Raw genomic sequence first — 72089 nt, 5'->3', positions numbered from 1 at the left:
AAGACGGAAGACGTCTTAGATAGAGCCCTGGTCTCTCCCTGGTACGCCGTCCTTATCAGGACCGCGCAGGTTCGAGCCAGTGGCGTGGTACCAGAGCCAGAGCCAGTGCTGGTCTGGACTCTGGGTACCGGGCCCGACTGGCCAGTGTCGGGCCAAGATAGCCTCCCCTAGCCCATTAGCGGAGGACTCAGAGGCAGGCTAGGGTTTGCTAAGAGGTGTGTCCTCAGATAGACGGGTGAGGGGGCCGATACCCCCTCAAGTGTGTATGTCACAACGTGTGGTGTTAAATAAACCAGTGTGCCTCCAACTATCCGGTGTGAACGAGTCGTGAGCGTTACTACATCTGGCGTCAGAAGTGAAACAAAGTACGAACATGAATACACGCCGGACGACTCGAGTCGGGGTACCAGAGGCAGAAGACACCACTGCAGTCGGAGGGCCCGACACGGCTGAAGATGCCATCGACCAGCCGGGGCTGGGCGCATCCACGCCACAGCAGCTGGAGGAAGGGGAGCCGTCGACGGAGGGGCTGAGGCAGGCGCACGCGAAGCTGGCCGAGCTGCTGTACGCCGCAGCCGCCATGCTCGACAACATCACGCGGCTGGGGGCTGCGGGACCGCCACGGGGCGACAGCAGCCAACGACCACAGCGCCTTCCCGCCATTTCAACGGGGCAACATTTTGAAACTCCCGCCATCGCCGCAGCTGCTGTTGAGGGCGTGGCCGCTCTAAGCATCGCGTCCAACGGCGGGAGTACAGTACCTGCCACGTCACCACCTACGGGCGGAACGTCACCACGGGTGCGACCGGCGATGCCATCGCTGCTTCGGGCCGACGCTGAGTCAAGTGAGGGTGACGAGGGAGCGCGATCGTCCTCTGCAGCCGCTGCCTTACATCAGCGACTGCCCCCGCTCAAGGAATTTGTGGGCGAGGATGGCAACTGGGGCGGCTTCCAGCGGCGCTTCCTCGCTCACCAGGAGATGGCACAGTGGACAGACGCCGAGGCTCTCCGCGCGCTGCCAGCACTCCTCGACAGCGACGCCCTCGCCACTCTAACATCGGCTCCGAAGGAGAGGCGCTCGACGCTGCGGAAGGCGATGCAGGTGCTATCTGCAGTATATGGTCCACCATCGGACTGTCGCCAACTCTTTTACGATCGCCAGCGGGGGACGAAGGAGTCGCCCCTGGCGTACCGCACAAGCCTCCTGGCACTGGCGAAGGAGGCCTTTCCACGAATGGACGACGAGGGTGTCGACGCCATGGTGACAGAGAAGATACTTTTGCTGGCGGACGACTTAGACATCGTCATTGTCGCACAGGACGATGCAGAGATGTGCTCCCTCCAAGCGGCCCGTCTTCTCCACGCAAACCTGTCCTCTCAACGACGGAAGGCCAGCAAGGCAGCGAGCGGGCGTGCAGTCGCTGCGGCCACCCTCCCGGTGGAAGCGGTTTGCGCCATCGACCATCGACGGCAGCACGGAGCGGGAGTGGGGGAGGACCGGGCCGGTTCAAGCCGTCTACAACATCCATCGTCGCCACCAGCACTTCCACGCTGTTACAACTGCGGCATCCGGGGCCACGTCGCCTCGGGGTGCCGCTCTCCTCGGCAGCGCGGGACGACACCTCAACGGGACGCCGGCCCTCGTCACAAGCTCCACCATCATAATCCGGCGAGTCGCGGCACCCCTCATGTTTGGCCCACGCACACGCCCGTCACACACTCAAACACCGCAGCGAAGGGGGGGCCAATATCGCGTACCATGGCACCAACACGCACCGCTCTGGGTACTCACATTGAACCCAGCCAGTGGTCCGTGTTGGCCCATCGGGTTGTAGCCGCGTCGTCGGGGTCGTCGGCCGTTGTGGGTCACATCGATGGGGTCGAGGTGCGCATCCTGGTCGATACAGGGGCATCGGCGACCATTATTTCGGAGTTGATTTATAACATTCTCCCTGCCCAGAGCCGTCCTTTGATGCCTGTTAATGTGCCATTCTTTGCTGCTAACGGGGGTTCACTTGGCATCATCGGACAAATTCGAGCCCAGATTTGTGTCGGGGATATTAAATTATCTGGGCCGATTTTTGTTTCCTCCTCGCTGGCGGTTCCGTGCCTGCTGGGGACGGACTTCCTGGCCAAAATGCCGATTAGGATATTAATCGACCAGGGATGCATTGAGCTCCCATCGGGCCGACGCATGGCGTTTCTGCCATCCTCCGCTACGAGCCAGACGGCGTTCGCGACGGTGCCGGCGTTCGTAGATAGAACGGTGCGCGTTCCTCCGGGGGCGCAAATGTTGATTCCCTTGAAACTTCGGCGGCCCTTCGCTAAGGGCATTGGGGCTCAAGGGGTTCTGCTGGGACCGTCTAGGGCCGGGGTCAGTGGACCTAATTTACTCCCGGCCCAGACCATAGTGAGAGGGGAAGGAGAACCCTTCATCGCGGTCCTCAATGTGGGCTCGCAGACGGTGGTGGTCCCACAGGGGACCGTGCTTGCTCACGCAACGCCGGTGCCCTGTGAGGAACCCGTCGCGAGTCATGTCGGCGCTGTCCCTGCACCGCGACCACATTCGGACAGCGATGAAGGGTGGCTCGAGGCGCTTTGCGCGGGATTGACGGACCTGTCAAATTTAGAGCGCCAACGTCTTAAGACACTACTGAGGGAATTTTCCGACGTTTTCAGTCGGGATAAATACGATTTGGGCTGCACTCATCTGCTGCGTCACCATATTGATACGGGTGACAGCGCGCCAATACGCCAGAATCCTTTTCGGTTGAGTCCCGCCGAAAAGGACCATGTCAAATTGGCTGTTGATGACATGCTAGCCGCCGACATCATTTCTCCCTCCAACAGCCCTTGGGGAGCGCCGATCGTCCTGGTTAAGAAGCAGGACGGTTCGTTGCGGTTTTGCGTTGACTTTCGGCGCCTTAATAAAATTACGGTTGCCGACGCATACCCGCTCCCACGGATGGACGAATTGCTTGACGCCTTGGCGGGAGCGCGATTCTTCTCCACATTGGACTTACTTTCGGGATTCTGGCAGCTTCCTCTGGACAATGATTCAAAGCCTAAAACTGCTTTCCGTACTCCGCACGGCCTGTTTCAATTCAACCGGTTGCCGATGGGCTTACACTCAGCGCCGGCAACTTTCCAGCGGTTGATGGAATTGGTTTTGGCTGGATTGCAATGGGAGTCGTGCCTGATTTATTTGGATGACGTCATTGTCTTTGGCAAAACATTTGAGGAACATCTCCAGAGGTTGCGGGCGGTTTTCCTAAAGATGCGGGCTGCTAATTTGAAATTTAAGCCCCAAAAATGACATTTGTTACGCGAGTCGGTGCGTTATTTGGGGCACATCGTGGGGCGCTCAGGTATTTCTACCGATCCCGCCAAAACGCAGTGTGTAAGCTCCTGGCCGACTCCCACCTCAGTGGGAGAGGTTAGGAGTTTTATTGGGTTTGCGTCGTATTATAGACGCTTCGTCGCTAATTTTGCGACTATCGCCAAACCCCTACATGCTTTAACATCTAAAGGGGTTCGGTTCTGCTGGGGTCAGGAGGAGGAAGCTGCTTTTTGCTCCCTTCGGGACGCTTTGGTAAACGCTCCTCCCCTGATTTACCCTGATTTTTCAAAACCGTTCTTGCTCGACACCGATGCGAGCAACACGGGTATTGGGGGCGTGCTCTCCCAGGTGGTTGACGGCGTGGAACGTGTGGTTGCGTACGGCAGTCGGGTGTTGTCTCCAGCGGAGCAACGATATTGTGTCACCCGTAGGGAACTGTTGGCAATTGTCCATTTCATCCAACAGTATCGCCCATATCTGTACGGTCGGCATTTCACCGTCCGCACAGATCATGCGGCACTGCAGTACGCCCTGAGGGTTCAACAGCCATCGGGACAATTGTCCCGATGGTTGGAGGTCCTCCAGGATTACGATTTCCAAACCACATACCGTAAGGGCGTTCGCCACACCAACGCGGACGCTCTGTCACGCTTGCCAACCACCTCCGAGTGTGCATGCCTCCTGGGGTCTGGACGTTGCAGGCCTCCAGGGGACACATCGGTACCTGTCTTGGCGGCCGCCAACGACGACGATACAGTGGTTCCTAATTCGATCGAACAACAGGGCAAAGATTCCCTGTTGGGGTTGCCCGACATTGAATGGGGGCGCCTCCAGATGGAGGATGTCTCCCTCCTCGGGTGGCGACGTCGCGTTGGCGGTGCGGCGGGGGGAAAAAGAGGTGGTTCCGACGCATGGGAAATGTGCCAAGGTCTGCTGATGCATTGGGACGGGAAGTCACGTCGACATCGGCTGGTGGTCCCTACTGGGTTGCGGGGTAGGGTGGTATGGGCCGCTCATGAGCGCCTCCTACACCTGGGGACCCAAAAGACTCTCGCCTTGCTGCAACTTGATTTTTATTGGCCTGGCATGACGAGGGATGTTGGGGATTTGTTGGGATCATGCCCTCAATGTGCACAACGCAAACCGCCGGCACGGGAGTCTAACCCGCCCTTGCAATCGATCAAAGTGTCCAGGATAAACGAGCTGGTCGCTCTGGACATTTTGGGACCATTCCCCGCCACCCCCAGGGGGAATAGATATTTGTTGACTGGTGTCGAGTATTTTACACGCTGGCCTATGGCCTGGCCTCTGGCCAACCAGTCGGCAGCAGCCATCGTGGAGGCCTTTGTTCAGGGTTATGTCCTGGACAAAGGTGCTCCGGAGAGGCTGCTGACCGACCAGGGCAGAAATTTTTCCGGTAAACTACTCAGACAAGTCTGCGATCTCCTGGGCACAAAGAAAATTCGGACCTCCCCATATCACCCACAAACTGACGGGATGGTCGAACGTTTGCATCGCACCATCTCGTCCATGTTATCACAACAAGTTTCGGACTCGCAAACGGATTGGGACCTACAAATTCAGGGGGTCTTGGCGGCGTACCGGATGGCACCCCATGCAGCTACGGGGTTTTCTCCCTTTTACCTCATGTACGGCCGAGAACCAGACCCGCCTGTTAGTGCCCAGTTGCGGATCCCCGTGCCGCAGGGAAAAACTAATCTGGCTGACCACGTTAAATTTAATCTGGACAAATTGACCGAGGCACGGGATGCTGCAATGCAAAACTCTGACCTCCGTCAGAAGGCGAATGAGCGCCTCAGATTGAGTCGAGCGCACATGCTGCAGTGGAAGCCGGGGGACAAGGCATGGTTGCACTGCCCCCAGGTGCCACTGGCAACCTCCTCTAAACTGGTGCGGCCGTGGCGGGGCCCTGTGGAAGTGGTGGAGGTGTTACGTCCGCAGTGCGTGCGCATCAAGTGGGGGAAGCGGCGATGGTTCGTGCACCCCTCCAGATTAAAACCCTTCGCTGCGGTACACAACCCCACTTCACACGCGCGTGGCCAAACATGTGGGGGGTCGGCCGACTTGCTGGGTCCGTCTCCGTCGCTCTCACCTAATGCCTTGCCGGCTGTGCCACCTTCAGGAGCATCAGGAGTGATGGGCTCACGCCCGATCCCCCTCCTGCGGATACTGAGGGTCACGCGGAGTCGGATGAATGCTCACCCCAAGACGGACAGTCGCCACCTGATGGTCCGCCACGCGCGGTTACCCCGTGTGAGGGGCCCGCTGCAAGGATGCGCGCTAAAATGCGCAAACTGTTGTGAGGCCGGAAAATGTGTACATAGCTGTTGTGTTTATTGGGTGTTGTGTGGGTGGTGTGTTCCCCGCTCCTCGGATGTACATATGTTGGGTTCACCGTGTGTTGTGTGTGCGTGGTGGGTTCCCTGCTGATTGTATATAGGCTGTTTTTTTACGGAATTCGTATTTATTCGGGGGGGGTGCGACGGGTTGTTTCTCATTTTGTTGTTGCGTTCTTGTTCTGCTTCCTGTTATTGTTCAAAAATAGTGAGGCACACGCGCGGTCAGGGGGTGAATGCACCTTTATTGTCAAATTTTTGTATGTTGGCAGCCGGGACGGCTGCATGCTATGCGGGGGGGAGTGATGTAGGGGTGTTAGAGAGAGCCCGTTATGCATGGCAGCCTATGGTAAACAAACACAGTGGGCGGGGCTACGTGAGTGCACGGGCAGGTGCCCTCTACGACGTCCGCGCTTCGGACGTTACGATCCCCCGGGGCCCCACCCCTCAGGGAGGGGGGAGTATAAAAGGGGAATGTATCGGGGGGCTTGGGAGTGATGTGTTAGCTAAGAAGAGAAGACGGAAGACGTCTTAGATAGAGCCCTGGTCTCCCCCTGGTACGCCGTCCTTATCAGGACCGCGCAGGCTCGAGCCAGTGGCGTGGTACCAGAGCCAGAGCCAGTGCTGGTCTGGACTCTGGGTACCGGGCCCGACTGGCCAGTGTCGGGCCAAGATAGCCTCCCCTAGCCCATTAGCGGAGGACTCAGAGGCAGGCTAGGGTTAGCTAAGAGGTGTGTCCTCAGATAGACGGGTGAGGGGGCCGATACCCCCTCAAGTGTGTATGTCACAACGTGTGGTGTTAAATAAACCAGTGTGCCTCCAACTATCCGGTGTGAACGAGTCGTGAGCGTTACTACAGATGTATGAAGCAAGCACCACCTTGGTGTACTTGGCTTGTATGTTCAGTCGTGATTCATCATTTTAATCCATTGTATCTCACACCTGCCCACCGTGTCATGGTAGTTTTTAATTTCTCTGTTATCATTAATTGCAAAATTGGTTTTATTCCATGAAATATTTCACCTGCAAATTCTATTGAGATTGAATGTCTCTTGCGCAAGCATGCCCAGGGCATCTGGGGTGGAACAGTTGCTCAGTGGTTCGTGCCCTGCACTACGAACCCTTGGATTAAAATCAGGCGAGTGACAAATAAATCAGTCCTGCCCCCATCGCTTCACCCACCTGCACTCGCCAATGTGGTGGATTTTTCTTAGGATCTTCTGGTTTTCCCTCGATATTTAGAATTATGCCTTTACATTTAGGTGCTATAAATTTGCACATGTTAAGCCACTTCGTTGAGCTATCATTTGTTGCCAGGTAGCTTCTCAAAAATAAACAATCGTCACTCCACTCCTTTAGCCTTGCTCTCCTCTATCGCCCCTCTCATCGCTGTCTACTCCCCTCCGTCCTCTCTGCCCAGCAACTAAGGGAGCTTTTAGTCAAATTTGACTCATTAACAGGTCACTTATTCACCCCTTCTGGCACAATTCTCTGAGCCTGTCTCTCACCATCCACCCACTTCTGTGCCCATCACTGTCTGTTCTCTCTGTATGAATATATGCAGTCTATACACGCCTGCTTGTTCCCCATGATGCTTGTCTGATTGTTGTGCACTGCATTTGAAATGCAGATATATTCGAGATGCCCTATAAATGCACTCTCCATTGTATTATTTTCCACCCTGCTCCCTCCACTGCCTGTGTGTGACAAGGCTGGACGGGCCAAATTTCGAGCTTGATGCAACTTGAGTTGTTGCGCCTTGGGCGTAAACAGCAATGGGTGTCCATTTGTCAGTTGTCATTTTTCTCTCAAATATTGTAGATGTGTGTGCTGTATGAGAGAGCTCGTGACTGAGACCACGCCCCCTATCCCTCCCATGACATTCTCCCCTCGTACTATTTGACTGCTCAGCAGATCAGCAGAAAATGTCAGTCAACTCTGCATGTGAAGACTTTCTCGAGGCGAATTTTTGCTGGACAAATCCAGAAGAGTGCGGAGAAGTATGGTCCAACAACCTTTACGACTTCGACGGCATGTGGAGGACTGCCTGCAGCAGTGCATTTGAAAATACTTCATTATTGTTGTTGGAAGAAGGAAGTCACTGATGTACAATATCTCGTGTCAAAATTACAACCAACACCACCAACAGTATAAACAGCACCATACAAATTATAACCGCAATGAATGATTCTGAATATCGTTTTTAATTTCCATTTGTGTGCTTTACTTTTTTACCATCTGAAGTATATTCCCCATCATAGACACTATAGCAACCATTCATGCTGTCTAACAAGTAACAATTTTCATTTAAAAAAATCATTCATGTTTGTGTGGGGATATGGAAGTAAAATTTACTGTAATTGAAAGGTTGGATGCTGCATAAGAAAGATATCTAAATTTAAAAGGTTAACATGACTAAAGCTACGGATTGCATAAGCTCTTTAGAGCGGTATGACGCAGAGCGATTTTGCAACTGGTAGTATAATTATTTCTAAAGTGAGAGGAGTGCAATTATCATGCACCTCACTCGACAAACTGGACTAGTTAATTAAACATCTGCGCAACAAATATGTTGGTTTGTTTTCAGTTTACATTTGAACGTTTTTTTTTCTTGAACCGTGAATAAAACCGGTGAAACAGATTTGCGCACGGGTAACGTGATTAGGAGCCACACTCTGGGTGTTTACACTCCCCCTAACGGGGGCTGTTTAGGGTTTGTCGGATTCCTTTCCCTCCTAAAGGTAGCACTAAAGATCGGGAGAGGAGTATTAGAGGGGGAGGGGAAGGGGGGGGGGGGAAGGGTGGGGGAGGGATATTCGTGACAGGGGGGTTAGAATCAAATCAATGAATGGGAAAATAAAAGAATATAAAGAAAAACATAAGTGTGGAGCCTGCCTCTGCCTTTATCCCTCCTGGAGACCACTGTCGTTCAGAGTGTGGTAGAGTGGTGTGATTCATGTCACCCATTCCTCCTCCACCCCACGCCCACTGGTTCTGTTTTTTTCCTCATTACGTCCAGGTGTTTCATGTTACACCGAATTCTGAAGAAATAGGGTACATATTGCCTCATGTAGTTATTTTTTCTTCCTCCCTTAATCTTGTAGCTGAGGTGCTCCATCACTCCTAATGGAAATAGAGATCTATAACAAGGCCTCCAGTTTCCCAGGACAGTTTATATTACCATGGTATAAAAGGCTTGGAGTAATGTGTGTTGGTGTGTGGATACCCCCACAGTTTCAGGCCCCACAGGGATGAATCCACTTAAGGGCTGACCTCGGTGCCACAGATAGAGTTGAAGTAGGTGGCGATGTTCCGGTAGAAATCGGCAATATCTGAGCATATCCAAAAGATAGATAGATCGTTTATTGTCATTGTCACCAGTACAACGAAATTTAAAATGCTCACCAGTCAGGGCATCATTCATAAATTTAAATTAAATAAAATAAGAAAATACAAATAAAATTAAATGAATGATAATCAATTTATACTATATATAAAAATAGCCCAAGTATACCCACATAAGGTTACATTTTGTCATTGCACATCTCTATTTCACATTCAATTGTAAACACTATTACTTAATAATTATTTAGCATTATTGAGTGTGGTGATCGCTGTAGGATAAAAGCTCTGTTTGAATCTGTTTGTCCTTGTTTTGACTGATCTGAATCGTCTGCCTGATGGCAACAGCTCAAACAGTGAGTGTCCAGGGTGTGAAGAGTCCTTTAGAATGATCTGTGCTTTTTTGATGCAACGTGAACTGTGTAGTTCTTCCAGTGTGGGGAGATGGCAGCCGGCGATCTTTTGGGCTGTGTTGATGACCCTCTGGAGCGCTTTCCTCTGAGCCACTGTGCAGCTGGTGTACCATACACAGATGCAGTATGTAAGAATGCTCTCGATGGAGGCTCGGTAGAAGGACACCAGCAGTTTCTGTGTGATGTTATTATTCCTGAGGATTGCAAATATGCATGCATAGAACTTGTGGGCATCTGGGGCAGTCTGGGAAGGAGTTAGAGAATTTCAATTTCAATGGGAGCGATCTAGAACCAGCTGCCCATGCTTACCATATATCTGCCCCCCCTTTTTGGGGGGGCGGGGATGAGATGTCATACCCCAGCAGTGCTTCCCACAGTTTCTTTGCTTTTAGTCTGGTCCGCTCTTCGCCCGAGTCGAGGAGATGGCACGCCTCTGCTCGTTTGTACGTCTTTATTTGTCTCCACGAGCCAGTCTATTATGGGGTGGGTGCTCTGGGGAAAGTTTTTGGTTGGGACCTTGTTGATGGCGTCCCTCATGTGTAGATACTTGTAGAAGTGTGACTGTGGGACATCGTGCCGTGCCTGTATCTGATGGAAATAATACATTTTCTCTTCTTCGATCAACAGGTCCCCTATCTTGTCATTATTAGCAGATGTTCCATGCTAGCCAATTAATTAATTTACTCTCTATTTTAAGGGATGCGTTGCCCCATACTATCGATGCCCAGAGGGATAGAATGGGATCTGTCGATCTTTGCAGACTCCGAGGATGGTGGAAATGGTCCAGTGTGGCTTTAAGCCCCGTGGTTTATCTTTGGAGAGTGCGAGAGAACAATCCCGGTGAGCGACCAAAGACTGATGGAACATGCTTCCCACTTGTTCCATATCCCCCTCTTTTCCGAGTTATTCCAGTGTTTGATGTTCAGTGTTATCCTCAATGCATATCGGCAAGTAGTTATTTGATTGAGAATCCCATTAGAAATCTAGGAGAGCCTTTACGCATGTATTTTTCGATTTAAAGCTTTTGTGACTGCAGGGATTTATTCTTCTTCTAGGTTCTTTCGGTAGTCACGTAGAAGGGAAATAATGAAAATAATAAGAATAAAACAATAAAATAATTCTCACGACGTTTCGGCCACAACGCAAGCAGCCGTTCTCAGGTGAAGAACAGGTCTGTCGGGAAGACAGCTGTGTGGGGCAGTGTGGTCCCTCGTGGGTACAAATAGTAAGACCACCCTGAGCGGTTTCCAGAAGATGCTCGGTGGAAACTCTTGTTCTGCCAGTCTCTACCACAAGATTAGTCGATTAGCAAGGTTGGCTATGTACGTTGCAAAAGAAGTTCAACATACATACATGCTCTTCTTCTTGGTTCTTTCGGTAAAGTCACGTAGAAGGGAAATAATAAAATAATACAAATAAAACATAATAAAATAATTCTCACGACGTTTCGGCCACAACGCAAGCAGCCGTCCTCAGGTGAAGAACAGATCTGTTGGGAAGACAGCTGTTCTTCACCTGAGGACGGCTGCTTGCGTTGTGGCCGAAACATCGTGAGAATTATTTTAGCTGTCTTCCCGACAGACCTGTTCTTCACCTGAGGACGGCTGCTTGCGTTGTGTCCGAAACGTCGTGAGAATTATTTTATTATGTTTTATTTGTATTATTTCCCTTCTACGTGACTTTACCAAAAGAACCAAGAAGAAGAGCATGTATGTATGTTGAACTTCTTTTGCAACGTACGTAGCCAACCTTGCTAATCGACTAATCTTGCGGTAGAGAATGGCAGAACAAGAGTTTCCACCGAGCATCTTCTGGAAACTGCTCAGGGTGGTCTTACTATTCGTACCCACGAGGGACCACACTGCCCCACACTCTCTGCTGGGAGATGGGTACTCATCACATGATGGTATAAGAAAACACATTATAATATTTTATACATATAAAGTGCTCGAACTGACACGACAGCTTCTTGTCTTTCCTCGTTTCTTTATTCACGTATATAGTTCCACATCTCTCCCGTCAACACCGCTCAATGTTCCTCCGTTCACACCAACCCACAACTCTCCGTCAACACCGCTCAATGTTCCTCCGCTCGCTCGCTGCGCTCACCTGGCCTCGCTCGCTTCCCTCTGCTCCTCCGTCGACTCTTCTCTCCGCTCTCTCTCTCTCCAGCTCGGCTGCTCTTTATCAACTCCACCGTCCCACTCCGTCGTAACTAACTCCGTTCTCCTTCCACATCCAGCCACTTCCTACTCTCCGTCGTCTCTCTCTGATGCTTGCGCTACTCCGCTGCTACCCTACACTATACTCACTCTTCTCCACTGCTACCCTATGCTGTACTCACTCTACCCACTGCTACCCTACGCTGTACTCACTCTATCCACTGCTACCCTACGCTGTACTCACTCTATCCGCTGCTCCGTCTCTCCATCTGTCCCTCCTCCCAGGCACGAACTCCCGTCTCACTCCACAATCCCTCACTTTATCCCCGAACCAATTACCCCTAATTAATTAGGTCATCCCCCGCGACGCCACTTACCCCCAGTCCCCGGTGCCACGTGGCGTTATTCCAGACATGCCGGCGCAAATCTCAGACAACAGCCCCTCTCGTCTATGGCATCACGGTGGTCGAGGCAGTGGGCGCGTGGTGTCAAGCAGCTGCTTAATCTGCTAAACCTGTGTGGTGTTTTGAATTAGGTTTACATTTTACTTTTTTGTCGTAGTGTTGTGTTCACATGAATGTTCAAATGCTTGCACGGAAGAGTGTTTTGAGATGCCTAAGATGTTTCGATGCTACAGTGAGGGAAAAAAGTATTTGATCCCCTGCTGATTTTGTACATTTGCCCACTGACAAATAAATGATCAGTCTATAATTTTAATGATAGGGTTATTTGAACAGTGAGAGACAGAATAACAACAAAAAAATCCAGAAAAACGCATGTCAAAAATTGTATAAATTGATTTGCATTTTAATGAGAAAATAAGTATTTGACCCCTCTGCAAAACATGACTTAGTACTTGGTGGCAAAACCCTTGTTGGCAATCACAGGTCAGACGTTTCTTGTAGTTGGTCACCAGGTTTGCACACATCTCAGGAGGTATTTTGTCCCACTCCTCTTTGCAGATCTTCCCCAAGTCATTAAGGTTTCGAGGCTAACGTTTGGCAACTCGAACCTTCAGCTCCCTCCACAGATTTTCTATGGGATTAAGGTCTGGAGAATGGCTAGGCCACTCCAGGACCTTAATGTGCTTCTTCTTGAGCCACTCCTTTTTTGCCTTGGCCGTGTGTTTTGGGTCATTGTTTTGCTGGAATACCCATCCACGACCCATTTTCAATGCCCTGGCTGAGGGAAGGAGGTTCTCACCCAAGATTTGACGGTACATGGCCCCATCCTTCGTCCCTTTGATGCGGTGAGTTGTCCTGTCCCCTTAGCAGAAAAACACCCCCAAAGCATAATGTTTCCACCTCCATGTTTGACGGTGGGGATGGTGTTCTTGGGGTCATAGGCAGCATTCCTCCTCCAAACACAGCGAGTTGAGTTGATGCCAAAGAGCTCCATTTTGGTCTCATCTGACCACAACACTTTCACCCAGTTGTCCTCTGAATCATTCAGATGTTCATTGGCAAACTTCAGACGGGCATGTATACGTGCTTTCTTGAGCAGGGGGACCTTGCGGGCACTGCAGGATTTCAGTCCTTCATGGCTTAGTGTGTTACCAACTGTTTTCTTGGTGACTATGGTCCCAGCTGCCTTGAGATCATTGACAAGATCCTCCCTTGTAGTTCTGGGCTGATTCCTCACTGTTCTCATGATCATTGCAACTCCACGAGGTGAGATCTTGCATGGAGCCCCAGGCCGAGTGAGATTGACAGTTATTTTGTGTTTCTTCCATTTGCAAATAATCGCACCAACTGTTGTCACCTTCTCACCAAGCTGCTTGGCGATGGTCTTGTAGCCCATTCCAGCCTTGTGTAGGTCTACAATCATGTCCCTGACATCCTTGGAGAGCTCTTTGGTCTTGGCCATGGTGGAGAGTGTGTAATCTGATTGATTGATTGCTTCTTTGAACAGGTGTCTTTTATACAGGTAACAAGCTGAGATTAGGAGCACTCCCTTTAAGAGTGTGCTCCTAATCTCGACTCGTTACCTATATAAAAGACACCTGGGAGCCAGAAATCTTTCTGATTGAGAGGGGGTCAAATACTTATTTCCCTCATTAAAATGCAATTCAATTTATAACATTTTTGACATGCGTTTTTCTGGATTTTGTTTTTGTTATTCTGTCTCTCACTGTTCAAATAAACCTACCATTAAAATTATAGACTGATCATTTATTTGTCAGTGGGCAAACGTACAAAATCAGCAGGGGATCAAATACTTTTTTCCCTCACTGTATGTAATGTATTTCTATATATTCTAATAACAATTTTAAGCTTGCATTACAATGTAAATAACTCAATGTATTCACAATCAAATACCTAAAGTCACAATTGTACCTAACCGAGACCTCTCAGATTTTAGTAGCAGCATTGTATTATAATAATTATGCTTTCCTGTAACTGGCTAAAATTACACGACTATGCTTACAGGTGACACGTGGTTTGTTTTAATTTTCTTTCAGGTGACTCCATGCATTTGTCGTGATGGCATCAAAAGATCCTGCATATGAGATCATTAGAACCAACAAAGTGAAACTGCAGGAATACCTCCAGGCGAAGTCTTCAGAAGTGCTTGACCATTCCTGTCAAACAGGGATAGTTCTGCGCAGTGAATATGCGTCCCTCAAAAGCGAGAACGACCCCATTGCACGAACACGGCACCTGGTTGACCTGGTGCTCGACAAGGGAGAAGTTATGTGCATGAGATTCCTTGAAGCCGTGCTGGTGCCACTGAGATCCGAGATCCCTCTCTTGGATCAGTGGATATCACAGCATGAGCAGCAGCTCAAAATGATGGGTGTCGATCTGAGCAGAACTGCGGGTAAAGCCATCCCTGGAGCAGCTTCTCGTGAGTGAAGCTAAACTTCACATAGCCATTCACATGTCTTGAGCAAGTTTAGGTGAAGGAATTCCTTTGAACTGAGATGAATTGTCATTTAAAATTAGCAAACTGCACCACCCTTGCATGACAACATTCCACTCAGGACATTTCTATTCCATTCCATAGCAGGGAAAGTACAATTGATCAGCAATCGGGAGGAAAGGATGGATCTATAATGAAAATGTGTGTGGACCCCAACATTCCTGAATGTATCATATCCCACAGCTCCCTTTCCTTGGAAAAGACTTAAACATGGTGATTTTCTCCCACGTCTTCAGACACAGACATTTTATTTAAGCTGGAAGAATATAATGAGCTATGAAGCTCTCTTTCAAGTGTCAAGCCCAAGATGGTTGTCAATGGCAGCAAACCCATCAGCTGCCATGGGCTCCATGACTTGGTACAATCTGGATTCCACCAAGGCCATGTCATTGAAACTGTTCCCCTATGCAGGGTGAATGACCACCTCTCTTAAACTATGGAAGCTGCTTCTAGTTCTTGACCTTTGGGCTGCTTTGGATACCACACACCACTCCATACTCTTGAATCGGCATGGCTATGCAGGCATCTCTCACACACTTCCCTACTGCTTCTGCTTCACCCTCTAAAAGTGAGCCCTATTTTTCCAAGCAAGGACTGCCTTCCATTCAGAAGCCCCAATTCTATGGTGTGCCACATGGCTCCGTCCTTGGCTATTTGCTCTTCTCAGTACAATGTCTCCTCCTTTGTAGAAAACAATTCTCCTAATTTTTATTATCGACTATCACTGCTATTTCTAATGACATACACCCAGCCTTTTCTTACACCGTGACTCGGATTGGTTATAATTTCCTCCAGATGAAAGTTCAAATTTGTAGCCTTCGTTATTTTGCAAAAAAGTCCACGCGAATTAATGACTCCGAGTAAATGATTCCTGAGAGATTAAAATAACATCAGATACAAAGGGATCACAGTGCTTATGGACAACATTGCTCAGGTGGTGAGTCACTGGGTTCAATGTTTCCTTGGAAAGCTGATGGAAGTTGTTGAGCAAATTTGTCACAGGAAATCGCCACTCTCTCCAATGTAGTGGATGCCACAGTACTTGCTGATGATGCAGTAGTCAGATCAGTTGAAGTTCAAGTGAACCTACGATGCATCACGTGAGATGCTACGAGTTCTGTGATTCATGTGGCTGTTGTTGTGGAGGTGCAAGCGTTGCATCTTCTCTGCCTGCAGAGGACCATGCCTGGTGTACTGCACTCCACCACAGTGTACCCCCCCTGTGCTACGTGGTGTAGGCCAGATTGAGATGGGAGAGGAAACAGCCCCAATACCAGTGAAATATAAATAGTAAAATTCAACATTCTAAACAACACAAATCAATAATTGTAGGACAAGGAAGCAGTGAATTTTACACACAGATTGATAAAATTAGTTTGTGATGATGCTGATGTACATCGTTAGGCTAAATGTGGTGCTACTATCTTTTTCACAGGCAAAACAAAGAAGACAAGTGGTGGGAACATTTTTGTCAAGATAAAAAATATATTTTACAAAGGTACAGTGCTTATAAAAATTGCAAATGTAGAATACACAACGGGAAAACTTCCACACAATAATTCGTGATGTACATGATGTTGCTGCATTATCCATGGTGAACGAATTCGCTACGCTTTTTTTATTATGTAGTTTATTTTAAAGATATTTGTTTGCTATAGGAATGTTTTTTGTGTAAATGAAACTAATTTGTTTGTTAATAGATTTTTGTTTTATTTAGATAACCCTGGTGATGATTACAGAGAATTATTGCTGAAGCTGACATCATTAACACGAGACTACAACGCACGACCTGGAGAACCTGCAGTGTTCTTACTGGAGAGGATGGTGAAGCCAATTCTGGTTCTCTACTACCGCCAGCAAGAAACCAAGGAGCACGAGTTACTAGCGAGAGGCAAGCAACACGAGGAGCTGATAAGGAGAGCACAGAGAGAAGGGATGACTTACAAGAAGCTCTTTGATCCCATTGAAAAAAAAAAACACCCCCGACTGGTTATTGTAGTGGGGATTCCAGGCAGCGGTAAAACCATGCTGAGCAAATTCATTGTGCACAGCCTGCTGTCAGGTGAGAGAGTGTTTGCACAACGCCTTGAGCACATTGTTCTCATAACGTTCAGAGAGATAAATGATGTTGGAGAGGTGTCACTCACAGAGCTGTTTTCTGTGCTGCACTCATGTTTGGGAAACAAAGCGGATGAGGTTTTCGCAAACCAAGAGAGAACCCTTTTTGTTATGGATGGATTGGACGAGTTTGGGAAGTGCCTTCACTATGCCAATGCTTGCACTGATCCACGGAAGAAAGCAAGAGTAGAAGCCATCATTGCTGCCCTAGTGAATGGAAGTCTCTTGCCCAAGGCCTCGGTCTTGATAACGACCAGACCCATTGCCATGGAGCAGCTGAGGGAAGTGAATGTCGATCGAGCTGTTGAAATCACTGGGTTTTCCAACAAAGATAAAATAGCATTCTTTAACAAATTTTACCAAGATAGGAGTCTAGCAGAAAGGGCACTCAAGCTCCTGCAGGAAAATGAAACAGTGAATACATTGTCCCAGAACCCTTCATTCTGCCATATAGCAGCCATTACACTGAAGGAACATTTACAAAAGTCTGATCATTCTGAGATAATCCTCAAATCAATGACTGACCTCTTCACACAATACGTCTTTGGGCTCATGGAACACCATGGACATGGCAGCCACGCAGCCAAGGGAATCGTATCATCTCTTGCCAATATGGCTCTGAAGGGGGTTCAACAAAACATCCAGATGTTTAGCCAAAAAGATCTAGAAGAGTGTTTTGTTTGTTCTGAACTAGGAAGTACATTCATCAACAAAGTGTTCACATGTGAGGGCATTCAACAAGGGAGTTGTTATTCATTTTCACACTTGACAATGCAGGAATTCTTTGCAGCAATAGCTGTGCATCTGTCACATTCAACATGGCCAGTGAGTGACATCATCAAGGCTATTGAGGACAGCGAAGATGGGAGGTTTGATGTGTTTCAGAGGTTTTTTTGTGGACTTGCATCAAGCACTTCATGGAAGTTCTTTGAGGGTATCTTGGATCCTCAATCTGCAGATTCTCAAAAGGAAATAATCGAGTGGCTCAATCGCAGCATAGAGACTCAGAAGTCTAACAAACACAGGCTCATCAGTCTCCTGCACTGCGTGCACGAGCTGCACGACCGCACGTCCCTGAGTGATGCCACTCGGTCCATGACTAGGATAGACCTGTCACAGACAACGCTGTCCCTGCCAGACTGAACTGCCCTCTCCTGGATCTTGATGCATCGAGAGGAACCTGTGGAGATACTCGACCTGTCGCACTGTGGCATCGGCACCGAGGAAATGAAGAGGCTTCAGCCTGGACTGCACAAATGTAAAGAGCTAGTGTAAGACTTGCACACCTCGCATTCATTACTGCACAAATTGTGTGTGTGCGTGTGTGATATCAACTCGATCAAATGAGTACCAGGTGCAGTGTGTAAAACATTGCTACTCGGGAGACAAAAGCGGTCGGGCATGATGCTGGCCACCCACCCCATCATATGCCATGCCGGCCTTCATAGGTGCTCCCTAACAGCACTTTCCCCAGGAGTCTGTTAAGGCTATATGGCAGATCTTTGTTTATAATACTCCTCGCTTAGTAACTGTGCACACACAGTACAATGTAACCCCATACTGAAGTAAACACTCGCTCTTGCATAGCCCAAGCATGAATACAACTTTTGACAAATTCTTCCCCTTGCCACTGCCATCATTGTCCTCACTCCTCACTTCACTCCTCTCCCGGCACTCCACGTTCACCCCTCCCCTTATACCTCCCATTAACCCCCCAACCTGCTCCTGCCTTCACTTTTCCCATAACCCATCCCCCACCCTTGCCCATCCCTTCACTCTTCTCCCCCCATACTCACGCCCACTCATCCATTGAGGGATGTTTGGTGAGTGAGTGCGTGCCTGCTTGAGTTGGTGGGTGACTTGGTGGATGGATCGATGAGTATGTTGAGTTAGGTGAGGATGTGAGTGAGTTGGTGAATGAGTGAATTAGTGTGTGTGGGTTGGTGAATTAGTGTGAGTGGGTGAGTAAATGTATAGTAAGTAGGTGGGTCCACAGTGAATGCTGCACTCGCTGCACATTAAAATACAAAAGAAAGAAAAAGTATGCATATGCATGGCTGCATTAACGCTTTCTAGCATCTTCAGCAACATTTAATTAGCGATAATGATAGCCCTCACACTAGGTGCAGGAAGTGAGGTGACCGTCGGCCACACTGAAAAAATGGAGCCCTGATAGCGGCTCTGCAGTGGAGAGTGAGGGTAACGGTGTGATCCACGTGGCCGATTCAAGCCCCCTGGTTCACAGTGGATCATGGTCAGTGATGGTGCCCCCCACTACAGAGACAGCTGATATGTAATGGGTGTCAATCTTAGTTGTAAAGCATTAAAGAGACAAAGATCCCCCAAGTAGCCCATACAAACTGTTGGGGAAAGTGAAGCTAGTGTCAGAGAACAAGCACACACTACTACACAGCAACTTTAGAGCGCAAAGACAATCTCCCCGTGGAGCCTGCATACACTTTTGAGGCAAGTGCTGATCGCACTTCCCTGACTAGTACCGTCCTTGGCTGTCTTTCTCTACCCATTGCTGATGTTTACACACCATACCAGGTACTCATTTAAGGCTCAGTCACCCTAGGGGAGTTCCAGGACCAGATTTTTTATCACTCACCACTGATGCTGTTACCAGATATTAAACGCAGGTCACTTAGTTCTTATTGGACTGTGCCAACGACTTTCCCACCATTCCCAAAAACCCATAAAAATACACATTGAAAGACACTCGTATATACACACACAGACATGTACACACACAAACGTACACATAGTGTACATATAAACTTACACACTCCTACACATGTACAAGTACAGCATTTGGCCTCTCTACTGCTGGAAAAGGCACTCCCACACCATGCAGGTCTTGGGGGTTATTTGACCATACATCACCACTCTTCAACCGAGAACATGGATACAAATTGAACAATCATTGGAAGGATGTTATCAACCAGATAATGCCTTAACTGGTTGTTGTTGTTTCCATCATTACCTGCCGGTTTACTGCTCGCTCCGCCCACGTACCCCCCCCCCCAGCCTCACGTCCTCTTCCCCTAGCGCTCACGCGGCTCCCCCTACCACATCCCCCCTCTCTCTCCCCCCTTGCCTGCTCCCCCCTCTCTTACCTATATAACGTTTTGCCACGGCAGCTCTTCCGCCGACTTCAGCATTTCTTGCTGTGGTTGTCTCAGCTGATGAAGATCGCTTGTGTTGCGATCGAAACGTCGTGATTTATTTTATTTTATTTCTACCTACGTGACTTTATCGAAAGAACCAAAGAGTATGGATTCCTGCAGTCACGAAAGCTTCAAATCAAGATTATCACCACAATTGTCAGTGTGGGTTTGTGTAGAGCATAGATGAATGTTGTTCCATTGCCATCACGCAGCTCCGCAGGCTACAACACCTGTTGTTATGCATGTTAGTCGCGGGTAGAAGCACCTTCCAGGCTCGATCCTATTTCGATTTTCAGATTTATTAGATCTTACATGTACACTAATATGCACACTCTCATGTACATATACACTAATATACATATACACGAATACTTGCACATTACTACACACTCACACACACTTATACACACCCCTGTTTGAGTCTGCAGTTGTTTTAATGTTACAGTATTTTTACATTAAAATAAATGCAAGCAATCTTCATATAATAAGGAATGACATCATAAGGCGCAATTCGTCTAGTGATCTGAGTGCGCCATGGACAAAATTAGTTAATATACGCATGTATGTGCAGGCAGTCCCAGGTTTATGGAAGTCCGAATTTACGGAAATGCTCCCACAAATCATGTAAAAAAAATCAACGTGTGGAAATGTTTGCATTGGTTACATAAGTGCAACTAGTTGAGGTTGCGGATGTCTACTGCGGAGCGAGGCTTAAGCCCCGCCTCAACCGAGCCCGAGCTTCACGAGGATTAACGTAAATTTTTGTATTGCATTACGTAATTATTTTCCTTTTGTAGCATTAAGTAATTGCTTGTTTTCTATCCTTAGAACAATATATTCTCATGTTTCTATTGCTGGTTTTCATTTTAAGTTTATTTCATGAGTTATTTACTTGAGTTACTGTGTGCGTGTTGACGAGGTCTGGAAAAAGAACACCCTTATAAACACAAAGACCTTTCAGATTATAAAGGTACAGTGCAGTATAAATGAATGAATAATTGTGAGTAAACATATATTTGTGAATGCCACCTATTATATATAAAATGTATAACACAAGTATTAAACAATGAGCAGCTTTGCTCATGAACGTATGTGCTCTGGTCATGTTCACCGCCATTGTGAGTGTCCCTCACTCACCGCGTGTTTGACTCCGCGGTTCCCGTGGGCTCAGTGAGTCAGCGCTGTCCCTTCTCCCGTCCACCCGGGTTTAGGCTGAGTTACAACGAGATCGGAGACAGCGGACTCCGACTTTTAGCGGACGGGATGTTGGGGAGAGAAGGGAGTTTGAAGACGTTAGAGTGAGTAATGTCCTGATGCACACACACTTATATAAGTACACCTAAACAAATATATATACACACACATGTGGACACAAAACACAGTATTACTACTATAATAGCCCAGAAATGTGTGTAACGCGCGTGACGTCACTCCACATGCCACATGCCGTCATTAATAATAAAATAATCATGAGCGGGTGAATTTTTACACTCACGCAGGTCGAGCGGAATTTTTTTTTAACGCAAATTCGCTTTAAATTTGACTTTTCTTTATTGAAAGTTAACCAAATAAATAACTCTACGCAAAGTTTCTTTACAGAAGGTATTGGGGGGGGGAGCTCCATGTGGAGCGACGTCATCCGCTCTTGATTATTAATGAGGGGGTGGGGGGCGTAGTCCACATGAGTGACGTTATCAGCTCATGATTATTGATGAGGGAGTTGTGTCCCGCGCATGACGTCACTCCACATGCCGCACCCCCCGTCATTAAGAAGGTCGAGCGGAAATATATTTTTTTCGCAAATTCGCTTTAAATTTGACGGGTTTTTTTTATTGAAAGTGAATCTAATACATAATTCTACGCAGCAACAAAGTGGATTTGGGGTCTTTTTTTTCAGCACTTGAAACAAAAGGTAAGCTATTTATGCTTATACATTTTAGTTAAATAGACATTTCTCGGTGATTTTCCAGATATTGTACTGCAATCCTATTTATTTGAACCCCAGCAACCGAAAATAGAAGAGAATAAAGTATCAGAGCAGTGAATTAGAACAAATTTAAGGTCAGTTATATACAGTGCTATTGTGAAATGCAGTGAAGTGTTTTATGACAAACTTTCGTGCAAGATTCACTGCCATTCAATTAACACAATATACAATTATACTATGCTCATTTTTGTTCGTAAATATTACAGCTTCCGTCCTAGGACAGGCAAAGAAGCTAGTAGCATAATGTTGTATTTTAATGTCTTTTATAACTTTCTTTTTTATGCACTCATCAATTAAGTTATTAGCCACGCTTATTCCAGCACTTTTAACCACTATTAAATAACAATACAATTACAATTGTCACATTACCTACTATAAACAATGATATTGTTTCAAACTATATTGTGTTAATACAGTAGACCATCGATTATATCCAACACCAGATAATTGCGTCATTATTTAAAATGGCTTATATTTGCAGATTCTTGAATAAGATTATGTTTTAGGTGTTATGTATATATGTTTAGTCTTTTAAAATTGTTTGCGATATTAAAATCTCTTAAATATACAAAGACAAAATGAATATCCTGCTGTAAAAAGTGACTTTACTATACCGCATATTGAAGACTCTGCATGGGGTGGTGTGTGTACTATGCTCTTGTTCATCAACTTGTGTTTGATAACTTGTGTTTAACAACAACAACTTGTGTTTGATAACTTGTGTTTAACAACAACAACTTGTGTTTGACAACAACTTGTGTTTAACAACAACAACTTGTGTTTGACAACAACTACTTGTGTTTGACAACAACAACTTGTGTTTGACAACAACTACTTGTGTTTGACAACAACAACTTGTGTTTGACAACAACCAGTGTTTAACAACAACTTGTGTTTGACAACAACTACTGTTTAACAACTACTTGTGTTTGACAACTTCTGTTTAACAACAACTTGTGTTTTACAACAACAACTTGTGTTTGACAACAACTACTTGTGTTTGACAACTACTTGTGTTTGACAACTTGTGTTTGACAACTTGTGTTTGACAACTACTTGTTTAACAACTTGTGTTTAACAACAACTTGTGTTTAACAACAACTTGTGTTTAACAACAACTTGTGTTTGACAACAACTTGTGTTTGAAAATCGTCAGACTGATGCAGCCTTCAGATTGGTGCTCTGGCGAACGCCGAATTGCACGCAATTTTCGCTGGATCGCACTATATGTTTACTGTTTCTGTAGTTATCAGTCATGAAACATTTATATACGTGCAGTATTTTCATTGTTTAAGTTGTATGTAGTGTGTAATGTACTGTATATATTATTTGGCACTGAAATAGAGCATAGCTACTTGTTTTGTCACGCACATGGTGCCGATCGCCGGACTGGTCCAGCCTTTGCAGCGGTTTTACTGAATGTTGGAAGCCAGATAAACATAAACTCGATATAATCGATTATCATCTGTATTTAACGTCATAGATTAAATTTTGACTTAAAACTTTTGTGATTGCAGGAATTCATATTTTTGGGTCTATCGGTAAAGTCGCGTAGATAGTTTCAAATAAAATAACAAAAAAACTACGACGTTTCGATCGCAACACAAGCGATCGTCATCAGGAGAAAGAGCGGGGAAGCTGCTGAGGCAGGCTGTTTTAAAGGTTTGAAATGGATGTAGTCACCCATATGACCCTTGGACTACACCCATTTAAAACCTTTAAAGCAGCCTGCCTCAGCAGCTTTCCTGCCCTTATTTCTCCTGATGCCGATCGCTTGTTTTAGCGATGGAAACGTCGTAGTTTTTTTGTTATCTTTGTTATTTTATTTGAACCTATATAATTAACTTTACCGAAATACCCAAGAATATGTGCACAGTCTCCACAAACACAACCCTCAACCACTGTTCCGTCAACCACCACCACCTCTCACCATCCCTCACCATCCCCCACTCTGTGCCCAGACCCTCCACCCATCCTCTCTGCCCCCACTCACCGTCTCTTCTCTCCCTGCAGCCTGTGTTATTGTTCACTGACATACAAGTCGGGTTCCTCTCTCAGTGTCATCCTGAAGGCCAACACAGGATTGAAGAGTCTCAAGTAAACTTTGCTGTTCGTTTCTCACATGTGCTCTGTGCACGAACTGTGCTAATTGTTGGTGCAAAGCGTCGTGAAGTAAACATTTAAATGTGAACACATTTAATCTTGCTGTCCCGCTTAATCGAGTCCACTTTCAAAATGTTTTACTGTAATCTTAACACATTTGTTTAATTTAACACGTAGGCTAAAGCAATATACATATTGACAACATATTGTTAGCAGATACATTAATTGTAAACATCTCCCTGTGTTCCTCGATTAAAATGTACTTCACTTTTGTGTGATCCTCTGTTGCAACTTTGTGTTTATGTAATAAAGGACTCGATCCTGGTTCTGTCTCCGTCGTCCTTTATTCGGGTTCTTACACTTTTCCCGCACGGCCCTCGCTCAGAGCTCTCCCCATGGCAGCTCCATAGCTGCCCTCGCTCCCGTAGCCTCCACACCTCTGCAGCTCCGCTGCAGATCTCCTGTGCAGCCCTCCGGCTGCTCTCACAGCAGCTCCACCGCTGCTCCCCGTTCCTCCGTGCTCGGTCACTGCTGGCTGGCGGTGCCGAGTCTTACCGTGTGTGGCGATCTCGCCACTCTCCAACGTTCGCCCTGCGTGGCCTCTGTGGCGATCTCGCCACTCTCCAACCTCAGCCCTGCGTGGCCTCTGTGGCGATCTCGCCACTCTCTGTCTCTATCCCCAACTCTCTCTTCCACCCCGCTGGCTGGCGCCGTCATGAGCCCCTCAGCCACCAGGCTGAGGCACGGCGACCACCCAACGTGTTCTCCACTCTTCACTCCCCCGACTGACCCAGATGTCTTCCTGTCTCCCCGCTATACCATCTCCCCCCACGTGACCCTGACTCCTCCCTCTCGGATCGTCACATCTGGCCCGCCCATTTACGCCCGCATTACATTTATATAAACACAAACACTTTTCATATTATAAAGGTACAGTGCAGTATATTTGAATGGATGATTGTGATTAAACTGATATTTGTGAATGCCACGTGTTATATATAAACTGTCTAACACAGAAGCATTAAACAATGAGCAGCTTTGCTCATGAACATGTGTGCTCTGGTCATGTTCACCGCCATTGTGAGTGTCCCTCACTCACCGCGTGTTTGACTCCGCGGTTCCCGTGGGCTCAGTGAGTCAGCGCTGTCCCTTCTCCCGTCCACACGGGTTTAGGCTGCGTGACAACAAGATCGGAGACAGCGGACTCCGACTTTTAGCGGACGGGATGTTGGGGAGAGAAGGAAGTTTGGAGACGTTAGAGTGAGTAATGTCCTGATGCACACACACACTAATATAAGTACACATAAACAAATATATACACACGTGTGGACACAAAACACAGTATTACTACTATAATAGCACAGAAATGTGTGTAACGCGCGTGACATCACTCCACACTCCCCCCCCGCCACCCCCGTAATTAATAATAAAATAATCATGAGCGGGTGGATTTTTACACTCACGCAGGTCGAGCGGATTTTTTCTAACGCAAATTCGCTTTAAATTAGACTTTTCTTTATTGAAAGTTCACCAAATAAATAACTCTACGCAGACGTTTCTTTACACACGGTATGGGGGGGGAGCTCCATGTGGAGTGACGTCATCCACTCTTGATTATTAATGAGGGGGTGGGGGGCGGGGTCCACATGAGTGACGTTATCAGCTCATGATTATAAATTCGGATGGGGGCGTGGTCCACATGAGTGACGTCATCAGCTCATGATTATTGATGAGGGGTGGAAGCTCCATCTGGAGTGACGTCATCAGCTCATGATTATTAATGAAGGAATTGTGTACCGCGGGTGACGTCACTCCACATGCCGCACCCCCGTCATTAAGAAGGTCGATCGGAAATATATATTTTTTCGCAAATTCGCTTTAAATTTGACGTTTTTTAAAAAGTAAATCAAATAATTCTACGCAGCAACAAAGTGGATTTGGGGTCTTAAATTTTTCTTCAGCTCTTGAAACAAAAGGTAAGTCTAATTTATGCTTCTACATTTTAGTTAAATAGACATTTCTCGGTGATTTTCCAGATATTGTACTGCAATCCAATTTATTCGAACCCCAGCAACCGAAAGCAGAAGAGAATAAAGTATCAGAGCAGTGAATTAGAACAAATTTAAGGTCAGTTATATACAGTGCTATTGTGAAATGCAGTGAAATGTTTTATGACAAACTTTCGTGCAAGATTCACTGCCATTCAATTAACACAATATACAATTATACTCTGCTCATTTTTGTTCGTAAATATTACAGCTTCCGTCCTAGGACGGGCTAATAAGCAAGTAGCATGTTTTATTTTAACGTCTTTTATAACTTTCTTTTTTATGCACTCATCAATTAAGTTATTAGCCACACTTATTCCAGCACTTTTAACCACTATTAAATAACAATAGAATTATAATTGTCACATTATCTACTCTAAACAATGATATTGTTTCAAACTATATTGTGTTAATACAGTAGATCATCGATTATATCCAGCGGCTTCGGGGGGAAGGGGGTACTTGATTTTCAAAAACACCAGATAATCGCATCATTATTTAAAATAGCTTATTTTTGCACATTATTGAATAAGATGTTTATAGGTGCTCTGTATATATTTAGTTTTTTAAAATTGTTTGCGATATGAAAATCGCTTAAATAAATATACAAAGACAATAAATTTCCTGCTGTAAAAAGTGACTATTTACTGTACCGCACTCACCACTCGAATATCGAAGACTCTGCATGGGGTGATGTGCGTACTACGCTCTTGTCAACAACTTGTGTTTGACAACAACAACAACAACTTGTGTTTGATGACAACTTGTGTTTGATGACAACTTGTGTTTGATGACAACTTGTGTTTGATGACAACAACTTGTGTTTGATGACAACTACTTGTGTTTGACAACAACTCGTGTTTGACAACTACTTGTGTTTAACAACAACTTGTGTTTGACGACAACAACTTGTGTTTGATGACAACAACTTGTGTTTGATGACAACTTGTGTTTGATGACTTGTGTTTTTTAACAACTTGTGTTTTTTGACAACTTGTGTTTGACGACTTGTGTTTGACAACAACTACCTGTGTTTAACAACAACAATTTGTGTTTGACAACTACTTGTTTAACAACAACTTGTGTTTGACAACAACTTGTGTTTAACAACAACAACTTGTGTTTGACAATCGTCTGACTGATGCAGCCTTCAGATCGGTGCTCTGGCGAACGCCGAATTGCACGCAATTTTCGCTGGATCGCACTTTGTTTACTGTTTCTGTTACTGTAGTTATCAGTCATGAAACATTTATATACGTGCAGTATTTCATTGTTTAAGTTGTATGTAGTGTGTAATGTACTGTATATATTATTTGGCACTGAAATAAAGCACAGCTACTTGTTTTGTCACGCACATGGTGCCGATCGCTGGACTGTTACAGCCTTTGGAGCGGTTTTACCGGTTTCACCGGATGTTGGAAGCCAGATAAACATGAAATCGATTTAATCGATGATCATCTGTATTTAACGTCATAGATTAAATTTTGACTTAAAACTTTCGTGATTGCGGGAATTCATATTCTTGGGTCTATCGGTAAAGTCGCGTAGATAGGTTCAAATAAAAACACAAACTACGACGTTTCGATCGCAACACAAGCAATCGTCATCCGGAGAAATTAAGTAATATTTAAAATACTTTTTTTCTAAACACGCTTTAATGAAATGTACTGCACTCGTAATGGCAGAACTCCACGACTCCAGGAAGTAGCCACGAGGCTGCCACAACGTAAGGGACCGTGGTGATTTACAGCCAACGTCAGTTGAGCGTGGACAATTAGACCCAAGCCGAAACATGACAAAGAATGTTTAAAAACATATTTTTTTTCGATGATAGAATATAGTATTGTCATCAGTAAGACATAAGTATACCAAGTTTGCAGTTGAAGTGGGTTAAAATTGAGTTACAAGATTTGAGGATACGGCCACAACAGAGTTAATAGAAAGCGTGTAATTAAGAGCAGGGAAGCTGCTGAGGCAGGCTGTTTTAAAGGTTTGAAAAGGGTGTAGTCACCCATATGACCTTTGGACTACACCCATTTCAAACCTTTAAAACAGCCTGCCTCAGCAGCTTTCCCACCCTTTTTTCTCCTGATGACGATCGCTTGTGTTGCGATCGAAAAGTCGTAGTTTTTTGTGATCTTTGTCATTTTATTTGAATCTATCTACTTGATTTTACCGAAATACCCAAGAATATGTGCACAGTCTTCACAAACACGACCCTCAACCACTGTTCCGTCAACCACCACCACCTCTCACCATCCCTCACCATCCCCCACTCTGTGCCCAGACCCTCCACCCATCCTCTCTGCCCCCACTCACCGTCTCTTCTCTCCCTGCAGCTTTGAAGGTCTGGCTCTCAGAATAACTCTCCCTAATAATCAACACATATTGGTAGTGTGCTGCTATAGACCGCCTAGTGGTAAGGATGTTGAAGCTGCATCTGCACTGAGAGAGCTTCTTGGGGGCCTCCCTAAAGGTGAAATAGTTTTAGTGGGTGATCTAAATTGGAATTGGCTAAACCCGCCGGCCGTGGCCACAAATTTTGCAGATGAATTTAACCTGTTTCAATTAATAAATGTCCCCACAAGACCCAACCTAAAAAATCCGGGACAGTCATCTCTGCTTGACGTCCTATTGACAAATGCCCCTCACAATTTCGCACTGACTGGTGTTCTAGGTAATAACCTTAGTGATCATTCCTTCATTTTTGGGGTGAGATCATCAGCCAGACACAAAGCCCCCCCTAAATTGGTTGAGAAGCACTCCATGAGACACTTCAGCATACAGGCATTTACTAATGATGTGCTTCACTCGGATATTGACAAGGTCTGTGATATTCCAAACCTGACTACGGCTTGGGAGACCTTCAGGTACACGTTTCTACAAATTCTTAACAAACATGCTCCGTTGGTTAAATTTAAAACTAAAGGCAATCGTCCACCATGGTTTGATCCTTTGATTACAAAACTCATGAAAACTAGAGACAAGGCTTGGGCATGTGCTCAGAAAAGTAATTTGGTTAATGACTGGCTAGAATACAGGATTTTAAGGAATAGATGCGTCAAAAAAATACGGCATGCAAAAAATGACTACTTCTCTTCTACTCTCCTTGAATCTCATGGAAATGCCAGGATTTTCTGGAAAACAATCAAATGTATCGAAAAGGCATCCAAAACAGATCATCTGCCCGTTCAGCTTAACCGAAATGGGGAATATTTTTCAGATCCCCAAAAAATAGTTGACAATTTTAACCTTCATTTTTCTGAAGCTGGTACCCTATTTGATAATCTATTGGGAGTCACCCCTGCTCATGCAAATTCCTACACCCCTATCCAAACATTAAGCGAATTTAGTTTTCAGCCAATCCACGAAAGTAATGTTCTGAAACAACTGTCCTTCCTCAAAGGGTCCTCCTCTACCGGAGCAGATAGTATTCCCGTCTTTGCTCTACTAAGTGTTGGTCACCTAATATACAAACCTATAGCCCATATTTTCAACCTGTCCATCAAAGAAGCATCAGTTCCTCTAGAATGGAAACATTCCTATGTTCGTCCACTTCACAAAGGGGGCCCTAAAGATGATCCAAATAACTACCGACCTATCTCAATTTTGTCCCCGTTGATGAAAATTTTTGAAAAATTATTGAACTACCAAATTATCAGTTTCCTGTCCGCCAACAATCTATTACATCTAAAACAATCTGGGTTCCGAAAAAAATACAGCACCACATCTGCTGCATTAGACTCTATGAATCACATTTACAGTAGCCTTGATAATAAGCAGTACTGCGCCTGTCTTTTTCTTGACTTGTCCAAAGCTTTTGATACAGTAGACCACAACATCCTGCTTAGTAAAATAAGTTGCCTCGGTTTTTCCGAAAACACAGTAAAATGGTTAAAAAATTACCTCTTTTCTCGCACCCAAACTGTATTCACAGATGGTTGGAGGTCAAACAGTGTTAAGATAACAAAAGGGGTTCCACAGGGTTCCATTCTCGGCCCCCTCTTGTTCTCTCTTTATGTAAATGACTTGGGCACTGAACTGGATTATTCCAGGGTAAATCTTTTTGCAGATGACACGGTACTAATTACTGCTGGCCGCTCTCCGGATGACGTGATTGCTAAGCTCCAGAGTGATTTCAACAAACTACAACATCAGCTAGTTGCTCTTAAACTAGTCCTAAATCCTGCCAAAACCAAGGTGCTATGCTTCTCACCAGGACTAAAGCGGGAAGTTATTTTCCCCAAATTACATTCCTTAAATAATGATCAAATAGAGCAAGTTAAGATCTATAAGTATCTTGGGATCATCCTGGATTCAAAACTGAATTTTGAAGATCACATTGATTATATTGGGAAAAAGACAAAAATTAAAATTGGTTTTCTATATCGACACAAGCACTGCGTCCCCCCTATGTTCCGTTTGGAATTGATTAAAGCTACCATACTGCCTCTACTTGATTACTGTGACATTGTTTATAAATCAGCCCCAAGTACTGTACTGAAGAAGCTTGACTCAATGTATCACTCGGCCTTAAGATTTGCATTGAACTGCCCATATAGGACTCACCACTGTGACCTCTACATTGGGTCAAACTTAACATCTCTGAATGTTCGACGGCTTGTGCACCAGATCTTATTTATTCATGATGTACTTGCAAAAGAATCTGCAGATTACCTGCTGGATCTCATCTCTGTTTCAAAGAACAAATTTGACCTAAGGTCTACACTCATTTACCAGCTTAATATTCCCTATTGCCGTACATATACTGGAGGAAGGGCCTTTGCTATTGATGCCCCCAGGGTCTGGAATGCTGTTGCCAATAAATTGAAACTTGAGTCACTACCTATGAGATCTTCACTCAAAACTGCTCTAGAGGAGTTGTACACCCCTAGCTGCCAGTGCTATTCAGTGACCTAAAATAAAATGTTTCGCTCCGGATGATCGCTACAAAGTATGACCTGTGTTTTGATTTAGTGTGCTGATCTTAAAGGTGGAGTGACTCATGCAGCCAGCTATGGCTGCAGGGTTTTGGTAGTACATGTTGTTTATGCCATTTATTGTGAAAATTCTGTCACAGTTCCTATGATTGCTTTTTCATTGCTTTCATGGCTTTATTTTGGTGATTCGAAAAGTGTATTGGTTTAGCCATGTTTGTTTGTTGTAGTACAGAGTTAGACTGATGGCCTTAATCTAAGCTGTCTTGTGGTTGTTGTTGTTGTTGTTTGACTTGCATCCCACTGGGATTTTTGCACACAGCGTTGGTGTACGGTGTTTTTTCTGCAATATTTTGCTGTCTTTTCTTGGATTTTCTGTTTGCACTTAGTCACATATTCACTTTAAGATGTTTTTTGTTCATGTTTTTTGTTTGTTGCGGTTGCACCCGATTCAAGAGCTGAATGGCTCACAGGGCTATACCTAATAAATGAACTTGAACTTGAACTTGCTTGGGTGTTCACTGACGGACAAGTCGGGTTCCTCTCTCAGTGTCATCCTCAAGGCCAACAGAGGATTGAAGATTCTCCTGTAAGCTCTGCTGTTCGTTTCTCACAAGTACTCTGTGCACGAACTGTGCTAATTGTTGGTGCAACACGTCGTGAAGTAAACATTTAAATGTGAACGCATTTAATCTTGCTGTCCTGCTTAATCGAGTCCACTTAAAAAAATGTTTTACTGTAATCTTAACACATTTGTTTAATTTAACACGTAGGCTAAAGCAATATTCATATTGTTTACAGATACATTAATTCATTGTAAACATCTCCCTGTGTTTCTCGATGAAAATGTACTTGTGTGTGATCCTCTGATGTAACTTTGTGTTTATATAAATGTAATGTAGTAACTCGGCGGGAGACGACTTCACGGGTAACACACTCTTTATTTTATCAAACTCGTTCACAGGTGACTAACACCTACTTTGTATCTCGGGTGACAAACACCCACTTAGTATCTCGGGTGACAAACACCCACTTAGCTACTTGGCGACTAACGCCCACTGAGCTACTCGGATGACCAACATCCACTTAGTATCTCGGGTGACAAACACCCACTTAGCTACTCGGCGACTAACGCCACTGAGCTACTCGGATGACCAACATCCACTTAGCTACTCGGCGACTAACGCCACTGAGCTACTCGGGACACTCCCTGCCCGGGGTATCCGTCTCGACTGTGGGTCCCCAGCCCGACCCACGGGGGCGTCGGACCCCGGGACCCACAGCCTCGCCTCCGAGCCACACAGGGCCCCGGTCCCCACAAGGACGGCGGGACTAGGGGTCTCGGGGCACTAGGTCTTCAGCTCCGTCTTCGGGTCTTCAACTGGGTAACTCTCCCCGAGTGCTCTCGCGCGTCCCCCTTTATACCCCACCTGCGGACGTCGCTGCGAGCACCCACTTATTCGACCAATCGCTGGGCGCTGGCTACGATCCTGTTTTCCCACATCTCATCGTGCCTCACCACCCACGCCGCGCCGCCCCGTCATCTGTCACTCCCGGCGCGCGCGTCCACACCACGCCCACAACGCGTGCCCAACCCCGCACCCCGCGCCGCCCCGTGATCCATCACTGTCACAGTCGGCGCACGTCAACACCACCACTACATCACCCCCTACCACATAGCTCGCAGCCGACCCGGCTGCTATAAAAATATACAAACCGCCCTGTGTGCCCCGTAACACAACACAACAACAAGAACAACAACTAACGTAACAACACAACACGACGCGAACACTACCATCCGCAACCATCAACCAATGCCACCGCGACAATAGAACAATATATACAAACCGGCGAGTGACAATAGCAATGTGTATGCAGAAAGGAAAATAAATGGAAAATGTTTTTTTTTTTCTTTCGACTCGTGCAGTGTCCCCTTTTTTCCGAGCGTCCCTACAACGGGACATTACCCCAGCAGAGGGGAACACCGGGCGAGCTCGGTGTAGAGAAAAAACGTCTTCATGAAAATTGTTGAGCCCTAGCCCGAGTCCGCCTTGCCGGTCCGTCGTACGGCACCAGACGCGGTTGAACGTCCGGTGGTGCCGGCGGTTCAGGAAGACATCGGCCAGGCATCGAGGACCCGTGCGTGCCCCGGGGTTCAGGCTCCCGACGGTCAGCAGCCGTCAAGCCCGAGGCACCTGGGGGTGGGTCAGGTGGAGACACGTGAGGATCAGCCTGCGACACCTCCCTCCCCGAGTCGACGGTCACATCACACGCCCGGTCGTCACGGCACAGAACGGGGTCACACGGTGCCGCATAGGGCTTCAGTCGGGAGGGGTGCACGTACCAACGGCGTTTCCCCCATTTAATCTGTATACTCTGGGGTCGTGCAACCCGCACAATTTCCACCGGTCCCCTCCAAGGTCTCAACAACTTGGGGGACGTAGCCAACGGTGCATGTGGACAATGCAGCCAGGCCTTATCGCCTGGTTTCCAATCATGCGTATGCACCCTCCGCTCATGCAATTTCTCGTTCGCAATTTGCCGCGACCGCGAATTCAACCTCGCCGCCTCCCGCGCTTCAGTCAATTTGGCGATATTAAATTTGATGTGGTCTGCCAATTTAGATTTTGCACGTGGCTGGGAAATCCCCAGTTGGACGTCCATGGCCGGATCGGCCTCCCGCCCATACATAAGAAAAAATGGGGAAAACCCCGTCGCCGCATGAGGGGCCATTCGATAGGCCGCGAGTACCCCCGGCACCTGTAAGTCCCAATCAACCTGATCGTCGCAGACCTGTTGGCACAACATAGACGTAATCGTCCTGTTCAGACGCTCAACCATCCCGTCAGTCTGCGGGTGGTAGGGGGAAGTACGCACTTTCTTTGTACCCAACAGGTCGCACACCTCGCGCAACAAAACGCTCGAAAAATTCTTTCCTTGATCCGTCAGCAAGCGTTCGGGGGCGCCCTTGTCCAAAACATAACCCTGGACAAAGGCGTCCGCCACCGCCGCAGCCGACTGGTTGGCGAGCGGCCATGCCATAGGCCATCGGGTGAAGTATTCCACGCCAACCAGCAGGAACCTATTTCCCCTTGGTGTAGCCGGAAAGGGCCCCAAGATGTCCAACGCTACCAATTCGTTTATACGCGAAACCTGAATGGATTGCAGCGGTGGATTAGCTGCCAATGGTGGCGGTTTCCTTTTGGCGCACCCTACGCATCCCTTAAGAATATTCGCCACGTCGTTACCCATCCCCGGCCAATAATAGTCTCGCTGGATTAGGGCGAGCGTTTTGTGAAAACCCAGATGCATGAGCCGTTCATGAGCTGCCAGAACAACCCTACCCCGCATAGCAACAGGCACAACGAGCACGTGACGCCGGGACATGTTGTCCCACTTCATCAAAAGGCCCTGTCTGCACACCCAGGAACCGACCCGCGCCTCCCCTACCTCGGGAGCGCCAACTTTCCGACGTAGCGTAAGTAGGGAGCTGTCGGACATCTGGAGACGGCCCCACTCAATGAGGGGCAACGACAACAGCGAATCCCTCCCCGTGGGGGCGTCCTCTCCCGGGGTGTCAGTGGCGGCGAGCGCAACTCCCGGGGTGCCGGCGACCGGGGGTTTGCACCGCGCCGATCCCAACAAACATGTGCAGTCCGTGCACGGAGGCAACCGCGACAAGGCGTCCGCATTTGAGTGTCGCAATCCCTTGCGGTAAATCGTCGTGAATTGGTAGTCTTGAAGGACCTCCAACCATCGGGACAATTGGCCCGATGGCTGTGCCACGCGCATAGCGTATTGTAGAGCCGCATGGTCCGTACGGACCGTAAAATGACGGCCGTAAAGATACGGCCTGAATTGCTGTGTAAAAAACACAATCGCTAACAATTCACGACGAGTTACGCAATAGCGTTGTTCGGCGGGGGAAAGAACTCTACTACCGTAGGCGACCACCCGTTCAACCCCCCCGACCACCTGTGAGAGCACCCCCCCGATACCCGTGTTGCTGGCGTCTGTGTCAAGCAAAAACGGTTGTGTGAAATCGGGGTAACACAAGGGGGGAGCCTGCACCAAGGCGTCACGAAGGGAGCAGAACGCAGCCTCCTCTTCCGCCCCCCAGTGAAACCTCACACCCTTAGCCGTCAAAGCGTGCAGGGGCCTGGCTATGGTGGCAAATTGCTTGACAAAACGACGGTAATAGGAGGCGAAACCAATGAAACTGCGAACCTCCGTGACCGAGGTTGGCGTTGGCCATGAGCTGACGCAATGCGTCTTAGCAGGGTCCGTCGAGATCCCTGAACGACTCACGATATGGCCCAAATACCTGACCGATTCCCGAAGCAGAAAACATTTAGCCGGTTTAAATTTAAGCTTAGCGGAACGCATCCTGAGGAACACCGCTCTCAGTCGCTGGAGGTGCTCCTCGAAAGTCCGACTAAAGACGATGATATCGTCGAGATAAATCAAACAGGTATCCCATTGGAGGCCCGACAAAACCAATTCCATGAGTCTCTGGAACGTGGCGGGAGCGGAATGTAAGCCCATGGGCAAACGGTTGAATTCAAATAGGCCACCAGGTGTCCGGAAAGCAGTTTTAGGTTTAGACTCGTTATCGAGTGGCAATTGCCAAAATCCAGAAAGCAGATCGAGTGTGGAAAAAAACTGTGCTCCCGCCAAGGCATCCAGCGACTCATCCATCCTGGGGAGCGGATACGCATCCGCCATCGAGATTTTGTTTAAGCGGCGGAAATCGACACAAAACCGCAAGGACCCGTCCTGTTTCTTTACTAGGACAATAGGAGCACCCCACGGACTAGAAGAGGGCGAAATGATATCGGCCGCCAACATATCATTAACCGCCGATTGCACATGCTCCTTCTCGGCTGGGCTGAGCCGGAAGGGATTCTGACGAATAGGGGCCGCGTCCCCTGTAGCTATGTGGTGGCGCAACAGGTCAGTGCAGCCGATATCGTACTTATGTTTGCTGAACACATCAGCAAACTCGAGTAGCAAACCCCTCAATGCTCCCAATTGCACCTCGGACAAGTTAGCAGAACCGGCACACAACGAGTCCAACCACTCAGTCCCCTCATCACTTGGAGGATGCGACTTGACAGTGAAATCTGCTTGAGCCACGAGCCGTTCCTCAACGGGTAGCGGCGCGGCGTGAGCCAGCACCGTTCCCTGCGCAATTACGGCCGGCCGCGACCCCGTATTCAGGACCATTACGAACGGCTCACTGTCCCCTCTCACCATGGTTTGAGCAACCGCTAAGTCGAGGCCCCTTCTGGCTCTGTTAGACGGCCCCAACAGCACCCCCTGTGCCTCCGCACCCACCTCGAGTGGCTTCCTGAACCGAAGGGGTACTAACATTTGCGATCCCGGGGGCACCCGTACAGTGTGAGTTGCCAGCGCCTGCACCGTCGCACAAACCGTGCGCATTTTGGTAGGGCTCGTCAAGAACGCAACCCGCCGACCTGACGGAAGCTCTATGCAGGCCTGATCTATAAGAATTTTGATGGGCATTTTGGACAAAAAGTCCGTACCTAGCAAACAGGGAACGGCCAGCGATGATGATACAAAAATAGGGCCCGCCAATTTGATGTCACCAATGCAAATAGTCGCCCGAATCTGGCCGATGATCCCCAGGGATCCCCCATTCGCCGCATAAAATGGCACGTCTACTGGCAGAAGGGTCTACTTTGGACGGGAAGAATGTTATAAATAAGGTCCGAGATGATGGTGGCCGACGCACCCGTGTCAACAAGCACCCGGACCTCAACCCCGTCAATGAACCCCGTTACCACGGACGACCCGGCCGACGCAGCCACGATCCTGTGGGCCAATTCGGACCACTCGACTGCTTGCGGGCCGCGTACGGACCCCCCTCGCCGAAATGAACCCCCGGCACCCAGCCGCGAACCCCCCACCGCCAAGCGGCGACCCGAATGTGCCGTGTTTGTGGACCGAACGTGTGAGGTGCCGCGACTTGCCGGGTTTTGTTGGGATGACTTGTGGCCCTGGTCGTCGTCCCGACGTGGTCCTGTGGCGCGCTGACGCGGGGCCCGGCACCCGGCTGCGACGTGACCCCGAAGGCCGCAGTTGTAGCAGACGACGGACGTCGTAGGTTTCGGTTGCTCCAGCTTGCGGGGTGAACGTGTGGGCGAACGACCTCCCGTTCTCCACTCCCCCGGACGCGATGCAGCGAAGGCCTGCTCCTGATCCGCAGCTGGCTGAGGTTCGGCGATCGTGGCGGCCAGTGCCGCGTTCCCCGCCCATTTGCAGACGACCCCCGGCTTGCGTTTGAGGACCTCGTACGCGTGAATGCTCGTGGCGATCGCCAGGGAGCAGATATCCATCTCGTCCGCCACATTGATGGGGACCCCCAACTCGTGGGCCAACGCCAGCAGCTGCTCCGTCACCATGGCATCCTTCCCCTCCTTATCCATGCGGGGAAAAGCTGCGTCCGCCAAGGCGAGTAGTGCCGTGCGATAGGCGAGCGTCGTTTCTCCAGCCACCTTCCGCCGATCGTAGAACTGGTGGCGACACGTGGAGGGCGGCCCGAACACCTTCGCCATCAGGTGTAGTGCGGCCTGGAGCGTAGAGCGGGACGACCTTGCAGCAGATGTGAAGGCTGCAAGCGCGTCGTCGTCAAGCATCGCTGGCAACGCACGCAGGGCAGTGGTGTCGGACCACCCCGACATCTCCTGATGAGCGAGGAACCTTCGTTGGAAGGCTCCCCAGTCGCCCCCATCCGCCTTGAACGCCGACAGCGCGGGCAATCTTTGCTGGAGGACCCGATCGTCGTCGACGTCGGAGAGATTTTCCCGCGCTCCGCTGTAGTTGTGTAAAATGTCGGCTCGGTTGTCAGGCCCAAAATGGAGAGCTCCGGCGCGCGCTGATGACGTGGGCTGCGCTGAGCGGAGGTGTCCGGCCACGTGGCGTCCGTCTTTCCCGCCAATCGGTGGCGGCCCCCCAAAAACGGCGGCAACTTCCAGACTTTTGGCGCGAAGCGCCTTTTGGCGGGATTACTCCAACGTCGCTTCCTCCACCAACCCCGCAGCCGTTTTTCCGCTCGCCGGAACGGAGATGTCGGCCAAGACAGCGGCGGCGGCGAGTAGCAACTCCGCCAACCGGGAGTGCGCGTCCTGGAGGCTGGTGTCGGAGGCAAGCGGAGCGTCGGCCATCACCGCGAAGTGCTGCATCGGCGGCAACTCCTCGTCCTCTCCTCCCGAGGTTGGTGTCCCCGGTACGCCGTCGTCGTCCCGACCTCGCTCGTGGGTACGGGTAGTCTTCCTCGTGTCCATACTTCTTGAAGACAGGTTTACTTCTGACGCCAGTTGTAATGTAGTAACTCGGCGGGAGACGACTTCACGGGTAACACACTCTTTATTTTATCAAACTCGTTCACAGGTGACTAACACCTACTTTGTATCTCGGGTGACAAACACCCACTTAGTATCTCGGGTGACAAACACCCACTTAGCTACTTGGCGACTAACGCCCACTGAGCTACTCGGATGACCAACATCCACTTAGTATCTCGGGTGACAAACACCCACTTAGCTACTCGGCGACTAACGCCACTGAGCTACTCGGATGACCAACATCCACTTAGCTACTCGGCGACTAACGCCACTGAGCTACTCGGGACACTCCCTGCCCGGGGTATCCGTCTCGACTGTGGGTCCCCAGCCCGACCCACGGGGGCGTCGGACCCCGGGTCCCACAGCCTCGCCTCCGAGCCACACAGGGCCCCGGTCCCCACAAGGACGGCGGGACTAGGGGTCTCGGGGCACTAGGTCTTCAGCTCCGTCTTCGGGTCTTCAACTGGGTAACTCTCCCCGAGTGCTCTCGCGCGTCCCCCTTTATACCCCACCTGCGGACGTCGCTGCGAGCACCCACTTATTCGACCAATCGCTGGGCGCTGGCTACGATCCTGTTTTCCCACATCTCATCGTGCCTCACCACCCACGCCGCGCCGCCCCGTCATCTGTCACTCCCGGCGCGCGAGTCCACACCACGCCCACAACGCGTGCCCAACCCCGCACCCCGCGCCGCCCCGTGATCCATCACTGTCACAGTCGGCGCACGTCAACACCACCACTACATAAACGCAAACACTTTTCATATTATAAAGGTACAGTGCAGTATAAATGAATGGATGATTGTGAATAAGCTGATATTTGTCAAAGCTACGTGTTATATATAAACTGTATAACACAGAAGCATTAAACAATGAGCAGCTTTGCTCATAAACGTGTGTGCTCTGGTCATGTTCACCACCATTGTGAGTGTCCCTCACTCACCGCGTGTTTGACCCCGCGGTTCCCGTGGGCTCAGTGAGTGAGCGCTGTCCCTTCTCCCGTCCACGCGGGTTTAGGCTGCGTGACAACTACATCGGAGACAGCGGACTGCGACTTTTAGCGGACGGGATGTTGGGGAGAGAAGGGAGTTTGGAGATGTTAGCGTGAGTAATGTCCTGATGCACACACACTTATATAAGTACACCTAAACAAATATATATATACACACATGTGAACACAAAACACAGTATTACTACTATAATAGCCCAGAAATGTGTGTAACGCGCGTGACGTCACTCCACATGTCACACTCCCCCCCACCGTCATTAATAATAAAATAATCATGAGCGGGAGGATTTTTTCTCACGCAGGTTGAGCAGAATTTTTTTTACGAAAATTCGCTTTAAATTTGACTTTTCTTTATTGAAAGTTAACCAAATAAATAACTCTACGCAGACGTTTATTTACAGGTGAGGGGGGGGGGGCTCCATGTGGAGTGACGTCATTCGCTCTTGATTGTTAATGAGGGAGTTGCGTCCCGCGCGTGACGTCACTCCACATGCCGCACCCCCGTCATTAAGGTCGAGCGGAAATATATATTTTTCGCAAATTCGCTTTAAATTAGACGTTTTTTTTTATTGAAAGTGAATCTAATAAATAATTCTACGCAGCAACAAAGTGGATTTGGGGTCTTTATTTTTTCTTCAGCACTTGAAACAAAAGGTAAGTCTAATTTAGACTTCTACATTTTAGTTAAATAGACATTTCTCGGTGATTTTCCAGATATTGTACTGCAATCCAATTTATTTGAACCCCAGCAACCGAAAGCAGAAGAGAATAAAGTATCAGAGCAGTGAATTAGAATACATTTATGGTCAGTTATATACAGTGCTATTGTGAAATGCAGTGAAGTGTTTTATGACAAACTTTCGTGCAAGATTCACTGCCATTCAATTAACACAATATACAATTATAATCTGCTAATTTTTGTTCGTAAATATTACAGCTTCCGTCCTAGAACGGGCTAATAAGCAAGTAGCATAATGTTGTATTTTAACGTCTTTTATAACTTTCTTTTTTATGCACTCATCAATTAAGTTATTAGCCACGCTTATTCCAGCACTTTTAACCACTATTAAATAACAATACCATTACAATTTTCACATTGCCTACTCTAAACAATGATATTGTTTCAAACTATATTGTGTTAATACAGTAAATCATCGATTATATCCAGCGGCTTCGGAGGGAAGGGGGTACTTGATTTTCAATAACACCAGATAATCGCGTCATTATTTAAAATAGCTTATTTTTGCACATTATTGAATAAGATGTTTATAGGTGCTCTGTATATATTTTGTGTTTTAAATAGTTTACGATATGAAAATCGCTTACGTAAATATACAAATAAACTAAATAAATATCCTGCTGTAAAAAGTGACTGTATTTACTGTACCGCACTCACCACTCCAATATCGAAGACTCTGCATGGGGTGGTGTGCGTACTACGCTCTTGTTCAGCAACTTGTGTTTGACGACAACTTGTGTTTAACAACAACAACTTGTGTTTGACGACAACAACTTGTGTTTGACGACAACAACTTGTGTTTGACGACAACAACTTGTGTTTGACGACAACTTGTGTTTGACAACAACAACTTGTATTTGACGACAACAACAACTTGTGTTTGACGACAACAACTTGTGTTTGACAACAACAACAACTTGTATTTGACGACAACAACAACTTGTGTTTGACGACAACAACTTGTGTTTGACGACAACAACAACTTGTGTTTGACGACAACAACTACTTGTGTTTGACGACAACAACTTGTGTTTGACAACAACTTGTGTTTGACAACTACTTGTGTTTGACGACAACAACAACAACTTGTGTTTGACGACAACAACAACCTGTGTTTGACGACAACAACTACTTGTGTTTGACAACAACAACTTGTGTTTGACAACAACAACTTGTGTTTGACAACAACAACTTGTGTTTGACAATCGTCTGACTGATGCAGCCTTCAGATCGGTGCTCTGGCGAACGCCGAATTGCACGCAATTTTTGCCGGATCGCACTGTATATTTTATGTTTCTGTCACTGTAGTTATTAGTCATGAAACATTTATACACGTGCAGTGTTTGCATTAAGTTGTTGTACGTAGTGTGTAATGTACTGTATATATTATTTGACACAGAAATAGAGCACAGCTACTTGTTTTGTCACGCACATGGTGCCGATCGCCGGACTGGTACAGCCTTTGCAGCGGTTTTACCGGATGTTGGAAGCCAGATAAACACGCTCTGGATATAATCGATGATCATCTGTATTTAACGTCATAGATTAAATTTTGTTTCAAAACTTTCGTGATTTCAGGAATTAATATTCTTGGGTCTTTCGGTAAAGTCACATAGGTTCAAATAAAATAACAAAAAACTACGACGTTTCGATCGCAACACAAGCGATCGTCACCAGGAGAAAAAAGAGCGAGAAAGCTGCTGAGGCAGGCTGTTTTAAAGGTTTGAAATGGGTGTAGTCCAAGGGTCATATGGGTGACTACACCCATTTCAAACATTTAAAACAGCCTGCCTCAATAGCTTCCCGCTATTTTTTCTCCTGATGACGATCGCTTGTATTGCGATCGAAACGTCGTAGTTTTTTTGTTATCTTTGTCATTTTATTTGAATCTATCTACTTTACCGAAATACCCAAGAATATGTGCACAGTCTCCACAAACACGACCCTCAACCACTGTTTCGTCAACCACCACCTTTCACCATCCCTCACCATCCCCCACTCTGTGCCCAGACCCTCCACCCATCCTCTCTGCCCCCACTCCTCTCTGCCCCCACTCACCGTCTCTTCTCTCCCTGCAGCCTGCGTGAGTGTTCACTGAGGGACAAGTCGGGTTCCTCTCTCAGTGTCATCCTCAAGGCCAACACAAGATTGAAGAGTCTCGAGTAAGCTTTGCTGTTCGTTTCTCACAAGTGCTCTGTGCACAAACTGTGCTAATTGTTGGTGCAACGCGTCGTGAAGTAAACATTTAAATGTGAACACATTTACTCTTGCTGTCCTGCTTAATCGAGTCCACTTTCAAAATGTTTTACTGTAATCTTAACACATTTGTTTAGTTTAACACGTCGGCTAAAGCAATATTCATATTGTTAGCAGATACATTAATTAATTGTAAACATCTCCCTGTGTTCCTCGATGAAACTGTACTTGTGTGTGATCCTCTGTTGTAACTTTGTGTTTATATAAACACAAACACTTTTCATATTATAAAGGTAGAGTGCAGTATAATTGAATGAATTATTGTGAGTAAACTGATATTTGTGAAAGCCACCTATTATATATAAAATGTATAACACGGAAGCATTAAACAATGAGCAGCTTTGCTCATGAACGTGTGTGCTGTGGTTATGTTCACCACCATTGTGAGTGTCCCTCACTCACCGCGTGTTTGACTCCGCGGTTCCCGTGGGCTCAGTGAGTCAGCGCTGTTCCTTCTCCCGTCCACGCGGGTTTAGGCTGACTCACAACAAGATCAGAGACAGCGGACTCCGACTTTTAGCGGACGGGATGTTGGGGAGAGAAGGAAGTTTGGAGATGTTAGAGTGAGTAATGTCCTGATGCACTCACACTTATATAAGTACACCTAAACACATATATACACACATGCGGACACAAAACACAAAGATACTCGGTTTCGCATAATAATGTTGTACAGTATTTTAACGTCTATTATAACATTCTTTTGTGTGCATCAATTAAGTTATTAGCCACACTTATTACAGCACTTTAAACCACTATTAAATCACAATACCATTACAATTGTCACGTTACCTACTCTAACCAATGATATTGTTTCAAACTATATTATGCTAATACAGTAGATCATCGATTATCTGGCGGCTTCAGGGGGAAGGGGGTGTGTGGGGGTCGCTAGCCCCCGAGATCCCTCCCTCGATAATGCTAACGGCCGGGCTAGCATCATCAATCGCCCCCCCGCTGCTAGGTTCCTCACCCGTGGCGTGGGAACCATCGCCCGAGGATTCCCCTCCCCCGCGGGTCCGCGTAGCCGGCATGGCTAATTACCGAGTAGTATTCTGCCCCTCCCTACTACGATACCTCCCTGTCCTAATCGCGCGCCTGCAACCCACACGGAGCGAACGTACGCACGCCCACACACACACACGCCGCTCCGCGCACTCCAACTCAACTCGCGTTATGATCGCGCACCTGTATCGCACACGGGGTGGTCGCACGCACACACACGCAGCTCCCCACGCGACACCCACTCTTGCGCCGCTCTGCGCCGCGCTGGTCGCTCACGTTACGATCGCGCACCTGGAGTACGCCGATTACGCACGCCGAGAGCTTACGCAAGTAACGAGCACACGCAAGCGGGGCACACGCCGACACGACGACTCGTCCCCTCCCCCACTCGCGCGTGCACGTCAACCCAAATATCGTACAAGGACGATTCTCCTCTCACACGGCTGCGTAGTCACGCCAACACACAAAAGTGCTCTCCCCGGGCGTTAACGCACACACCTCCGTACCCGCACAATCGGACAGAGACCACGGCCTTTATGCATACATCGACCACACACTCGCGAATGCAGTGCACGCTAATACCACGTTCCAAAAACACCCAACAACACGGTTTTGTTACTACGCTCGAGATTTTATTAGCCCTTGCTAACCAACCGAGCCACCCGTGTGTGTGTGCGGGCCCGCAAGGCGCTTCTAACCCACACTCTGGTGCCGTGTAGCCCTCTTCTATGCTGAGCTCTCTGCTAAACCGCTTTCCCACTCGTCCTTACCCCGAACTAACCCTCTCCTACGGACCCTACTCTCCGCTCTGAGGTGTTGTAAGGCGCGCAACACGATACCGTCTGTAGTCCTTGGTGACCTTGCGGCGCTCAGATCGTCCTGCAGACAATCTAGCGGCTCGCCCGATGACTCCTTCGTCGCTGACCCCGTGTCCAAACTCCAGAAGAAGAGAGTTCCCTACTGCCCCTGCGTTTTCTTTTAAACTATTCACATCAAAGGCTAGGCGCCCCCGTCCCGACCGCCTTGGTCTCTCGACCAATCCTGAGCCTAGGATTTCCCGCTCTTTTGCGATCCCGCCGGCCTTTGAACTTTCGACCAATCAGTCGTCCCGGTTCCTGATCCCAGCTATCTGCCTTGCTGACCCGTGTTTGTGTTTGTATGCGTTTCTAACTGCGGGGCTCTCTGAGCTCGCCGTGGTCGTGCGATCTCAAATCCGCCCACGGCGCCGCAGTGTTACTTGGCCTGGGAAGGGTCCTGTCCAATTCCCTGGCCCTGAGAAACCGTGGCGTAACCCCCCTAGGGGGCCCTCGGGTGAAAACTCAGGGTAGGTGACCCGACCACGAGGCCCTACGTGGGTGCGGGTGCGTGTTTATGTGGGGGGGGTGATGGGGGGCAGTGCGGCGGTGGAAGCCGGGCGGCTCCCTGGCTCGGCCGAGCGGCCCCGTCGCTGTGGCACCACATAGCCCCCCGGGGTGCCAGTCCCCGTCCCGGGTTGACTGGAGCACCTCGCCTGGGTTGCCCCCACGAGGTATCGCCGCGGGGTCCGCGGGATTCGCCCGGCCCTTGTGGCTGGCCTCGGGGGTGGCGGCTCCGTCTCCTGGGGCTCCGGCGGTGGTCTCCTCCTCCATTCCAACGGCTCCCCTCGGTCTCTGGCACCTGCGGGCTGGGGAACAAACTCAGAGGCGGTGGGGTTTAAGGGTCGCCGTCCTCGTCGCCCCCGGCCCCGCCCGGGGCCCCTCGGAGCCCGGGGCTCCGTGGGGCCCATATACTGCGCGAGGCCCCCGGGCACGGGGGGTAGGGGGACCCCGGGGTTTCGGGGTACTTGGACGGCGGGGCTCCCCCCCTCGGGGGCTGCTCGCCACGGCTTCAGTCGGCGGATGTTGACCACCATCTCCCGGCCCCTCTCTCCTCCCTGAATCAGCACCGTCCATGGTGAGATCTGCCGTCTCACAATCCAGGGTCCTCGCCAGTAGGTGGTCAGCTTCCCCACCTGTCCGGCACCGACGCGGGGAGTGTACAGCCACACCTCGGAGCCCGCAGTGTAGAAGGGGGGCTCCATACGGGGTCGGGCGCCCTGCTCTTGCCGCTGGTGCGCGGCCTCTCCGTGCGGGTAGGCTCGGCCCCTGGCCCCTCGCAGGGTCTCCAGCAAGTGCTCCACGGGGTGGCTCCCTTCCTCCCGTTGCGGCGGAGGGACACCGAACAGCAGATCTGCGGGCAGGCGAGACTCGCGACCAAACATCATTAGGAACGGGGTCTGTCCTGTAGATGTGTGAACGGCGGTGGTGTAGGCGAACAGGGCATAGGGGAGGTGTTCGTCCCAGTCCTGTTGATTCGCGGCCGCCATGCGTTTAAGCTTCCCGGCCAGAGTCTGGTTCATCCTCTCTACCATCCCGTTCGCCTGGGGGTGATATGCCGTGGTTCGGTCCTTCTGGATCCCGAACTCTCGGCACAGCGCCTGGAATAGTTCGGCCTCGAATTCACTACCCTGGTCGGTAATGACTCGTTCGGGGATCCCGCACTTAAGTACGTAGTTTTCCACGAAGGCCCGGGCCACTACGAGGGCTGTTTTATCCGGGATAGCCACCGCCACGGGGTAGCGGGTGAAGTACTCCACCGCTACAAGAATATATCGGTTGCCCCGGTGGGATCGTGGAAAGGGCCCTTGCAGGTCGATTCCGACCAACTGATTCGTCCGACTGACTCGGAACGGCCTCAGGGGTACCTGGTACCTCGCCGGCTTTTGCCCACACTGCTGACAGGCCCGGCAGCCCTGCACCCAGGCGGCCACATCTTGCGCCAATTTAGGCCAGAGATACTGGCGACGCAGAGTCTCCCGGGTGCGCCGTTCCCCATCATGGCCCCCGAGCGGGTGGTCGTGTACCAGTCGTAGCAGCTGGGGTCGCACCTGGGCAGGAACACAGATACACCCCGGCTGGCCGGCCTCGGTTAACTCCCGTACCACTCCGTTCTGTACACACAACCGGGCATACAAACCGCTCCAGGGTCCTGGTAGGGCGCTCTTTTCCTCCCGCAGTGCCGCCTCCACTGCCGCCAGATCCGGATCTCGCTGCTGGGTCTGTCTCAGCTGCTCGTCGTTTAGGCCCGGGAAGGCACAGCCGACGTCCTCCTGGATCCGTCCGATCGGGTCCCGAGCCGCGGGTCCCGCGCTTGCCGGGCGGTCGACGGGATCCTCAGTGCCACCTGCGAGGGTCTCTGTGGCGCACACTGCACTCTCTCTCGGGGGGGGGAGTTTAGTTCCCGCGCGCTCATTGGGTTCTGCTGCCTGGCGGCAGCGTCCCCCCGTGAAGCACGGGCAGGCGTCTCCCTCCCTCGTCTCAGCGCGCACCGCGGGCCGTCTTGACAAGGCGTCCGCGTTCGCGTGTGTCCGCCCCACTCGGTACTCGATCTGCAGGTTGTACTCCTGCAGCTGCGCCAGCCATCGAGCCATCTGCCCCCGCGGTTCCTTGAATGTAAGGAGGAACTGCAGTGCATAATGATCGGTGCGCACACGACATTTCCTGCCGTACAAGTACGGTCGGAACTGTTTACACGCGAAAATTACAGCATACAGTTCCTGACGGGTTACACAATAGTTCAGTTCGGCCCCGCTCAGGGTCCGACTGGCGTACGCGATGACCCGCTCCGTCCCACCCTGCACTTGCGACAGCACCGCGCCCAGCCCACTGCTGCAGGCGTCAGTGTCCAAAATAAAATCGGTGGTGAAATCTGGGAAAGCCAAGGTGGGGGTGTGGGTGAGGTGGTCTTTGAGTGTGGTGAAAGCCGTCTGGCAGGCCTCCGACCACTGATAGGGGTTCTTAGGGGAGGTGAGTTGGGTGAGGGGGCGTGCAATCTCACTGAATCCCTTTACAAATCGACGGTAATAAGTGGCGAGTCCCAAGAATGACCTGATCTCCGTCAGGTTCCTCGGCCGCGGCCAATCCACTACGGCACGCACCTTCTCGGGATCGGTGCTCACCCCTGCCTCGCTGACTCGGTGTCCGAGGTACCCCACCTCGCGTTGCGCAATGTAACACTTGCGTGGCTTGAGCTTGAGATGGGCTGCTCGCAGTCGCTGGAATACTTCCCGCAGCCTGGACCAGTGTTCGGACAGCGACCTACTGAACACTATTACGTCGTCCAGGTAAATCAGGCACTGTTCCCACTGCAAGCCCCGCATCACCAACTCCATCAACCGCTGGAACGTCGCGGGCGCGTTAGTGAGTCCGAACGGCAACACTCGAAACTCAAACAGGCCCATCGGGGTGGTGAATGCTGTTTTTGGCCGATCCTCCTCCGTCATCTCCACCTGCCAGTAACCGGACGCCAGATCGAGGGTGGAAAAATACCGCGCTCCTGCGAGACTGTCGAAGGTGTCGTCGATGCGTGGGATGGGAAAAGCGTCGCCGAGGGTGACTGCGTTCAATTTTCGGTAATCAACGCAGAACCGAGTCGATCCGTCCTTTTTCGTTACCAGTACCACCGGGGCAGACCAAGGGCTCGCGGAGGGCTGGATTATGTTATCGCGTAGCATATCCGTGACTGCCTCTTTGATCTGGGTCCGTTCAGGCGCGCCCACTCGGTATGCGGGGAGTTTGATGGGTCGGGCTGCACCTGTGTCAATTTGGTGCTTGACCAGGTCGGTCCGGCCCACGTCCGAATCGTGCTCACTGAACACGTCGGCGTACTCCCGCAATAACCCGCGCAGCTGATCGGCCTCCCCCTTAGGTAAGGCTGCCCAAGGCACATGTAGCGCATCCTGCAGGGGAACAATCTCGGCTCGGGGGGTCGGGCCGACTCGCCAGGCCAGATCCTGGCTGTCCTCGGGGCGGCCAGGGTCCTCCGCCCAGAGTGCGAACACCGAGTCGTTCGAGTGGCGAGCGTGCAGGGGGTGTACGGTGGCTACCGGGGTGCGTCGTCGTATCATTGCCGGGGTACTGTGTGGGTTAAACACACGTATAAACAGCCGGCCCCCATCTGCGTTTACCAGTGTGGCTGACCCTACCACCCCGTATCGCGATGCCAACTCCGGGTGAGGAGTCAGCATTACCTCGCCCGATGGTCGGTGGGTTGGGTCGGTGGAGAGGGTTGCCACTGGCACCAGCATCTCGGCGAGAGGCCCGATGGTGACGGCCGACACCAGCGTAGCGGCCACGGGTGTGAAGCGTGGGCGATTCGGCTCCTGTCCTAGGAACGGAATCCGCTCCCCGCTGCCCTCCACCGTAGCGCATCGTTGCCGGGGCTGTACGTTAAGTCCCAACTTTTCCAGGAGGTCCGTTCCTGCAATGCACTCGTGGCACAACACACTCGAAACGTAGAATTCCTGTGTGCACACCTGGTTTCCTAGACGGACCTCGAGGGAGACCTTCCCCAGCAACCCCATCCCGGCTCCGCTTGCCGTGTGCAGCGCGCGATCCGGGGCCTGCAGGCAGCCCACGTCCACCCCGAGCATGCTGCAGTGCGCGGCGCTCATGAGAGAGGCCACGGCGCCCGTGTCCAACAGGATCCGGGTGCGCTGCCCGTTCACCTGGCCTTCCACCAGCGACGTGGCTCCCGTTATCCCTGCCACCAGCTCCCGCAGCCAATCGCCCGAGGTCCATGCGCCCTTGGGTGTTGTCGTTGTAACCTGTTTATGGATCACTCGCTCGCCATTATTATTACAGCTGGTTTGGGTCGGGTCTACGTCGATTTCATCCCCTGGTGGTCCCCTCTCTAGGGGGGGCTTAGTGTTTGACCTATGCATCGGCCTCGCACGGGCGCGCTGAGGGCAGTCCCTCATGAGATGCCCTCGACGGTCGCACACATAACACGTCCTGGGAGGAGTGGCGGCTCTGTGGCGAACTTTCTGCCCACTCCCTCCTCCCCCCGTGCGCTGTTGCTCATACTCTGCTTCTAGTCGGGCTATCCTCCCAGTTAATCCTCCTACCTCGGCCTGGACCGTCTCTACCATTGTCTCCAGCGCAGTCATGTGTGCCCGTACTTGGGTTACCTTGTTGTCTACTTGGGTTACCCTGTCACCTACCTGGGTTACCTGGCCGGAGACATCCTTTATACCCGTTTGTATACCGGCAACCCATCCCGGGGTTGTCTCGCGGGACACTGGAGGCTCTCTTTCCCGGCCCCTTACCGTTCTCGCGAGCTCCTGTTCCTCCTCCTCGTCTTCCGAGAGCAGGCTCGCAATGGCGTGCTCTCGTCCCAGCCCCCGGAGCTGCGCGCGTTCGCTGTGAATTCTTTCACACTTACGTGCGCGCTCGACAAGGGCGTTAAAGGGAAGACGTGGGCAGCTCATGTCTGGCTGCCACCACGCCGTGCGAGACAGGTACCGCTGGATTTTCTCGGCGGCCAGTTCCTCAATAACATTAGTTGCGTACCCCGGGCGTGCGATCCTTGTTAACTCGCGCACATCCTCGGCGTAATCACGTAGATCTTCGCCAGGTTGGCGACGGCGCGCCTCTAAGGCCGATTTTGCTTCCTCCTCGTCACGCGTGCCAAAACGCTGATCGAGTCGGCGCATCAGCTCCTCTAGCTGTGTCTGTGCGCTCGCGGGTAACGCTTCTACAAAATCGGCTGCCCGCCCATCAAGATTCATATTAAGTTGACGTACTGCCTGCGCGTCCGTCCATCCATTAATTTCCTTGGCCCCTAAGAGATTGCGGGCGAATGCCTTCCACGAAGGGGCCCCCCGGCCGGTAAATATCAGTCTTATTTTAGCGTGAGGTAACGCGGGGGTCCGTACCGCTTCCGACACCAATTTGTGGGGGTCGCTAGCCCCCGAGATCCCTCCCTCGATAATGCTAACGGCCGGGCTAGCATCATCAATCGCCCCCCCGCTGCTAGGTTCCTCACCCGTGGCGTGGGAACCATCGCCCGAGGATTCCCCTCCCCCGCGGGTCCGCGTAGCCGGCATGGCTAATTACCGAGTAGTATTCTGCCCCTCCCTACTACGATACCTCCCTGTCCTAATCGCGCGCCTGCAACCCACACGGAGCGAACGTACGCACGCCCACACACACACACGCCGCTCCGCGCACTCCAACTCAACTCGCGTTATGATCGCGCACCTGTATCGCACACGGGGTGGTCGCACGCACACACACGCAGCTCCCCACGCGACACCCACTCTTGCGCCGCTCTGCGCCGCGCTGGTCGCTCACGTTACGATCGCGCACCTGGAGTACGCCGATTACGCACGCCGAGAGCTTACGCAAGTAACGAGCACACGCAAGCGGGGCACACGCCGACACGACGACTCGTCCCCTCCCCCACTCGCGCGTGCACGTCAACCCAAATATCGTACAAGGACGATTCTCCTCTCACACGGCTGCGTAGTCACGCCAACACACAAAAGTGCTCTCCCCGGGCGTTAACGCACACACCTCCGTACCCGCACAATCGGACAGAGACCACGGCCTTTATGCATACATCGACCACACACTCGCGAATGCAGTGCACGCTAATACCACGTTCCAAAAACACCCAACAACACGGTTTTGTTACTACGCTCGAGATTTTATTAGCCCTTGCTAACCAACCGAGCCACCCGTGTGTGTGTGCGGGCCCGCAAGGCGCTTCTAACCCACACTCTGGTGCCGTGTAGCCCTCTTCTATGCTGAGCTCTCTGCTAAACCGCTTTCCCACTCGTCCTTACCCCGAACTAACCCTCTCCTACGGACCCTACTCTCCGCTCTGAGGTGTTGTAAGGCGCGCAACACGATACCGTCTGTAGTCCTTGGTGACCTTGCGGCGCTCAGATCGTCCTGCAGACAATCTAGCGGCTCGCCCGATGACTCCTTCGTCGCTGACCCCGTGTCCAAACTCCAGAAGAAGAGAGTTCCCTACTGCCCCTGCGTTTTCTTTTAAACTATTCACATCAAAGGCTAGGCGCCCCCGTCCCGACCGCCTTGGTCTCTCGACCAATCCTGAGCCTAGGATTTCCCGCTCTTTTGCGATCCCGCCGGCCTTTGAACTTTCGACCAATCAGTCGTCCCGGTTCCTGATCCCAGCTATCTGCCTTGCTGACCCGTGTTTGTGTTTGTATGCGTTTCTAACTGCGGGGCTCTCTGAGCTCGCCGTGGTCGTGCGATCTCAAATCCGCCCACGGCGCCGCAGTGTTACTTGGCCTGGGAAGGGTCCTGTCCAATTCCCTGGCCCTGAGAAACCGTGGCGTAACCCCCCTAGGGGGCCCTCGGGTGAAAACTCAGGGTAGGTGACCCGACCACGAGGCCCTACGTGGGTGCGGGTGCGTGTTTATGTGGGGGGGGTGATGGGGGGCAGTGCGGCGGTGGAAGCCGGGCGGCTCCCTGGCTCGGCCGAGCGGCCCCGTCGCTGTGGCACCACAGGTGCCGGATTTTCAAAAACACTCGATAATCGCATCATTGTTTAAAATAGCTTATTTTTGCATATTTTTGAAAATGATATTTTAAAGTGTTCTGTATATATTTAGTGTTTTAAAATAGTTTGCGATGTGAAAATCTCTGAAATAAATCTACAAAGAAAAATGTATATCCTGCTGTCAAAAGTTACTGTATTTACTGTACCGCACTCACCACTCCAATATTGACTCCGCAAGGGCTGATGTGCGTACTACGCTCTTGTTCAACAACTTGTGTTTGACAACAACTTGTGTATGACAACAACTTGTGTTAGACAACAACGACTTGTGTTTGACAACAACAACTTGTGTTTGACAATCGCCGGACTGATGCAGCCTTCAGATCAGTGCTCTGGCGAACGCCGAATTGCACGCAATTTTCGCCAGATCACACTGTATGTTTTCTGTTTCTATGACTGTAGTTAATAGTCATGAAACATTTATATACGTGCAGTATTTTCATTGTTTAAGTTGCATGTAGTGTGTAATGTACTGTATATAGTATTTGATCCTGAAATATAGCGTATATACTTGTTTTGTCACGCACATGGTGGCGGTCGCCGGAATGGTACAGCCTTTGGAGAGGTTTTACCGGTTTCACCAGATGTTGGAATCCAGAGAGACACGCTCTGTATATAATCGATGATCATCTGTGTTTAATGTTATAAATTAAAATTATGAATTTACTTTAAACGATCGGCTGCAAGCTTGACATTAATTGCCCACCCATACGTTTACATAAATAACACAACATGATCCTTATTAAAGCCATAAAGTCACCAATGACTCTTATACGCCGACCCTATACATTTTAACATTCTTTTTATCCTTACCCAATATACAGTTTAAACCAGCCTTGGCCTCGAAATGGGTAGCGTGGGCTTCTGTGATGAGCTTTATAGCTTTTCGGATTCTACAATTTAAATATTCAGATTTTGATTCTGACTGCCTGTATCTACAGTGGCCTTTCATGGACCCCATCGCACAGGCAAACCTCGCTGAATGCGAGGTGTAATGTTCCTGGAAAATGCCGTGTTGGACAAAGCCGCATTAAACAAATATTAGACAAGTAGGGTTGCGTTGCTGGGTCCGCAATGATCACTCCCTACCTCTTTGTTTAACTGATTCTACGATATTTACTCCCTTGTAATCAGTGGCGGCTTGTCAATAGAGGGCGCTGGGGCGCCGCCTCCATCAAGATTCAAGAAATATACATATACAAAAATTATATAAAAATACATAAATAAAATATTTTTTTCATACGATGTGCCGGCTAGTAGTAAGAAAAGCATCAGCATTTAATAAAAACTGGCTTTAATCGGTCAACTATTTTCTATGTTTTTCAATGTGTTTCATGCGGGACGCTGGACAAATGGATGTCTATGTGAGACTTTAAATTTTCGGACAGCATGTGACCTGAAGCTGGTCTCTAATTGGTTTCTTAAAGATTCTCCTCAGGGCGCAAGTCGTTGCGTCCCTGGCCAATCAGAATTGGATACATGTTATTTTATCCAATCTGATTGGTTCTCGTCACCTGTCATTCAACTTTACGCTCTGGGCCACTACTGCGAGTGCGCAGGCGACACCACTTCGACACTTGCTAGGCTGATCAAATTTTTTGTGTAAACAATGGCAGCAGTTCATCCAAATTCTGTAATTTATTTACAAAAAAACCCTTTCACAAGGCTTTCGCTGGAAGAAATAAAAAAGATAAAGGATCTCGGACCGGACCAACCCGATTTACAAATCCAGCAGCAGGCCAGTGACAGAGGACGAAGCTACACACGAAGCTTCACCCGCGCTTGTTATGAGAAACGGAGGTGGCTGGCTGGATGTGATGTTAGCAATTTTTTTTTGTTTTCCCTGTCTTTTATTTCAAAGTGTCGGCACTGAAGTTTTGTGGACAACGACGGGGGTAAGAGACCTCAAACATCTCTCTGACAAATGCAAACGTCATGAAAGTAGCCGCAGCCATATTGATAATAGCATGAAACTAACGTTTTTGGGCAGAGTTAGCATTGCTGAACAACTAGATGAAGGCTACAGGATTGGCATTAGAAGGCACAACGAAGAGGTGACAAAAAATCGACACATACTGTCCAGGATAATAGACTGTGTGAAATTTTGTGGAGCATTTGAGTTGGCGTTACGTGGCCATGATGAGAGTGAGAGCTCAGATAACCCCGGTATATTTCGCGGGTTGGTGGATTTTGTTGCCTCTCTTGATGGAGCATTGAAAGAGCACCTTGACAGTGCTACTGTATTTAAGGGAACGTCAAAAACTATACAGAACGAGCTACTGGACTGTATGTTGTCTGTTACAAGAGAAGAAATAATCAAAGAAGTCCAGACAAGTAGTTTTTTACCAATCCAGGCAGATGAAACAACAGATATTGCCACACAGTCCCAACTTGTGCTTGTGCTGCGCTACATCGACGACAAAAATAACGTGCAGGAAAGATTTTTTTAGTTCATCCCTCTGCAGTCAGCTACAGCTGAGTCCATTGCTACTGCACTAAAAGAGCGTCTTGCTTCTATCCTTCCTAAGGATCAGAAAAGTAAGCTCATCTGCCAGGCATATGATGGGGCCAGCGTGATGAGGGGTGCCACTGCAGGTGTTCAGAGAAAAATACAAGATGTGTACCCAAATGCCCACTACATCCACTGCTACGCACATCAGCTCAACCTGATAATGCAACAGGCCACGTCTCACATATCCAAGACGAGAATATTTTTTTCTAACATTGGTGGATTTGCCAGCTTTTTTTCTAAGTCACCCAAGCGGACATGTTTTCTGGATAAAGTGGTTGCCCATAGACTGCCAAGATCCAGCAACATCAGATGGAACTTTCATAGCCGTGCCATTAATACTGTTTTTGAGCACAGAGAGGATCTCATTCACTGTTTTGAGAGCATACAAGACTCAGGTGACTTCGACCCCAATACTGTCAGAGAAGCAGGAGCCCTGGCCATGCTACTGGAGGATGAGGATTTTAAGTTCTTTCTGGAACTTTATCACCACATCATGCCACATGTAGACTTCCTCTATGCCAAGCTCCAGAAAAAGAACATTGATTCAGTCCATATCAAAGTGAGCATCCAACAGTTCCAACAAGGAATACAAAAGATCAGGTAACTTTATTCCTGTAATATGATCATTATTTGCTTTCTCTTTCATTTTTAACTCTCTTTATCCTTTGCCAAAATTATAATAACTTATCTTTGTCCTTTGCAGAAACTCTCTCCACTCCATTGGTGAGCAAAGCAGTGGTTCTCGTCCAACAAAGAGGCGCCGGGCGCTCAGTTCGGAAGACCGTGAAAGGATTGCAGCAGAGGTGAGTTTGTTATAGAAATCAGTCAAAATACCATTTTACATTATTGTTGTGCTGCAGAGATGTCCTGCCTACATATCATATTCTACAGACTCAAGAAAACATTTTTAGTTTGGTATAAATCCTAACAAAAATCTTAATTTTAATATACAATAGCATCCCAAAAATAATAAATTGGCAACATAAAAATAAATGATCAAATGAAATTTGAAGCCACCAAAAACTACAGTCTTGTATGGGACAAAAACTCAAATGGCTCTATTTTTCTTTTGAAAGTAATTGCAACTGTGACAATTAGTGGTCTACTCCAGGCTACTACCTTACATTTATATATCTATTTGTTTAATTATCTCTATAGGTCTGTGACACAATCCTGGGACACACTAGGGAGCGTTTCTCCTTCACAGACCACCTTGTCTGTGCCACCTTGTTGCAGGGGGACAGGTTTGATGAGTACAAGGATACCTTTCCTGAAGATGCATTGAGCAGCACCATGAAAGCGTACCCGATGCTCAGTGGAAGCAAGCTGAAGATGGAGCTCAGTCTCATCTACAGCAAGGAAGAGTTCAGAGCCTGCCGTGGTGCTGTGGACCTATTCCAGCTGTTTATGGAGAATAATCTCGAAGAAGTCTTTTCCGAAACTGTGACTCTCCTAAAAGTTATCATTACCACACCCATGACCACGGCTGAAGCTGAGAGGTGCTTCTCAACCTTGAAACGAATACAAACTTTTCTCAGAAACACCATGACCCAGGAGAGGCTGACTGCACTGGCATTGCTGTCCATGGAAAAGAGACTTGTTACGGAGATGACTGACTTTAATCAGAGAGTAGTTGAGAAATTTGCTGGCCAGAAAGAAAGAAGAGCAAAATTTATGTTCTAGGAAACATGCTTTTTGGTACTTTGGTCTGAAATGTATATAAAAGAGAAACATTTATGTTCAAGTAGGAAACATGCTTTTTGGTACTTCTTTTGGTCTGAAATGTAAATAAAGATCATCAAAATTTATATTCAAGTAGTCAAAATGGTTTTTGGTACTGCTTTATATTTATTTGCCCCCCTCAATAAAATAAAAAAAATGCGCCCCCCCAAAAATAAATATCACCAGCCGCCACTGCTTGTAATTGTATTGAAGGATATTGAGTTGCTCTCCATTTCTTGTGTGTGTACACTTTTTATTTTCCAATTTCACCCCACTCAGTGCCTCCTTCTCTCCCTGTAGCCTGCAGGACTGCTCACTGACGGACAAATCGATCCCAGCTCTTCATGACATCATGATCACCAACAAAGCATTGAAGGAGTTCAGGTAAGCTCTGCTACTCGTGTCTCACATGTGCTCTGTTGCTACAGACAAAACAACTTAGATATCCAATTTAAAGTTTTTGTGACTGCAGGGATTCATATTCTTGGTTCTTTTGGTAAAATCACGTAGAAGGGAAATAATAAAAATAAAACATAAAGAAAATAATTAAATATAACATAATAAAAAATATTTGTTTTCTTTTTATTATTTTATTTCCCTTCTACGTGACTTTATCGAAAGAACCAAGAATACAACTTAGATTCGTTAGTAACACTGTGGCCTTAACAGAACAAATATGGAAAAGACGTTTTGGGCAATGGGCTTCCTTCACATAACGTTTATGTGCTATCAAAGCCATTGTCAGAAATGGGATTAGTAGTGGATATATTCCAGTGCATGTAATATTCATTATATCAGATGCAGGGACATGGCCAAACCACTGGGAATGCCCCGATCTCAAATCTGCAAGGTAAGCAGGATTGAGCCTGGATAGTGCTTAGATGGTTGACCACAGCACATAACCACAGGCGTTATATGCAGCAGAGCTAAGTTGCGGGCAACAGACTGCGGTGTGCAGCACAATCTACCCTTGAACTATTCTGCGATCCGAGATCTGCAGTCCCTGCCATCACAGACCTGCAATGACCTGCGTGGTGAAGTATGGTAATGCAGCTCTCATGGCATGGGGAGACCTTCATCCAGCGTGGTTGTTGTGGGGGCTGCGTGGGTCTCGAACTGTGGGGAGCTGCCCGAGTCTCCGTGTGAACCCGCGTCAGCGTGAACCTCTCTCTGTGCTTCAGGTTGAGGGACAATGACTTAAGTGAGGAGGGGAAGCAGGAGCTGAGGAGAAAATTGACTCGCGGAGGAGACCTGTATATTTAGATACAAGCTGAGAGGACGTGCTGGCCCTGCAGCAGACGGAGCTGCCCCACGCGCGACTCGCACAGCAGCCCAGCGTATTTCACCTCCACGGCTTCGATCGTGACACCGACTCTGAGACGACAATGAGCGGGGAGCTCTCTGTGAGCTCCACACGGAGCCGAGGGTAAACGCGGCTCCAAAATGCTGATGAGCGTGGTGATTCTGATATGTAAGTGTATTTAACACGTTCCTTCGGAGTGGGCAGGTAGGAATTTGGTTGGACAGCGCATTTGTACGATCCGTGTCACGCGGCGCAAGCTGCGTGGGGCGGTGCGTCACGTGGTGCTGAGCCCGCCCGAAGCGCTCTATGAAATACAAATCGAGGGCGTGGCTATCCAAGACAGACAATCTCTGGTGGGCAGTGGGGAACTGTTGTTCCTACGTGTATGAATGTGGTATATAGAAACGATGTTGTGGGGGAGGGGTGGCAGGGGGCATGCGAGGGGGGGATTTTAAATGGTCTGGCAGCTCACCATGGTTTCACTGAGTAGGAAAGTTTTTCATAAATGTGCGTACATAGGGGTGTGTATCACACTCATGCACATATCCTAGTCTATTTATGACTTCAATAGTTACCCTATATCTGTTTAAAATTCATGTATTTTAACTTTCAATTGCGTTATGATCGGTCTAAAAATAATCTTCCAAGTCGACTTCAGCTAGAAGGAATGTGTTAATGATTGTGCAATGCTGTCGATTTCTTGCATTAAAGTTGTTTTTGCTCTGAATTCTCTTTCATTGCTCTAATTTATTAGTTTTCGATTTTGGTGTCTCAGATTACACTGGCAAATGAACTATCCAGGTTAAAAACCTGGCTAAACAAATACACTTGATATTTCTAATCTTTGCATATACATATATCTGTATACCAAATAACAGCACTTCAACAGCCTCGGAATGCTTAACAACGTATCAATAATTCAATTGTAATGTACAATTTTATTGGGAGACTGTCATTGTCTGGGTGTGGTCTGGGAATGTTTATTGCTGTTGTTTTACTGCCTTTCCCAAGCTTGGGAATTGATGCAAGTTGAACTTGCATACTTTTATGTATTTATTTAAGTGACACCATGGTGGTGTGATGCTATCTTCCTCGCCTGGTATGCAAGAGTTCGGGGGTTTGATCCCGACCCTGACACCTGCTGTATAGTTGGAGTGTGCATGTTCTCTCCGTGGACGCTTATATTTTATCTCTGGGTTCTCCAGATTTTTTCTCCACATTTAGAAACATCCATTTAGATTATTTTGCTGCTATAAATTTTCACGTGATAATCCACTTCCTCGAGCTATTATTTGTGGCCAGCTCGCTTCTGAAAAAATAGATAATAGCTCTGGGCCTTACCTGGTAAGATAAAAAAAAAAGTATTTTCATTTGTATATTTTTAAGTAATTTGTTCACCTTCACTATACTTTGCACTCTTATCGTGTATTTGTGTTGGTTGTAACTTCCTGTCCTGTTTCTACTGCACTCATTGGATTTTACTCCAGTATAAATATTCAGATTTTGCGATTATGTGTAGCCTTGTTATTGCATATTCAGCCTTAACCAAGTACCCATCGCAGTGTGTAAACATCAGCACTGGGGAGACAGGTGGCCGAGCGTGGCACTGACCACACCACACTATCGTGTGCCATGTCAGCCTGAATAGGTGTTCACTAACTGCACTTCCCCAACAGTCTGTGTAGGCTACATGGGGGATCTGTGTTTCCTTGTGTGTACTGTATATGGGGGATTTGTGTTGTACGTGTGTGGGGGTAGCCGAGGTGTATGTGGTGATGATGAAACACGGGAACAGAGAAGAGACTCCCAGTGGCCCCACTCCACCCCTCCCAGTGTCAGCGCATTGAGCTTTTGGTGCAGGTTTAGGAAATTTCCATTTGGCTCACTCCACTTGCTTGTCAAGCATTCTAACTTTTCGAATGGACTACGTGCTGGAGAATACAAACTCGGTGTAACTCACAAGAGGAGTCTCCTGGTTGCTCATGCGGCGTTGCAATGTACATGTTTCAATATTATTGAATCAAAGCCGTAATTATAATATATAGAGGGGGACACATCCCCCCCAATAATCAAATATGCTCAAAATCCCCCCCCCCCCCCCCCCAATATATTGCTATAATAAAATATTTTAAAATACTTTTTTTAAAAACACGCTTTAATGAAATGTACCGTACGAGTAATGGCAAAACTCCACGACTGCAGGAAGTGGCCCCGAAGCTTGTCATAGCGTGAGGGAGCCCCCCCCCCCCCACCGTGGCCAACTCCGAGCTGCCCCTCCCCGTGCTCCCTTCCCACATCGCCCCTCCCCTCCCACATCCCCCGCCCCTCGACGTGGCTCCCCGAAGCTTGCCATAACGTAAGGGACCGTGGTGATTTACAGCCAACGTGAGTTGACCGTGGACAATTATACCCGTAAAAATGATTGTTTAAAAATATATATTTCTATGATAGAATATAGTATTGTCATCAGTATGACATACCTATACCAAGTTTGCAGTCGATACGACATTGGGAAGACGGTTGGAATTTAGTTACAAGACTTGAGGATACAACAGAGTGAGTTAAATAAAAGCGTGTAAAATGTTTCAATATATTTTATTTTTTAATGATAGAATATAGTCTTGTCATCAGTATGACATAAGAATACCAAGTTTGCAGTCGATAGCACATTGGGAAGTGGGTAAAAATTTAGTTACAAGATTTTTTGAGGATACGACAACAGACGGAGAGAGTTAAATTAACGTGTGTAAAATAGATTTCTGTTAATGATTGTGGTTATGATTGTACTTTAATAATCCCTAATCTCTGCCATTACATACAATGAAACAAAAAAAGCACCTTGAGAGAAGGCACTCTATAAATATACACCACCACCGCGCCCACCGCCGCCACCACAACTACCAAGAAAAGGAACAGGTTATTTGTTGGGTCCGGAAGTGGCCGAAGTGCAAGTTGGCCATGAAAAAAAATTAACATTGAAAATTACACTGCCACAATTAAAACATTACACACAAAGACAAAGGTTGTCTGTATAACCTCAACGTACTCTTGAGGCAAGTGCTTTTAGCGAGCACCTATGAGAGCCAGCACGGTACACAATGAGGTGGGTGGCCAGCACCATGCCTGGCCGCCTATATCTCGTGAGTGGTGATGTTTACACAGCCTCCAGTGAGTACCTGGTGCGGTGAGTCGACCTAGGGTTAGCCCAAAACCAGTTTAGTTCATCGGTACTGGTGTTGCCAAGTTCATCCGCGAAACACTATACAATTACCGGATGATACGCATACCCACACGCACACAGGCTTGTACATGTGAGGGTGGGTTATTAATACAGCAGTATGCAGCGTGGCGGTCAGTCGGCACCATCCGCAATGCAGGTTTGTTATTCACAAGGCTGCACATCCTGATGTATTCATTGGCTGATCACCCGAAACCACCGTGTGAGCTGAGAGTTTATCAATCTTTACCGGGTGCCCGATAGAGCTGAGAAATGCACTGCGGTCGATACTCAGAGAGTCATCGTTTAGAGGTGGAGACCCACAGATGAAGAGAATCCTTAGCCCGTACATATTAATGGGTAGCAATGATGGTCCCAGCTGCTGACTTGTACACCAGGAGTGAAGAATTGAGAGGAGGATGTGGTCCCAAGAGAATTTCACTCCTTCCATTTGCTTTGTATTGAGTGGCATCCTGACGAGCACCACACGGTTCAGACGCGGCCACCAGCGCAAAAAACATGTACAGAACAAACCCTGCACAGAGAAGCATGAAGAGACGCATGCTCGAAATCACACCAAGACAGAGGAACGCGCAGATGAGAGAACATACACAAAGTTAAGATCCCTCCTCATGTTGACCATGATGATTAAACCAAGAGACGGAAAGAGCAACACACAGATGAAAACTTTTCTGGAAGTGCCGATGGCCGATGATCAAGAGTAACTTGGAGGGGAGGTGGAGGTGGGAGGCTCATGCACAGGAGCTGCTGGGGCCGATTGTCACAGCGCAGGCGTCACGAGAAGTGACGTTGGTTTGGGGAGGCCTTAATCCAACAGTGGATTTATCACTGGTGACGATGCCGATAATAATGATGAATGCATGGGCAGTCCACTCACATTCGTGCATTATCAGGTGCACGTCCACTCCCCTAGTCACCCCTCCACTAATCTCACTCCCTAGTCACCCCTCCACTCACCTCACTCCCATTCCCCGAGTCACTCTCACCTCGACTTCTCCACTCTAACGCCAGTCGCCCTGAGGAGGCCCAACTCCAGAGCCTCCCCCAGTGCCACGTTCACTCTGTTGTATATGTTGGTTATGAAAATTTTGATATGTTGTATGCGTGCGTGGGTGAAATTATTGTGTGGTATGTGTGGGTTATGAATATTCAGTGAAAATAATAATAATCAAATGAAATTTGGCCAAATGTGTAATTATCCGGAAATATGTTAATCATGTAGTTACGCACATTTAATTATGCCAATTCGAGAGGTAATTGTAGTAATTATGCGAGTGGGGGTAATTATGATAATGCCAGTCGTTATGATAACCAGACCCCGCCTCGGTGACGAGGGTGGGTTATCGATCGGAATAAGGCAATTAATCGTATGCAGTTATGCAGGTGTGGTGTAAGTATGAAAGATTAACTTAGATTAACTCGGCATCGTTGTCTAGGTTCGTCTCATTCTCGCTTATTTAGGTCCCCGGTTCGCCCCGTTATCGCTTTAACATTTACTGAGTATGTGTTAGTGTGTTTATTAAGGTCACCAAGTTCAGATCTCAACGCAGAAGCAGATCTTATGCATAGACTTCAGGAAAGAATCACACAACCACTTCTGTATTAATCAATTTATTACTAATTCAACCTCAACTATGATATAGTATGCGAACTCTCAATCCCGGAACGTCAACACGGCATCAATACAGTATCATCAATGATTGTCTGATTTCACTTGACAACGGCACATGGATCCCGCGTAACGCGATGGTTGTTAGTGAGAGAGAGTCGTTAAAACATGCAAATACTATGCTAAGAAAAACCTTAACTTTAATACTCTTATAAACGACGAATGGCCATCACTCGGTCTCGAGTTTTCTTCACAGCCACGGATGGCTTATGGGTTCGAGTGGGTTTGAGTGGTAAGAGTTGTCTTCAATAGTCAGTGTTCGGAGTCGGTTCCTTATGTCAACAGATGCCTGGGGGTCGTGTGGTGAGGGGGCGGTGCGCGTCATACGTATTAGTCGCTCCTCTGTCGCCGTGGGGAATTGGTTGGATGCCTGTTGATACGCTGTCGTAGTTCGGAACCCGGTCGGTAGGTGGCGCCCGCAGCTCGCTCGCAGCACACAGTCGTCCTCTCGTCTCCAACCGCGACCCTGGCTGCCAGCAGGGGCCTCTGACGCGGCAGGTTGAGCTGTCAAGCGGGTCTTGCCCGCCTGCAGAGGAGACGGGGAGCTGCTTGAGTCGAGCCCCGAGAGCCGTCTGAACTCGGCTGAGTCCCAGAAGCTGAAGAGTCGAGCCGACCCGTTAGTCGCAGCTCGGCTGGTGAGTTCGACCCTCTTGGTCGAACTCGGCTGATGAGTCGAGCCGACCCTTCCGGTCGAGCTCGCTCATGAGTCGACCCGTTGGTCGCCCTCGTGATGAGTTGACTCTCCTGGTCCAACTGGTTTCCAATGCTCAGAGTCCTTTCTTTTATGCCGAAAAATCCCTTTGGGTCCTGCCCACAAGGCGGTGTTTCCTTTTGATTTACTGTGTCAGGATCTGTCCGTGTGTATGTGTGTTCATGTGTGTGTCCGTACGTCCGTGTCCTTGTGTGCATCACCCATGGTATTTTCCGTTGTCATACTCCCTCCATAAAATCCATGAGCAAACAATCAGATGTTACAAATTGCCTCGAAGTCGTCTCTCTGTCTGGGTGCAATATTATCTCTTGTCTGGCCTCCTTCATGAACCAAAACACAGACGTTACAAATCGTCTCACCGGCGTTTCTGTCCGTGTTGCACGACCTGGAGGGAGGGGCACACTCCCTCCGACCCTCACAGACGCACACAGACATGGTTAAAAAGTTTTAAATTAACATTTGTCCCTTACCATTTCCCAGTTATGATTCTGTATGTAGCCTAAGGTGTGTCGTTTCCCATCGTGGTGCTTGACCCAAGTGGAGGTGCCTCCCCGAGCACATACACACTCCCATCCCGCGCTGCGGGGATACAAAGACGGCCGGGATCTCCTTTTCTCTCCGACCCTGGGTTTAACATCGCTCTTTTATTATGTATTTTATTTCGACCTAGTGGTGATTTATCCCGCTATCCTGGCTTTTCATAAGTTTTACTTTTGTCTTTCATGCATAGGCTTATTATTATTAATTTATTCCCGATATCTTAGGTTAAGGGGTAAGTTTCTTGATCCTAGGAATTCGTATTCCTTGGTGTCTGCATGGTTATATAAGCGGAATATAGTTGACGGTGAATAGCGTTAACATTGATGTTATGTACGATATTATGTATTGTGATGTCATTAACTTAACTTGTCGGCTTTACTGACATGAAGTTGCACTCCACAGCCCCGCAGTCTTTGCCTCACTCTGTCTCTGCTCGCCGTTGTTGTTGCTGTCCAGCTGACGCCGTTAACTCAAGGCCTCATTAATTTCCGTCACTCCTTGTAGGTGAGGGCGGTTGAACCTTGGAGTCAGTTCTGGTTTTTGTCTGCTTGCTTTTTCTGATGTCCCCTGACCCCGGGAGTTATCATTCCTACTTTTATGGCCTGTCGAAGCCCGACTCGCTGTTGCTGGGCTTGGTGTGTTGTTCCCGGCTTTTTGCTTACGTTTGCAGTTCGCCGTGCTCTTAATTTCCTTCCCTCTTCAATCTTATATCGACTATTCGCTCCTGTCTGGGTGCGATTCAATTTTGACTTAGGAAGGTTCTGATTGTCATATGCTTTGGGTCGAGTTGTATTTTAAAGTATGGAAATAACATTTCATATTGACTTAATGATGGTGATGGTTCAGTAGGCGTAACTTGTGGCCTGGTTTAATTGGAGTGGGTGTGAATATCGATAACTTTAGCCTACCCTGTTGTTAAATTCTGACTTTAATGTTACTTTAAGAGCAATACAGAATAATTGAGCTTTCCGACTTAACTAGGCGAACGCGAACTCCTGGTAACCTCCGCAGCCTTGTTATTCAGCTGAGTCTGCATCCTTGATATACAACGCTCTTATTCGTCTCACTGTGGTCATCCAACCTTCTGCTCTGGGAGTGTTATTCTTAATTTCAGGTCAAAGGCCCCCTCACGTTCAGCCGCGCAGGGTTGTTAATCAGCTCCCTCCCCTGTGCACACAACGTTGCTGACCCACTTCATTTGACCACTCACCCTGGATTTAATAATTTAATTCCTTAAAACCATGCAGGATGGTTGGCTTTTTGCCTTAATTATGTCTGGCTGACTCTCCCACTGTCTCTGCCGCCTGCACGGGTGACATATGCCCGTTCATCAGGCCCCCTCCTTCCTTGAAGCAAGGTTGCAAATTCTGTCATCCTAGCCCTCCTCCAGTTCATTACTTAACAACACCTGGTTTTTGCAGCCTGCTGCTTTTTGGGGTGTTTTCATTCATTATATATCAAGTAAAAAGATAATATATGAAAATATCAAGTTTGGAAGAAGGCTTAGGATACAACATTCCGCCCTTTTAAAAATGGCCAGTGGTCAAATGGCCACGGGTTATTTTTAAAAAAATGTATACCCTTCTTCCATCATGAACCATCGATTGTCCTCAAGTTTTGCTGCTATTTCCTTACAACGCGCGCGTACGTGTCACAACTTAACATGGTTATATGTGACAAGAGAGAGGAGTAAAAAAAAATTCTAAAGGAAGGTAACACGATAAGGGAGGGAGAAATTATTCTATTGACTACGTGTTATAGGAGATATCGTTAAAAGATAGTTTCTACGGTTATTCTTGGGTGGCATCATCAGGCCTTGGCTCTATCCCTGCTAGCTTGGCAAGGTACGTTAGCAGGAGCGTGAGCAGGAGGGCTGCCATTTCCTGGAAAACATGTTACACATTATCGTAGTGAGATATGCTCATTAGTTTAGTTCCCCATAGATTGGTGTTTTATTCTGAGTTAATTTTTTTATGTCCTAAGGTTAAGTGTACTATGCACTTAAGCTTTCTGGAATTCGTACCCTTTAGTTTTTATTTTGTTTTTTGGAAGGTCGTGTAGGTAGGAAACATATAATAATAAAAATTATTGTTTGTTGGTTAATTATCTTTGTTAAGTTTCTACTTTTCGGTACGGAAAACGTTAAGAAACGCGAAGTTTCAACCGTTATTTATTCTGCCCTTATCTGTATCTCTAGATGTCTTGGGAGGCTAGTCCATACATCTTTTGTCCATTTGGATGTCCATGACCTCTTTGTGACTGAACTCTCAACACTTTAACCGCCCTCCATGTTTCATGGATTCCTGGTGTTCTTGTGAGGAGAAGTGAGTTGTTTTCATTAATTAATTAAAAAAAAAAGGTATATATATATAAAAATTAAAAAAATTATTATATTTTTTTGAATTGTTCTTAATTAAAAAAAAATAGACACAACAATTCGCCCGTTTGAAAATTATCAGGGGTCGATTTGGCCACTGGCGAATTTCCAAACCAAGTAAATGCCCCTTTTTTGTGTTATGAATCTATAAGCCGCCCTCACTCTCGGCGGTTATTCTTACGACGCGCGCATATGTATCACCATCTTAACATGGTTACTTTGAAATAAGCAAAAAAAAAAATAAAACACCACGTTAAACATCGGTACTAATCCATAACGCATTCCTTCCAAAGCGCGCATGTATCACAATCTTAACAAGATTACATTTGAAATAAGCAAAAGAAATAAACTTTAACATCGATATCCCCAGTTACATGGTTCTCATCCCTCATAACTCCGACGGATATTAATTTTTTTGTTTTTGTTAAATCCTGGGAAACGCTATGTAGCGGTTTCGAACGCATTTTTGCGTTAATTCCCTCCTGTTACATCCTTGCAATCTTTTTACCAAGTTCTGAGTGTCTGGTTTACCACTTATCACTTTGATCATTCGATCACGGTTTTCCGGTTCGTTTTTGTAATTTCCCCTCTCACTCTCTCGCGTCGTGGGAGTGTGTGGTGTAAAATTGTGCTGCACATAATCGGAATTCGCGCACACAACCAACTTCTGTACTCCGTCCTCACTGGCATTCGCTCTCTCTGCGATTACATGCACATTTGCCGAGTCAGTGTGTCGATTTAATTCTGTCCCTCGTAATGTTGCCCTCTTTGCTTTTACGAGTGTGTTGGATTTCAACACCATTCCCGATACGTCATGGACATTCGTCTCCATTTTAGCACTCCGACCCACATAAATTTTGGTTTCCCTTGGATATTTTCCATTCAAAGGCTCATGCCTGCGCTCCTCAGGGCGTGTCCCTGCTGTCGGTTTTTGTACTGTCCGATCACGCTTCAATGCAACCCTGTCCTTGTATTCGATCCGCGCGTCATTTACGGGAGTACTGTCCACGTTTCTGCCCGCCCGGTCACTTGCAGCCTGCCTGTATTCCTCATTGATCTCAGGGTTTAATACCTCGGCGGGTGGGGCGCGCGTTGGCCGCTCGCTCGCGCTCACTGTGGGTCGTTCATCATGTCTTTGGACCGCATTCTGTGTTATTCCTCTATTCCCTCCTGGTATAGCCGGTGGAGGAATTGGTCGGAATTGGATCAATTGTGTTTGACCTCCCATCCTGCGATTCCTCTGAATGTTCGCATCCATACCTCCGCGGTCTGTGTAACCCCTTCCCGCTGGATGGTTATCTCGCCATCTCTGTGCGTAATTTGAACCTTGCGTGTGTCGTGGGATGGGGTGTTGATATGGTTCTGCTCTGAACCTCTCCCCCCTACGATTCTCCTGCATGTTCGGCTTTATGCCGCTCTCATTCTCGTGTTAACCTCTCTCTGGGTTATTTTGCCATGTGTGCGTGCGTGTTTGCTCCGCCCTGCATTGTGGGACTGCTCGGTGATTTTTATTCCTCTCTGAGAGGCTGGGTTCCTTATCCCTCTCCCTGTGTTCTGGATCCGAATTATGATTCTTAGCTCTGTATAACCATGCCATGTACGCCTTGCTCTCTATGCGGCGTAAGGATGCGGTTTCTGGATTCACAACCATTCTCACCCTTTCGGTAATCTCTGGGCTCAAGGATTCAAAAAACATAATTTTGAACATTTTATCTCCTTCGTGGTATTGATTCACATCGCCTGCGTAATACGCTCTTTTAAATTGCACGAGGTAGTCACGTGGATCTTGGTCCATGCCCTGGGTCATCGATTTTACAGCATAAAACCCCTCAGTGAGTGTCGAATATTCTCCAAACTTCCGAATCACTGCCAGGCTCAGTTGTTTAAAATCATTTCTAACCTTGTGTGGTAGTGACTTTACCCATGTAATAGAATCTTTATTTAAGCTTCGTTTCAACAAACTCGCTTTTTCATCCCGTCTCATCAACCCTCTAATCATTGCCTCCTCTTCCACTGTCGCGATATGTGTGTGGATATCCATAGTCTTATTGTGGGGGTCAAAATCGGGAATTCTGACTAGAGCCTTGTCCATCAATTTAAGGGTTTTACTGGTGAAAAAGTATTCCGAAAGTTGATCGCCGTCAGCGTCATCATCAAACAAGTTATCATCAGGCAATCTGTCACTTTTATCTGTTCTGTGTGGGGCGTGATTAAGCGGTGTGCATTTTCTGTGTGCGCGCCCAATGCCATGTCGCTCGTGTTGCCATTTCCCTTCAGTTTTTGCCCTGCCCTTAGCGGAGCACGTCCCGTCGACTTTACTTTAACATTTTGCTTCCCTCTATCTGTGAAGTTGTCAATCTCACATGTTTTTGTTTGCATATGTATCTCTCCATCCCTTCTCTCGAATGAGTGTGATTTAATGTTACTTCCATATTTATTCTGTGGATACACGTCTGTGAGTTTCGCTGGTGTCGCGAGCCCTGATTTCTCCTCCCTTACGATGGTGTGAGGACATTTTTCCTCGTTTATTAGAGACGATTTCTCTCCTGTTTCCTTTCCGAATTTTCCTTTATTCCACCATCCCTGACTGTATGCCTGTGTGAGGAGGAATGAGTCCTGTCCTGCCTTCTCTGCAGCTTTTGCATCGTGTTCGCCTTTGTTACATTTTATCCAGTCAATTAGTTTCCTCCGAGGTGTGTTCGTGTTATCGATACAGCTCCCTCCCCATATGTCTCTCTGACTGTACTGCTTTGTAACAGATTGGTCGGTACGTTTTAATACGAGCTCCCCGTACCCCGTCACCCATTCAAAAATTATTCTTAATCCTATCATCTCAAGTGGCAGGAGTTACTTTGACATTCCTTTTCAGAGTACTTATACACAATTGTATCACAGGATGCGTCAGTTCAACTCGAGCAAATAATTTCAGCCCAGCTGTCTTTGTTATACTCCGCTACTCTGGTATTTCCCTTCAGAGCGCGTTTTTTTGTTTTACGCCCGTTTACAATCACAAGGCAACGTTATTCACAACACTTTGATTAACACAACAGTGATTCGTTCCTGAATTCATGCATAAACTGTCTGCGAGAAATCCCGGACGAGCCCCCATTATGTTGTATATGTTGGTTATGAAAATTTTGATATGTTGTATGCGTGCGTGGGTGAAATTATTGTGTGGTATGTGTGGGTTATGAATATTCAGTGAAAATAATAATCAAATGAAATTTGGCCAAATGTGTAATTATCCGGAAATATGTTAATCATGTAGTTACGCACATTTAATTATGCCAATTCGAGAGGTAATTGTAGTAATTATGCGAGTGGGGGTAATTATGATAATGCCAGTCGTTATGATAACCAGACCCCGCCTCGGTGACGAGGGTGGGTTATCGATCGGAATAAGGCAATTAATCGTATGCAGTTATGCAGGTGTGGTGTAAGTATGAAAGATTAACTTAGATTAACTCGGCATCGTTGTCTAGGTTCGTCTCATTCTCGCTTATTTAGGTCCCCGGTTCGCCCCGTTATCGCTTTAACATTTACTGAGTATGTGTTAGTGTGTTTATTAAGGTCACCAAGTTCAGATCTCAACGCAGAAGCAGATCTTATGCATAGACTTCAGGAAAGAATCACACAACCACTTCTGTATTAATCAATTTATTACTAATTCAACCTCAACTATGATATAGTATGCGAACTCTCAATCCCGGAACGTCAACACGGCATCAATACAGTATCATCAATGATTGTCTGATTTCACTTGACAACGGCACATGGATCCCGCGTAACGCGATGGTTGTTAGTGAGAGAGAGTCGTTAAAACATGCAAATACTATGCTAAGAAAAACCTTAACTTTAATACTCTTATAAACGACGAATGGCCATCACTCGGTCTCAAGTTTTCTTCACAGCCACGGATGGCTTATGGGTTCGAGTGGGTTTGAGTGGTAAGAGTTGTCTTCAATAGTCAGTGTTCGGAGTCGGTTCCTTATGTCAACAGATGCCTGGGGGTCGTGTGGTGAGGGGGCGGTGCGCGTCATACGTATTAGTCGCTCCTCTGTCGCCGTGGGGAATTGGTTGGATGCCTGTTGATACGCTGTCGTAGTTCGGAACCCGGTCGGTAGGTGGCGCCCGCAGCTCGCTCGCAGCACACAGTCGTCCTCTCGTCTCCAACCGCGACCCTGGCTGCCAGCAGGGGCCTCTGACGCGGCAGGTTGAGCTGTCAAGCGGGTCTTGCCTGCCTGCAGAGGAGACGGGGAGCTGCTTGAGTCGAGCCCCGAGAGCCGTCTGAACTCGGCTGAGTCCCAGAAGCTGAAGAGTCGAGCCGACCCGTTAGTCGCAGCTCGGCTGGTGAGTTCGACCCTCTTGGTCGAACTCGGCTGATGAGTCGAGCCGACCCTTCCGGTCGAGCTCGCTCATGAGTCGACCCGTTGGTCGCCCTCGTGATGAGTTGACTCTCCTGGTCCAACTGGTTTCCAATGCTCAGAGTCCTTTCTTTTATGCCGAAAAATCCCTTTGGGTCCTGCCCACAAGGCGGTGTTTCCTTTTGATTTACTGTGTCAGGATCTGTCCGTGTGTATGTGTGTTCATGTGTGTGTCCGTACGTCCGTGTCCTTGTGTGCATCACCCATGGTATTTTCCGTTGTCATACTCCCTCCATAAAATCCATGAGCAAACAATCAGATGTTACAAATTGCCTCGAAGTCGTCTCTCTGTCTGGGTGCAATATTATCTCTTGTCTGGCCTCCTTCATGAACCAAAACACAGACGTTACAAATCGTCTCACCGGCGTTTCTGTCCGTGTTGCACGACCTGGAGGGAGGGGCACACTCCCTCCGACCCTCACAGACGCACACAGACATGGTTAAAAAGTTTTAAATTAACATTTGTCCCTTACCATTTCCCAGTTATGATTCTGTATGTAGCCTAAGGTGTGTCGTTTCCCATCGTGGTGCTTGACCCAAGTGGAGGTGCCTCCCCGAGCACATACACACTCCCATCCCGCGCTGCGGGGATACAAAGACGGCCGGGATCTCCTTTTCTCTCCGACCCTGGGTTTAACATCGCTCTTTTATTATGTATTTTATTTCGACCTAGTGGTGATTTATCCCGCTATCCTGGCTTTTCATAAGTTTTACTTTTGTCTTTCATGCATAGGCTTATTATTATTAATTTATTCCCGATATCTTAGGTTAAGGGGTAAGTTTCTTGATCCTAGGAATTCGTATTCCTTGGTGTCTGCATGGTTATATAAGCGGAATATAGTTGACGGTGAATAGCGTTAACATTGATGTTATGTACGATATTATGTATTGTGATGTCATTAACTTAACTTGTCGGCTTTACTGACATGAAGTTGCACTCCACAGCCCCGCAGTCTTTGCCTCACTCTGTCTCTGCTCGCCGTTGTTGTTGCTGTCCAGCTGACGCCGTTAACTCAAGGCCTCATTAATTTCCGTCACTCCTTGTAGGTGAGGGCGGTTGAACCTTGGAGTCAGTTCTGGTTTTTGTCTGCTTGCTTTTTCTGATGTCCCCTGACCCCGGGAGTTATCATTCCTACTTTTATGGCCTGTCGAAGCCCGACTCGCTGTTGCTGGGCTTGGTGTGTTGTTCCCGGCTTTTTGCTTACGTTTGCAGTTCGCCGTGCTCTTAATTTCCTTCCCTCTTCAATCTTATATCGACTATTCGCTCCTGTCTGGGTGCGATTCAATTTTGACTTAGGAAGGTTCTGATTGTCATATGCTTTGGGTCGAGTTGTATTTTAAAGTATGGAAATAACATTTCATATTGACTTAATGATGGTGATGGTTCAGTAGGCGTAACTTGCGGCGTGGTTTATTTGGAGTGGGTGTGAATATCGATAACTTTAGCCTACCCTGTTGTTAAATTCTGACTTTAATGTTACTTTAAGAGCAATACAGAATAATTGAGCTTTCCGACTTAACTAGGCGAACGCGAACTCCTGGTAACCTCCGCAGCCTTGTTATTCAGCTGAGTCTGCATCCTTGATATACAACGCTCTTATTCGTCTCACTGTGGTCATTCAACCTTCTGCTCTGGGAGTGTTATTCTTAATTTCAGGTCAAAGGCCCCCTCACGTTCAGCCGCGCAGGGTTGTTAATCAGCTCCCTCCCCTGTGCACACAACGTTGCTGACCCACTTCATTTGACCACTCACCCTGGATTTAATAATTTAATTCCTTAAAACCATGCAGGATGGTTGGCTTTTTGCCTTAATTATGTCTGGCTGACTCTCCCACTGTCTCTGCCGCCTGCACGGGTGACATATGCCCGTTCATCAGGCCCCCTCCTTCCTTGAAGCAAGGTTGCAAATTCTGTCATCCTAGCCCTCCTC

At 48.1% G+C, this 72089-nt stretch overlaps 1 pseudogene across 1 annotated transcript; it reads left to right on the top strand.

Moving 5' to 3' along the window:
• Positions 1 to 14080: 14080 nt before the first annotated feature.
• LOC144738261 (NACHT, LRR and PYD domains-containing protein 3-like) lies at positions 14081 to 57606 on the top strand (annotated as a pseudogene). Its single transcript, XR_013589203.1, has 10 exons — positions 14081 to 14461; positions 15972 to 16034; positions 16254 to 17925; positions 21036 to 21122; positions 23825 to 23908; positions 25088 to 25174; positions 42092 to 42175; positions 42746 to 42832; positions 56197 to 56280; positions 57078 to 57606. The product of XR_013589203.1 is annotated as an NACHT, LRR and PYD domains-containing protein 3-like (transcript).
• The last annotated feature ends 14483 nt before the right edge of the window (positions 57607 to 72089 follow it).

The sequence above is a fragment of the Lampetra planeri genome, chromosome 79 (assembly GCF_965212315.1).
Source record: "Lampetra planeri chromosome 79, kcLamPlan1.2.h2, whole genome shotgun sequence".
NCBI classification, from domain to species: domain Eukaryota; kingdom Metazoa; phylum Chordata; class Hyperoartia; order Petromyzontiformes; family Petromyzontidae; genus Lampetra; species Lampetra planeri.
The sequence above is the reverse complement of the archived record's forward strand: the minus strand, read 5'-3'. Positions and strand labels throughout refer to the sequence as shown.